The 72,089-nt window shown below is 37.7% G+C and overlaps 5 protein-coding genes, 1 long non-coding RNA gene and 1 pseudogene across 8 annotated transcripts in view; 6 read left to right on the plus strand and 1 right to left on the minus strand.

The window, feature by feature from the left end:
* Positions 1-6,063: 6,063 nt before the first annotated feature.
* On the plus strand, positions 6,064-9,435 carry LOC125468336. Of its 3 annotated transcripts, none has more exons than XR_007250731.1 (3): positions 6,075-6,399; positions 7,619-8,412; positions 9,095-9,435. It is a non-coding gene; the product is annotated as an uncharacterized LOC125468336 (long non-coding RNA). The 3 variants fall into 3 exon arrangements; XR_007250732.1 differs by having other exon boundaries at positions 6,086-6,399; positions 7,619-7,884; positions 8,242-9,435; XR_007250730.1 differs by having other exon boundaries at positions 6,064-6,399; positions 7,619-9,435.
* Positions 9,436-12,570: 3,135 nt separating this feature from the next.
* On the minus strand, positions 12,571-13,317 carry LOC125480893 (zinc finger MYM-type protein 1-like). Its single transcript, XM_048592131.1, has one exon. It carries the CDS (start codon positions 13,315-13,317, stop codon positions 12,571-12,573), a length of 747 nt encoding a protein of 248 aa, XP_048448088.1.
* Positions 13,318-17,289: 3,972 nt separating this feature from the next.
* Positions 17,290-21,302, plus strand: LOC125480881. The gene is made up of 4 exons (XM_048592119.1): positions 17,290-18,690; positions 19,251-19,655; positions 19,864-20,069; positions 20,672-21,302. Exons 1-4 carry the CDS (start codon positions 18,261-18,263, stop codon positions 20,918-20,920), a joined length of 1,290 nt encoding a protein of 429 aa, XP_048448076.1. The 5' UTR covers positions 17,290-18,260; the 3' UTR covers positions 20,921-21,302.
* A 719-nt stretch (positions 21,303-22,021) lies between these two features.
* On the plus strand, positions 22,022-26,195 carry LOC125468343 (splicing factor 3B subunit 1-like). The gene has a single exon (XM_048563995.1). It carries the CDS (start codon positions 22,120-22,122, stop codon positions 25,918-25,920), a length of 3,801 nt encoding a protein of 1,266 aa, XP_048419952.1. The 5' UTR covers positions 22,022-22,119; the 3' UTR covers positions 25,921-26,195.
* A 15,250-nt stretch (positions 26,196-41,445) lies between these two features.
* LOC103927772 (splicing factor 3B subunit 1-like) lies at positions 41,446-45,679 on the plus strand. Its single transcript, XM_009336718.3, is given in 2 exon segments — positions 41,446-45,072; positions 45,074-45,679. Coding segments are annotated over 2 exon segments (3,801 nt in total). The 5' UTR covers positions 41,446-41,592; the 3' UTR covers positions 45,395-45,679.
* A 14,521-nt stretch (positions 45,680-60,200) lies between these two features.
* Positions 60,201-66,559, plus strand: LOC125480885 (annotated as a pseudogene).
* A 4,479-nt stretch (positions 66,560-71,038) lies between these two features.
* Positions 71,039-72,089, plus strand: part of LOC103927769 (mitogen-activated protein kinase kinase kinase 20-like) — a 1,929-nt gene continuing 878 nt past the window's right edge. Inside the window, exon 1 of the mRNA XM_009336715.2 lies at positions 71,039-72,089. This exon is cut by the window's right edge and continues 878 nt beyond it. Coding sequence (XP_009334990.2) covers positions 71,467-72,089 — 623 coding nt within the window. The 5' untranslated portion in view covers positions 71,039-71,466.

The raw sequence follows: 72,089 nt of genomic DNA on the forward strand, positions 1-72,089 counted from the left end.
GAAAAGGAGAAAAATGTGGGGGAGGCTTTTGGGGAGTGGAGAGAAGTGGATGGAAAGGCTGGTGAGGGTGAGACAGAAAATGAAAAGGGATGAGAGGTTGGGAATTTTGGAAAATAGTGTGGGTAGTTTTGGAAATGGGGTTAGGTTAAGGAGAGACAAAGAGGGTGGCAATGAGGGTTGGATGGTTGAGAATTCGAAACGGTTTCCTGGACGTGAAACTTTGTTGAAGAAGGCATACAGCAGAAGAACGGGGAGATTTTCGTAATTTACTTTTTATTTGGATTTTTTTTTGGTAAGTAAAATTAGAAAAATCATGGATTTTTTTAGTGGGTGTTTCATCATCTATTATGTTGACTAGTTTAGGTTTTTCAATTTAGATTTTGTTTTCGCAAGTGGTCATTTATCACAGTAGTAGAAAGGAGTTGACTCTTTGTATGAAAGCGTGAGTTTTAATCTTGTCGGCGGCTAATCTAACATCTAAAAGTATCTCCAAAGGAGACGTCAAATTCAAAACATCAAATTTCAATTTGATAGTTAACTCGGCAATTTGACATGTTGTCAATATTTTCCTTCCACCTGATATGCCAAAATTTATTGCTTTATTTATGTTTTTTTAAAACAAAAATAATAAAAGTTGGATTTATTTTTTATTTTTTTTCGTGTAAAAATAATAAAATAATACTTAAATATGCTAGAATTGAAGATAAAGTACAAGTGGAATGCCTTTGGAAATAGTAAAAATCAAATTTGAAGGCAGCTTCAAATTTGACATCAATTTGTTCATGTCAGCTTAACCTTCTTTTTCATGTCATCTTTTGTGATTCCCCGTCCAAAATTTGTAAGCCCTTAAGGCATAGATGTTGACTTTTGTTGACCTTCTCGTCGAAACACGTATTTCTAATTTTCTTAGTTTATTCTTAATGTACTTATCGCCACGAACGCGTGGGCGCTTGCCATGGCCAGTGCGTAGAGCACACGCACCTTCGTCACCGTTCACGACGACGCCCATGCACGGACTAAGGAATCTGGTAATTGGTTTGGGTCAGGTTAGATCTGGGTTTTAGGTTGGTGGGCTGGGCCAATTATTGAGTTTGGGCCGGGTAGCCAGGTTTGGATCGGGTTTTAGGGTTGTGGCTTGGGTCGATCCGGTTTCAGTTCGTGGGTCGGCTGAAATCTGGGCAAAGCTTGTAGAACTCGAACCGAATAGCCGTTCGAACTAGGGAGGATGAAAATGTTGCTAACAATCGCACCTAAGCACATAAAAGGACCAATTAATAAAACTCTACTAAAACGATTAAATTTGGGAATATGGACGTCACAAACGGATTCAGGATGTCGAAAAACCTAATGGGGACATTGGGTTCCCCCACGTGTTGTTGCAGGCGCCGTCTTGGACGACGGTGGAGTATCTGTGAGTGGACCCCCTCCAAAATGCATGATTTAATTATTAGAAATGCATACATGAAAGCATGATTTTATGACTACGTTTTATGAAACGTTTATGAGTAAATCCGATTTACACTTTATGAAATATCATGCTTTATTGATTTTACATTTACTGAGATATTTATGAACATGGATTTATGTATGATGTTTGAGCTATTGAGCTTCGATGAGATATATTTTGGAAAGATTATGTTCATGATTTTATGTGCTTACTTAGTGGTTATCCATACTATGTGCCTACATGCGAATGATATTTATGTATGGCTTTAGTCAAGCGATGTAGGGCCTTTGGGCGATTGTGATACCACTACTAAGCACACTTTATAAGACATGTGTTTTATGAAAGGTTTTATGGCATGCTAAGGCTTTCGGAAAACCTATTACTTATTATGCTATATGAATTTTCCAAATTGCGGGTTAGTACGTTGAAGAATAATTACTTTAGTATTATATATATAATAATTTGGTCCACTCATGTTTTGTTTTGCGCCCCTTCAAGACCTAGGAACGAGGCATACGACCCGTGCTACAAGGCATTCCCATATCATTGAATTTGTGTCCTCCTCTCTGCGTAGGACATCTCTTGTAATAACGCTTTCTATTATTCCTTCCGCTTGTACTGCTAATTAGTTGTGCTCTAAACATGTCATGCATTATCACTTTTACATTGTTGACAGTTGAATATTATATTTTATTAAGGTTTGTACTTGATTACTATATTGCGTTGTTATGCGCGAAATTTATATGCATGTTTTACATGTTCTCAGCATATGCATATAAAATGGCTTGCGTCACCCTCAGGTGTCAACCAGCACGTGGCCATCCCGTTGTCCTTTGGACACTGGGATCAGAGCGTGTCATCTTTGATATCTCGATTGGAATAAATGGTATGTCATTTGTTACTGTTATATGTTGCATTTGTGATTGCTTATCTGAAAATGGTCTAATCTAACAAAAGCCACTTTGTATTATAGTTTAGTAGTATTCACATTCACTTGAAAGTGAGAGGTCTTAGGTTCAATTCTTGCAAAAGGCAAATTTGATTCATATTATTGGTAGCCCATTGTGAGGCTAAATCTACCCCCTCTTACTTAGTGTAGATTATCATTTGTTCAAAAAAGAAAAATTGATATTGAAAAAAGTAAAATAGAATTTGTAAACTTTGTCACACAATCATGCCATCAATAAAAGATATAAATGGAAATGTTGAAGCTGATCTTAATCATTCATGTTTAATCTAAAACCAACATAATTGTTTACAACGGATTTTTGCATTTTATTTTTGTTTTAAAAGGGGATCAACTGGTGGCTTCGTCACGGCAGTCCAGCCTTCCGGGGGTCGGGAATATTCACAGAGGCATTTCAGCCTCCCCTTAGGGACCATTGTGCATTTTTTAAAAGGGAATCCAAGGATTTAACATGATTGTTTGAGATTGTCAATTACTATACATATAACGGAACAATTGAAGGAAGATTTGTGAAAAACATGTTCATTTAAGCAACATCAATAGCATGCAATTAACAATTAAAGGCGGAATCATGCTTGTATGCACTTAAAAACAAAACATTTACCCATGAAATTCAAAGCCTAGTAGATAGGTGAACCAAGACTCAACTCAAAACAAAGTGAGTTGAGAAATCAATACCTTTGTAGATTCCTCTTTGCATAAGCAAAGGCTAATCACCCAAAGAGAGGGCCTTCATTCCTTGCATCTTAGATCCATGGATTTGGATGGATGAAAAGGTTTCTCCAAGTTCCCAAAATTGAGAACCTCTAATTATTCATCACCAAGGCATAATGAAGAAGAAATGAGTGACCTTGGAGGAGTTTGATTGCTAGATGATCCCTCCAAGGTTGGCCTAAATTTTAGAGAGAAAGGAGAGCTTGTGTTCTCATCCTTTCCCCAAAAATTACCATATGTAAATTTTAGGCTATAAAGTCCTTTATATAGTCCCTTCAAATAAGTGACCTAATGGACCAAAAGCCCTATTCTTCTAACATGGCAAGCCTATAGGGTTTATTGGGCTTTCAAGCCCTTTGTTTATTCAAGTTGTCATACAACTTGAGTTAATGGGCTTGACATTCAAATCTCATTGGGCCTTGCGGCCCAAAACTAACCCGAGGTCTTTAACGAACTTATTCGTTTGATTAATTAACATATTAATTAATCCTAGCCTTAGATAAACAATTAAACCATTTAATTATTCTTACTCATCTCCGTTGTTTCTTCAAACTCTACCTTACTCGGTGAACGATCCATTAGGTTCCTTTTAGCGAGGCAGTGGGCGATTAAAACTCTTTCTAATCGATTGTGAATTGAAACTTACTTTCAATTCTCCCGTTAGTGATAATACACTTTTAGGGCTTCCACAATCCATGGTTGACGCCTAGCAGCATGTCATGGTTACCCAAGCTAATCAGAAGAGGTGGAGAACCTATTCAGTTTTAGGATTACAAATGCAATACGGTCTTTCTCTAATACAATACTCTTGACCACATTGTTTGGTTTGATAGTTTATTCATGTCTACTATCCAATGTGAGTCTTGTGCTTATATGATTACCTTGAATGTGATTTGGAACACATTCCTAAATCTCATTCATACTTTGGCCAAAGATTCTTAATCATATCATAGAGTATTCTCCCTCAAACAGTTTGAAGGTTAGAGATCCCTTGTTGCGCATTCACTTGCCTCCATGGCTAAGTGGCTTAACCCCAACGATGCCATGGACACCCTCCTGATGGAGTGACTTTGACATAATCAAAGATTAAGGACCTAACCACAAGACAACTGTGATGCCTCAGGTCAAAAGACTAATTTGCATTATACCAACCATGAGTTCTCATGTGACATGAATATGAGAACTCTTCGTTGATTGTGTTCAGTGAACTCATTCTCTATTGAGCACCTACGTACTTGTCTTGATGTCACACACACCAATGACTCGAGACTAGTCACTCTCCCTGAGAGAAGACATAGCACGTACTGATCTTAACGGACTATCAATGCCCAATTGACAATCCTATGATCAGGAACGTTTAGGATGTGTCAACGAAAGAATGGTCTCATGAATCTAACTTCTTTGGATCGCATTCTTCCAATCACATATTCCTTGGACTTATCGTTTAAGCATATAACATTTATATGAGACGGCTCAAACAATAATGTTTGCCCTTAATATTAAACTAGATTAGTTTAACATGTGAAATGTCCATAAAATATCATCATATGATTGGTTTTAGGGCACATTTCCAACAACAATATGGTTCAATTTTAACAAAAACAAGGGTAAATCCAAACCAAACCAAACCATCTCAATTCTAATTTTACAAATAAAAAATGACATATAAAGATGAATAAAATGAGAAAGGTATTATTTAGTTTTATTTATAGGGGACCAACACCATGTGCAAACCAGACCAACGGTTCAGTTTAGTTTTGAGACCATTTGAATATCTAATCATCAAAACCGACAAAACTAACCACTTCGATTTGAATTGGAGCAGTTCGAATAGTTTGATGCCCACTTCTAATGTTGATATGTACATATGGAAAAAGTGTCGGTTACGCGAGAGAGGAAGATAATAAAAAAAAATATACATCTCATTTCATGTAAGTTTTTTTCCTCATGAACAATCCATACCAATTATTAGAATTCGACTCTTTCTTGCTCTTCTCCTCTTAGAGCATCTCCACTAGTTGGTGGAAGGCAATGACAATTGGAGGGCAAAGGCATTGCCCTTTGCCCTTACTTTTCAATCTCAATGGTAATTACTTTTATGCAAGTCCACCAATTTGGAAGGAGGAAGGGCAAGGGCAAGGGCAGTTACTATTCATAAATATATTTTTTAATTTAATTTTTATTTGTGTTTTTAATATGTGTTTGGGTATTTATAGAAAAAAATTTGGGTATTTTTTGGAATTTTTTCTAATTCTTTGAATTTTTACAGTTAGAATAATCTTAGTGGTTGATTTTTAAAATTAAAACCGTTTAAAGGTTAGGAATCTGCCACATGGCAGTTAAATACAAAAGGACAATTTTTCTCCTGTTGAAAAACCAACGGTCTAGATTAATGGATCAATGAAAATCCAATGGTATGAATTCACCAAGAAATAGCTATTTGACTCATGTCTTCACCACGAAGGGGACCCACGGTTATCTGCTGGTGAAAGTTTGTGGCGCCTGCCTTTGCAATAATTGGCAGTTCAGCTACCATGCCACCTGCCCTCCTACCAATTGTCACCTTCTTTTGCAACTGTTGGAGCAAATTTTTTAGATTTGAGGGCAATTCAATCCAATTACAAAGGTAATTTCACAGTGGTGGAGATGCTCTAAATAATGAAAATGAAGCTATTGCATGGTAGTTGAGTTCCCTTCCATGACAATTAAATGGAATTTAGGTCACATCATTTTCTCATCCAAGCATCTAACGTATGGTTGGTATAAACCAACCCACCTACGTGTATCCTATTAGGCATAATTGTACAAAGCATTGCAGACCACAAATTCATCTTTCATTATTTTTTTAGCAAATTTATCACTAGTATTTAAGTATATTCAGAACACGATGAGATTATGTTATTATTTCACTCAATATATACAAAAACATGGCACGTCCATGGTTCGATTTTTTATGCTGGTGAATTACACGATGGCGGCTAAGGGTAGGTTGAAGTACCTTTGTGAGTGTTTTTTATGTTGACAATATTATATACTAAACGAGAGCCTTTTGTTTGAAAAAAAATACTTATTAAAGCTAAAAATACAAGAGAGATCTCATGGAGTCACCTAAAACAGCCAGCTAAACAGAGGAAATCAGGAGCCCTGTCCTTCTTCTTCTGTTGCAACATTCAACAGAAAATTCGGGCAACAAAGGAAAGAAAAAGCTTTGAACTGAAAAGCTCACTCCTTCCTCTCAGTCTCTCAGTCTCTCAGTCTCTTAGTCAGTCAGGTAAATTGTTCTTAATCACTTCCTTCCTTTTCTTCTCAAATTGGATATATGTAATCTTTGATTTTTTTTACACACTCAGACTCGGTTCATAATATTTTCCACCGTGAAATCTCCATTCAGTTGTACAAAATTCTCATTCTTTTCACTCTCTGCATGATGATGATGATGATGATGATGATGTTGATCAATCAAACAGTAATCTTTCATGTGTTAATTGGATTAAGTAGCTTTCCTAATTTTGGGTTTTCATCCTTGAACTGAAATTTCAATAAAATATTAAGTAATTCAACAACTTATGGTATTCTGGATTGTTTCAGCTTTGCAGTGTTATGTATTCTGCTAAAACTCCCTGAAATACCAAATAATAACAAAAAACAGTATACAGAATAAGGAAAGGAAAATAATGGAAAATCACACAATTAAGCAATCAAATAATGAAAACAAATATGAGTTACCTTGTACTTTTGTTTTAATTTCTGGAGGTCTCCAAAACTAGAACGAAGGTTTTTCTTTTTGTTTTTATCGTCTCATTGGAGTGTCTTGTTTCTTTTAGCTGGAACAAGTTGAGAAGTATTTGTTTTTGTATATTACAGTGTTGAAGTTAGTTTGTGCCCTGGTTCCTTGCAAAAACTGGACCCGAGGATTGAAGACTCGACTTTTTATCCATTATGATCTATTCTTTTACTATCAACATTTTAGTAATGGTTGTTACTTTGTTCAATGTAAAAGAGTAAAGTAATTGTCACCCTCGTTTTCTTTTCAAGGGAGGTAAACTATAAATGCTCGACTTTAAAAGCCGTAAGTTAAATTTCAAGTAATACGAACCCATTGCCTTGTCCAATGTTGTATTATTCCAGTCTTTGTTCTTTCCGTTCTGCTTGAGTCAAGTGCCTCTTCATGTTGTCATTACACTGTTAATTCATCTTCCTTCCATAAGTTACTTTTCCCAATTTGACCCTTTTGGATGACGGATTGGTTCTTTCAATAGCTTTGGGGCTATTGATGGAGTCTTTGAATTTCTATGACATAACTACGTATCTGGCCCTATATAGACTCCAGGCTATTTTAAGGGTTTATTCTTCTTTTAGGAACTTTCTGTGCTTTAAAAAAATCTTGTATTTGTTCGAAACATAAATATGGCCTTGTTTTAAATGAAAATTAGTTCATTTTGTTGATTTTCTTGTTGAAGTAACTTGTTACGTTTTTTTTGTTCTTCCAGTGTAGAGCTCTAATGACAGATAAGAATCAAAGTGACAGGTTAATGTCAGTTGATAATTCGTTCGGAAAGTTTCCTGATCATCTCGTAATAGAAATTTTCATCCGAGTTCCTGTCTCAAAGTGGGCACAAATCTCCTGCGTTAAAAAACAGTGGGCCAATTTGTTTCAAGGAGAACTTTTGTGGCAAGCTACTCTTGCTATGACATTTCCCTTGGCTAGCCAAGCTAAAAGGTGGCCAGGACCTATCCCTTGAGGATTGAGCAAAAGGTATAATAACACGTCTACTTCAATCCCTTTTTTTTCCCTCTCTTTTAGTAATTCCTTTCTTCTGAGTTTTCATATTTTGTTGTTCTTAAAAAAATGCAATATGATCATTGATGGTCTATATCTAGTCATTGCCTTAAGGACAAATTCCTTTTCCTGTTCTAATTTCCCGCTTGAAAATTAAATCAAACGACAACTTTTGGCTAGGCTTGATTTGTTGGCATATTATTAAAGATCATGTTATGACTTGTGCCTGCATGTTTTTTATTCATATCTTAAACTGTAGCTCTTACTTTCCCCTAGGTGCTGATTTGATGCCTGTGCTTATCGTCATATATCCATGCATTATATTTTGCTAAGGTACTGGAAATTTTCGCAAGAGATTTGAAGCTTTATATGTCCGTAAACATATCTTTTCTCTGGATGGCGAGATTGATGAGATCGTGGGCTATAGTTATTTGTTTCTAAAAGAGCAGCTTGAGCGTTCAACTATGCCACCCTCTTCTAGTATACTGCACGAAACCTTCATAGGTGTGTTTCAAATTTCACTTCTCTATCTTGCTTTCTCTGCTTTTATAAACCTGGAACTGAAAATTAATCTGTGAAATAAAAATTTATGATGTGAGTACTGATCCCTGATCTCAAGTTTGATGGTTTAAAGTTAATATAGGCTATTTAATCTTGCATTTGCTCCTAGCTTGTGGACATGTTGCAAAAGTTTTGGTTTACATAACATGATGTAAGTAGAAGTTTACAATCTCAAACTTGTATCGCAAATTGTGATCCATTATGCCACCTAATGTTCTGGAATTTTAGCATCGGTATGTGGTAATGAAATGCATATTGTCCACCGTCGTGACAACGATAATACATATTGCATACCAAATCTGATGGGAAATTTTGTTGTTTGCGCTGAGTTTAATTAATACCAGGTTGTGATCTCATTTGACCTCCTGACTTAAAATTACTGTGTTTAGTAAATCAGTTTATTGCTTGTGGGAAATCGAGAGTCATGGCTCATGATCTTGCTTCCCAGATCTGGCTGGCTGTTCTCGACAATTTAGAGGAAAATGAGAAAACTTTTCAATTACTTAAACGTAACAAATGTCGAAATGCAGAAGATACAGACATGATTAAGTTAATATTGTTGCTGCAACGTGTTCATTTTCCTTGATACGCAGTGCTAGTACATTGAATCATTCCTTATGAATAGGTTTTTTTCTCGTACCCATACTCAAGATCGATCAAAGTCCAATGGAGGGTGTTTGAAAAGCTATTCACAGATTTTCACGACTACTTCAATTATGCAGATTATTATGATGTGCTGGGTTGTGCAAAGAACAAGTTTCAACCAATACCATCCACTTGGTTAGCTTACAGATCAACCTTAAGTGCACATCTTTTTCGAATTAGTCACAAGTACATTTGTATATATGGAAGTCACAAGAGTTATGCTTGAATGTTGTTGTATAAAGATGTATTTTTTTTATCTTTCTTTTGCAAACTAGCCTTGTGGCCAACAATTATATATAGTGCAATTTGAAATTCTTATTATTCTTTGTGTTACTTGAATTTTACTAATTATTTTTCGTGTCATACAATTTGAAATTTTATTGATGTTTAGCATTGTGTTTAGTATTGTTTGAGAATTTAACGTGGTCAATCATGTCGATAAAAAAAGGAAATGTTCTAAAAACAATTTTAAAGGGTAGTAGGGAGTTGAAATGCCCAAAATAAGTCACATGACTTATATTCAATGGCGAAGCCAGGAATTGACAGGGGAGAGGTGAAGTTAAAAGAGTGCAAGGTTCAAAAGAATAGCAACAACCAAATCCTTTATATAGTAATGTCTTTCATAATTTATCAATACAAACAAATTACAATGGTTGCTAACGAGGTTTCATATCATGAAAATGCCGCATAATAGGATCATTATCAATAAAAGCAAATACCTCTCTCAATGTAAACAAGCATGCTATCACTCAATCATTGATCTCCCATTTTGTTACATAATGATGTTTTTACAATCTTCATAGCAGAAGAGCTCTCTCCACCGAAGCGATTGCAACTGGTAACACCAAAGCCAATGTAAGAAGTTTATACACTAACATATAGCTTGCATACCTCTCGTGTTGGAAATGTGCCCTAAAACCAATCATATGATGATACTTTACGGACATTTCAAACTAATGTAGTTTAAATGTAAAGGGCAAAGATTATTGTTTGAGCCGTTTCATATAAATGTTATATGCTTAAACGATAAGTCCAAGGAATATGTGATTGGAAGAATGCGATCTAAAGAAGTTAGATTCATGAGACCATTCTTTCGTTGACACATCCTAAACGTTCCTGATCATAGGATTGTCAATTGGGCATTGACAGTCCGTTAAGATCAGTACGTGCTATGTCTTCTCTCAGGGAGAATGACTAGTCTCGAGTCATTGGTGTGTGTGACATCAAGACAAGTACGTAGGTGCTCAATAGAGAATGAGTTCATTGAACACGATCAACGAAGAGTTCTCATATTCATGTCACATGAGAACTCATGGTTGGGATAATGCAAATTAGTCTTTTGACCTGAGGCATCACAGTTGTCTTGTGGTTAGGTCCTTAATCTTTGATTATGTCAAAGTCACTCTATCAGGGTGTCCACGGCATCGTCGGGGTTAAGCCACTTAGCCATGGAGACAAGTGAATGCGCAACAAGGGATCTCTAACCTTCAAACTGTTTGAGGGAGAATACTCTATGATGTGATTTAGAATCTCTGGCCAGAGTATGAATGAGATGTTGGAATGCGTTCCAGATCACATTCAAGGTACTCATATAAGTACAAGATTTACATTGGATAGTAGACATGAATAAAGTATCAAACCAAACAATGTGGTCAAGAGTATTGTATTAGAGAAAGACCGTATTGCATTTGTAATCCTAAAACTGAATAGGTTCTCCACCTCTTCTGATTAGCTTGGGTAACCATGACATGCTGCTAGGCGTCAACCATGGTTTGTGGAAGCCCTAAAAGTGTATTATCACTAACGGGAGAATTGAAAGTAAGTTTCAATTCACAATCGATTTGAAAGAGTTTGAATCGCCCACTGCCTCGCTAAAAGGAACCTAATGGATCGTACACCGTGTAAGGTAGAGTTTGAAGATTCAACGGAGATGAGTAAGAATAATTAAATGGTTTAATTATTTATGGCAAGGATTAATTAATATGATTATTAATCAAACGAATAAGTTCGTTGAAGACCTCGGGATAGTTTTGGACCTTAAGGCCCAATGGGCTTCGAACGTCAAGTCCATTGACTTAAGTTGTATGACAACTTAATGAATAATGATTCACAAAGGCCCAAATAGCCCAATAAATCCCTAAGGCCGGCCATGTTAGAGAAAGAGTGGGTTTTGACTTATTTACAAGTTTGCCACTCAAATGAATTAAGGTATAAGTGTGACTTAATAGCCAAAATTCATTAAGTGTTGTTTTTGGGGAAATTGGAGAAACACAAACTCTCCTTTCTCTCTAGAAATGGCCGGCCACCTTGAGGATAACATCTAGCAATCTTACTTCCTCAAGGTCACTCATTTCTTCTTCAATATACCTTGGTGTGGAGACTTAGGGGTTCTCAATTTTGGGAACTTGGAGAAACCTTTTCATCCATCCAAATCCATGGATCTAAGATGCAAGGAATGAAGGCCCTCTCTTTGGGTGATTAGCCTTTGCTTATGCAAAGAGGAATCTACAAAGGTATTGATTTCTCAACTCACTTTGTTTTGAGTTGAGTCTTGGTTCACCTATCTACTAGGCTTTGAATTTCATGGGTAAATGTTTTGTTTTAAGTGCATATAAGCATGATTCCGCCTTTAATTGTTAATTGCATGCTATTGATGTTGCTTAAATGAACATGTTTTTCACAAATTTTCCTTCATCTCGGTCTTCACCAACTCCTTTGCAAGATCACCAATTCCTCTCAATGATGAAAACTCATTATGCATCTTCATATCATGAATGTAACTGTCAAGTTGAATTGGAAGATTCATGAGGTCTATACAATCAAAATCTTGAGGATAAAGTTGGGCTAGACGAACAATTTTTGCTTTGTCAAAAGATGCAAAATTATTCACTCGACTCAAACATGCCATACAAAAAAGCAATTCGGTGTTTACCTCATTGAAGCAATCATTCAATTTCTTTAATTGTGTATTAAGGACTTGAAAATAAAGGTCCACACCATAGTAATGGAAGTTTATGAGTCTTGGAGCTTTACGCCTTGATTTTTGGGGTACAAAACGCAAATCCTCCATGTTAGGAATGACGATATCATGCTCTTGACAAAACTTTTGTACATCATCAAGCAAGTCCCCAAAGTCATCATCTCTCAAAAATTGTAGTCTTTACTTGCATACTTCCACTAATGTCATCGCATTCACAATATCTTGATCTTTCTTTTGTAATGCTTGTGATAACTCATTTGTAATTCCTAATATAAGTCTTATAAAAAAAAGGTGAAACACAAAATCAAAAATGTGTATGTCATGGAATAACTTACTTCAACAAAATTGTCTTGGTTGGTATCATCCTTAATCCATTCAAGCACCTCCACCACGGCTTCAAACATGGCAATGATACTAACTATAGTACCATAATGTGAGTTCCAAGGTGTATCACAAGGACGCATGAGACTAATCTCTTAATTTAACCCTCTACCCGTTTTAAGATCACCAATATCAAGAGCTTTCTTAATTTGTTCTAGTTGTTTCAATCTAAATGCGTCACGACGCTTACACAATGATCTGATAGTACTGACTAAAATACTTGCATTGTTGAAGAAAATGGTGACACCCTCAATTCCCTTTGCAACGGCTACAAGAGCTAGTTGAAGTTGGTGTGCAAAACAATGAACATAAAATGCTTGAGGATACTTGTTCAAAATCTTTGCTTTCAGGCCATTTAGTTCTCCTTTCATATTACTAGCTCCATCATAGCCTTGTCCCTGTAACTTGGACATGCTCAAATTTGTTAAAGCAAATAATCTCTCAATGACCTCTTCAAGCAAGCTACTAGTTGTAGATGAGACATGTTGCACACCCAAAAACCTTTCAATTACTTCTCCTTCCTTGTTCACATAACGCAATACCACTGCCATTTGCTTTTTAGTTGAAGAATCATGTGATCCATCAACTAAAAGAGAAAAAAATGTACCTTCCATATCTTTAGTAATTGCACCAATAGTTTCAATAGCACAAGCACATACAAGATCTTTTTGAATATCGGAAGAAGTATACTTGAGATTCTTGGGAGCATTCTCAAACACAACCTTCCTAATTTTATCATTATGATCGGCAAGAAATTGCATAAGCTCTAAATAATTACCTCTATTGCTTAATTTGAATGATTCATCATGGCGATGAAAAGCAAACCTTGTTGCAACAACCATCTTGTGCAATCAAGTGCGCCACGCAATAAAATGTGATAATTAATGCGAGCTTTATCGGTTTGCTTAATCACAAATGTTTCAATATGTTGCTTTTGCGTCGTCAAATCTCTAGCTTGTTGTAAAGCTTTATTATGAAGACTTCCAACACCTCCCTCATGATCTCAAAATTTTCGAGTCCTTTCCTCCAATTTGTAAACCCAATCTCAGTGAAGACATCATTTCCGACATTTCCCTCTTTATCAAAATCACACTTGAATAGATAGCAATAACGGCAACATGTGGCATCTTTTACTATACTATACTTCAACCACTTAAAATTATCAAACCAACAGGTGACAAAACATCAATTGTTGCAAACTTTTCTTGGCATGATGTGGTCTTTAGGTTGACAAGGATTATTTTGGAGATAGTGTCGACGAATTGCTTCATGATAATTAGGTGGATAATCAAGCATTCAATGTCTATGTCCAGGGTCTGCAGGAAGATTAGCCAATATTTCATCCAACTCAGTGACCTCACTTTGTTGGGAACTAACCGGAATACTCGAAGAAGGAATATTTGGAATATTCGAAGGAGGACTACTTGGAATATTTGAAGAAGGACTAGCCGGAATATTTGAAGGAGGATTTAAACATTGTTTCTTATAGTATCGTTCCATTGTGTAACTGTACATGGAAAACGAAAAAAAAAGTCTTAGACTCTTAATCTTAGAGTAAACTGTACTATAGTCAATATGAGTACTAATTAATTAAATCAACAATTCAATTAATCAATACCAATATTCATATAAATTATTTAATACACAAAAATTCAACTCATAAATTAATATCAATAATCAATTAATCAATAATCAAGAATTCAATTTTTACTCTAGATAATAATTTCATTGATCAATAATCATTCATAGGATTCATATTTATACGCAAAAATCAATAATCAATAACTAATTAGTGTATTACTCTATGATTCTATATTAATTAACTAAATTTTCATATTAATTAATCAATTAGGGTTAGAGATAATACAAATTAGAATGTTAAAAAATTTACCTAAAATTGAGAGAGAAGTGGAAAACCAACCAACAGTTGGCTGCTAGAGGCTAGCAGTGGCGGCTGGCTTGGATTGAAGGAGAAATAAAGGACAGCGGAACGGAACGGAGGGAGGAGGGCGCTGAAAACTACTGCTGGGATTTGGGGGGGCACACACGGGCCTTCTGATTGGTTTTAAAAAGGGTTTGGCTTTCAAAAAGTGAAGACTCATTTGAATAATGGAAGGCATGGGGGCAGTGGTCCCCTTTAAAATTATTTTTTTAATCAATTAAACGAAACGGCGTCGTTTGATTAAGGAGGTTTTTTTTTTTTTTTTTTTTTAATACAAAATGAAACGGCATCGTTTCATTTAAGGGATTTGAAAAAAAAAATAACACAAGCTGTTGCACAGCAGCAGTAGAAACTCAAGCCCAGAAACCGATCTGCAGTGCAGGTGCATTCATTAACTCCGACGAGACCAGAGGAGCGGAACCGCGCTCCCGGGCTTAATTTCCGGCGAGGGGAGGGGCAGCCGCCCCTCCCAATCCCTTTGTAGCTTCGCCACTGCTTATATTAGGTAGAAAACTTAAGAAGAATTACGATGAGATGACAAATTAATGATTTTTTAGAATTGATATGAAGTGGCTTAAAACTTGAATTCATATTACGAATTGAAAATGTTGCAAGTTCATACGACATTACAAAAAGATCATTTATTAAACGGAAACCTTGAGTACAACCAATTGCACTACGATCATAGTTTAAGGGATGGATCGCAGTCGAGAGGATAGTATGCTTCAAAAAGAATTTACTAAATTTATTTTTTTTCTCATTGTTTTAGTACACTAGTCATGCCATAGTTATTGATGTTATACATATATATTAACAAACGATGGAGTAGGTTTAGCCTCACGTGCTAACAATAATGTTGTTCAAATTCGTCTTTGAAGAAAAGCAAATATAAAACCTCTCACTAATAAATGATGACAAATATCATAATAGTGGTGATGTATTCTTAGTATTTTTTAGCAGTATTTTAAATCAATACATTAAGGTTGAAGTTCAAATAATCTGCAGTCCTTAAAATTGACTACAAAGGATAAAAGTATAATACAAATAATATCAAAATCAAACAAAAGAAAACGACAATAAATAACAAAATAAAATTTAATCCAAAATTATCAACGAATTTTTTGAAAGGAAAAACCTAAATTAACCATTCAACAGCACTAAAAAACCTAAATTGCACACCTTTGAAATTGTCAGCCAATCACACATTCAAGATCACACACTTCCTGCCTTCAATATTTAAATGAAAAACCAAATCCTAAGTTAGTAAAATCAATTCATCAATAAAAAAAAACAAAAAACAAAAAAATATGACTCATATAAAAGGAGAAAACAATAAGAATAGATTAAAAAGAAAGGAAAAAAAAACTTGATTTTGCTTACCATAGTGCGTTAATAGTTGGATGAAGAAGGGAATAAATTAAGAGATGATCGAAAGAAAGCAAGAGAAAGCGAGAGAAAGAGAGATGAGACAGAAGAAAATGAAAATAGAGAAAAAAAATAAAATCAAACGTTAGAGCCCAATTAGTTAGGTTTAATTCATTCGGTAAGGAAGAGACCAGAGTTTTAATAAAACCCTCCCTCCCTTTGCAATCCCTCTTTAATATTGGATGCTATTTTAATCACACCTAATAATACTAATAGGGACGATTAATATTTTCACCTCTAAAAACTTATTAATAGGTGCGATTCTGCCAAGGAGCAACATGTTTTTTAGTTCTTCCTTCAATATCTCAATGAAAGTTTAATGCAGTTTCTTAAAAAAAAAAAAAAAAAAAAAAAAAAAGAAGGAAAGTTTAATGCACATAATATTACTTTGTTGAACATTTTCAAATAAATTGTCAATTTGAGTTATTTCTTCCCTAAACAAGCACATATCTCATGATGAGTTAATCACATGAATGTAGGCCCGTTACTCAAAAAATTCTACTTTGTCATGCTATTAGTACGAAATTGGGATGACAATATTTGCTAATAATGATAACATTCTCTTTTACAAAATCAAACGATATAAATGAAACGTAAAGCACTCTCTTACTACTAATCAATTACTTGTGAAACTTACCTTTTAACACGTACAAATATTAATTTATCGAATTATACTACTAAAACAATTAATCAGTTTGCAAAAGAGAAATAAGACGGATAAAATCCATGTTTCAATTCCATTTTTCTCTAATTGACTCGGAGTTAACTAAGTTTTTTTTAATAAACGATATTATTTACATTCTATACTAAATGAATAGAGGAGTGAGCTAAGCCTTACAATATGCTTGCCATAATAATGTTGTTTAAATTCGTCTTTGACAGAATCGAACCAAAGATCTCTCACTTACACATGAAAAAAAATATCATTAGGTTATGATACTAAATAACTGGACTTGATTATGTTTAATCGACAGCAAATTACCAAATAAATTCATTTCATATCCACATTCATTGCAAGATTTTTTATGATATCAAAAGGGCGAGAAAAATGATGCACATTTTTCCAAAGTAAAGGAGGGCAAGTTTGTAATTTCAGACCACATTGCACAAATCAAACCCACTTTTGCGCGGCTTTTTTTCTTAATTTGTTCATGACGATATTATTCTTTGTACGAGGGCTGACAAAACTGTCTGTTAATGGTAATGTCCACTGTCCTGCGTTCCCCCTTGAATTCCGAGCTCTTCCCATTCCCAGAAAAATCCAAAACCCAACACATTGATAAACCCTAAATCCACCCATTAATTTGAAAAATTAAACTAATAAATCATCCAAATCATTTTATTAAACAAAATCAAAGAAAAGTTAAATAATGAAACTTTTATTAACTTAATTAGATCAAATTAAAGTGGAAAATATGCTAATCCAACAATTTACTGCTCACGGGTTGAGACGTTTTACATTGTTCCAAACAGTGCTCTCTCTCTCTGCAGTCTGCACATATTTTGCTTTTCTGGGTTGCAGGGTTTTCAGCTGGAAGCTCTTTTCTTTTTCTCCACATTTGAAATTTTGGGGTTTCTGGGTGGCTTCAGCTGCAAATAAAAGCACTTGGATCTTCTGGGATTTTGATGGGTTTTTGGTGATCTAGCTTTTGAGTCCTAAAGTTCTAAACCTTCAAATTTTTGGGCTTTTTAGGAGTTGGAATTTTGTGGTACTTTTTATGTACTTTTTGTTCTTCCGGGACTTGCTTTTTACTGCAGTGCGGCTCAAGTGTATGGGGTTTGAGCAGTAACAGTGAAGAAAGGAACAAATCTTGTTGAACTTCTTTGGATGAGGATGATTTGGGATCTTTTATTTTTTTGGTGAGTATTGTGTAATGTGCTTCCAGGAACTGCAAAATGTTGGAGAAATCTGCTGATCTTTGAGCAAGTTTTGTGGGTTCTGATCTCTCTGGTGTTTTTGTGAGTCCATTTTACCAAAGGTAGTGGAATGCACTTTAATGAGTAAATAGTTTGTACTTTTACTGTTCTTAGCTCAACAGATTTTCTGAGTTGTTACTAGTTCAATGTTTAGATCGATAGTTTTCTTGTAAAGGAAGCTTGGATTGTTTGATCTTCTGCTTAGATCTAGGGTTTCTTGCTTACCGGATTCTGGCTCAGAAGGGTTTTGAGAAGTACGAGTTACCCCATTTTTTGTTAGAACTTCACGGTTTAATTGTTCATAAGTCAAAACATACTTGAATTTCTGCTGGTAGATCTCACTGTGCCTTCAATGTATAACGACCTTGGAACATAATAGAGTTATTAGTTGGCAAAGGTACTTCGTGTGCTGGTGTTATTTTCGGGGTTTGAATTGTTGATTACGAAAGAGGTATTCATAAGTTTGCGGGGTTGAAGAGAACCCAATTTGTTTAGTGGATTATGGATTTCTTCAAAGTGAAGAAGTTTAGGAAAGCACACAAACCAGACCCCGAAAATGTGTCAGAGGACAGTCCTGTGCCACAGCGGGAGGAACCCAACAAGAAGAATAGTGGCGATGACTGTGGTAAGTCGGCCAATGCTGATCCTGTGGCCGAGGCTGAGGACGATGATGATGATTTCATAATTGAGGAGGTCAAGCGGAAGTTAAAAGAATTGAGAAGGAACAGCTTTATGGAGCTGATTCCGGAAGAAGAGTCATTACCCGAAGAGGAAGAAGAAGAAGAAGCCGGTGAGACAAGCTCTAATGAGTGGAGGGATGTAGAAGCAGAAGGCCAGCTACGGTGGTGTGGCTTTGTTGCTGTATATGACAAATACTGGGAAAGGATGTTGTTCTTTGAGCAGATGAGTGCGCAGCACCTTAGTGGAACTTGTAAGTGTTGTAATTTGTTCTAATTTTTTACCTTTTCAAATTAGTACTTTAAGCTTTAGGACTTTACTTCTTTTTGACTGGTTGTTTGAACTTGAAATGTTTCATCTTTATATGAATCTACCTGCATGAAATACATATGAAGTTTTCCCCTTCATAGGTAAATAGAAAATAAACATTCTATGTGCCCAACAAGCCATATGGGAGATTAGAATAAGTAAAGATACGAGGAGATGGCAGTGTTGAAATGACGTGAATCTGATTTGAGCTTAGTTCTCTTTCAAATAATTGGCAGAGTTGAATTTTCAGACAAACGTAGATAGCTCAAATTTATTGAAACTTGCTTCAGTTAAGCTCTAGGTATACGAGCAGTTCGTAAAAGTACACAAGCTGATGTTTGTGAAGCTAGTTATATACAAGTGAAACAATACGTTTGTCTATATGTTGTTTCTTGAGCTCCAGGGTTACTGCGGACAGACAGTTTCTTTAGATTTCTTTTGTTTTTCTTTTTGGTAAAAATAGATTATCTAAACGTTCATTGCAAGTAAATGTTTGCCTTTCAGGTTTCCAAACACCCAAGACTCCATCACCGCGATTTGCATCTAAGAAGCTTACTTCCCCTCTTCGCTGTCTTTCTTTGAAGAAGATTGAAGAGCCTGATAATGAGACTGAGCACCTTCAGCAGCCTGATGATGATCCTTACCAGGATATCGAGACATCATATGTAGGTCAACTTTGCCTGTCTTGGGAGGCACTGCACTGTCAGTACACTCAGCTAAACCAGCTAATTGCATGCCAACCTGAAAATCCCAACAGTTACAACCACAGTGCTCAACAATTTCAACAGTTCCAGGTTTTACTACAACGGTATATCGAAAATGAACCTTTTGAGGAGGGCCACAGGGCCGAAATTTATGCTCGCACGCAAAGACTTCTTCCTAATTTACTCCGGGTGCCTAATATACAAGGTAAGCTTCTTGTGTCAATCCAAAATGTTTATGATCAAGAATTTGACTGTGGTTGTAAGTTCAGTTACGAGCACTGAAATTAGAAGCTGTTTTTCATGCACGACCAAATTCATATATACTAATTTCTCAGCTTTCTATTATTAATATGACGTGTTGGTAAATTTTGTTGTTTCCGATGTTAAGAACTTGGCGTCATGAATTTGTTCAGGTCCAATACAAAAAGGAAAGGAGGAAGAAGAATCAGATTCATCGTTGCATGCTCCTGATCTCATCAAGATTATTGAAACCTCAATCCTTACTTTTCAGCTTTTCCTGAAGATGGATAAGAAAAAACCAAGCTCTGTTCTTAACTTGTTTGGGAATCAAAACCAGGCTGCCACCCCACTTCAGCAGATTCAAACTTCTCTCCAGAAGGTGAAATTTTTTCTAGTGTATCTTTTCTTTCGTGTTTCCACCTTAGCATCTTTATACAAGGTATTTCAAAGTCTTATGATAAAAGTGGTCTGGTTGATTACTTGGTTTTAATTTCAAATTCTATTACTTTTTACCTGCCGAAAGAGTTTAGCCATATTCTTACTTGTGTGAGTTTCTTCATGATTTCTCTTTCAGGGGGTTTGTGAGCATATATGCTTATACATGCATAAAACATTTGATGGAGTACTAGATTACCCTTCAGTGATAGAATTCTTTATCCAATTTTTCTTATCCCACGACCATTGTGGTTTGGGTACTGATAGATCTTCGAACCAAATGATGTCTAGTGTGTGTCAGATTCAAAATCTCCGTAGATACTATCTAGATTAACTTTATATTAAGCTGTTCTTCACAATTATATTAAGCTGGCGTTCTGAACCTTTTGTAATTATTCTGTCTTCGAGAATGCAATGTGTTTGAAGCTGGTGTTCTTAACAATGATCTTGTTTTGTGTGTGTGGTACTCTTGGACTACTATTATGGCCGTTTCTTTTTACTCAAATGATCATATAATGTCTTGAAACTTGTCTATTTGTGCTGCAGAAATGGATGAAGTTAAAGGAACTGCGCAAAAAGAGGAAAGGTTGGAAGAAGAAATTGTGGCCACAATCACAGGAAGATGTTCAGCTTTTGTTCAGCTTCATTGACGCCAAGGTTTTGTCAAGAACCCTCCGGATGGTGAGAATAAGTAAAGAGCAGCTGTTTTGGTGCGAGGAAAAGATGAAAAAACTCGACTTAGTTGATGGCAAGTTGTGGAGAGACCCGTCTCCCACCCTGTTCCCCTGTCAATAGCCCTCGGAATGAACTAATTCAGCATATGTATTCCTTGGATGGTTAGCAGCAGATTAAGCCCTCTCTCTCTGGCTTCTCATTCAGTTTATCTTTTGTATGCTGCAAGGAGTACTATCCTCTGGAGACCAAGAACACCGACTTCATACGTTTCTACTACCGATGTATGAATGTTACGAGGAACTTCCCTTTTGCCATTGAGGCTGTCGAGGAGCCTCGATCGGATTTAATACATGAAGAACTCAGTTGTTCAAATTAAGTTTTCTGCAACTGTAGTATGTTATCATCTCTTTCATTAGGTCTGAGTGTGAGCATTCGTAGTTTGTATTAACAACAACCAGATTTCTATGAACTAAATAGTTATTGCGGCTAAGTACTTTTCATACGGTCAAAGTTTTTCGAGCAAGTTCTAAAATGAGTCATGAGTTTTCAATTTTTTGACATTGCACCTTATACGATATTTGAACAATTGTCTCACATTGCATTCATCCGTTCTAACTGAAGGTGTAAATTGCTCAAATGTCAAAAGCTTTAGTCTCCGGAACTTATGTATATATAATATTCAAGGGATAAATGATTTTAACCAATCGAGTTGGAAATCCTAATACAATCAATTGAATCTTCTTCACAACACATAATCCGGATAGGGATGTTAGCGACATGAGCAACGATAGTGCAACCGAATATCAATGTCAGAGTAATAACGATGACATTTGTATCGTTGTTTTTTTTTTATGAAAAGGGGACAACGGATGGCAAGTTACAATTATCCACTTATTTTGGACCCAGAGAGGTTATGGAGAATTTTACTATGCATGTGCCCATAGACTAAGCACAGTCACTAGCTCAGATCATCGAACTTGAGGTCTCTTACATTTTTTTTTTTTGTTTATTAAGGAAACAAGGGCACTTACTACTGGACCGCTTACTGTAATGGCTAGGTATGTTTTAATGGGGTCGACAATGTTCACGTGGGGTCGATATTTTGGTTGACCAATCCACCAACGGACTTGTGCATGTCGGTTTATTTTCTTTTACTGGGCCAAAAGGAAAACCCAAGCCCATCGAATACCTGAAATACAAACCCCTAATTTTTACATACGGAGATCCGATCTCAATCCCAAAAACCCTAAATTCCTGAATTAAAATCCCAATCCCCGTTCAAACCCTACTACCAAATTCTCGATACCAAAACCCTAATTATGGCGTCCGACGACGAGATAGAGAAGACGCAGGAAGAGAGGAAGAGGATGGAGAAGCAATTGGCTTCCCTCACCTCCGTCACCTTCGACACAGACCTCTACGGCGGCACAGACAAGGGCGCATACGTCTCGTCGATCCCTGTGAACGACGACGATGACAACGCGGAGGCTATGGACAACGAGATTGCTCGGAGGATGGCGGCTTCGTACACGGCCCCCAAGTCGGTGTTGAACGAGAGGCCGAGAGGCGGCGACGCCGATGAGGATTTGGGGTTCAAGAAGCCGCAGAGGATTATCGATAGGGAGGATGATTATCGACAGCGGAGGTTGAACCGGATCATATCGCCTGAGCGGCACGACCCGTTTGCGTCCGGGGAGAAGACTCCGGACCCGTCGGTGAGGACTTATGCAGATGTGATGAGGGAGGAAGCCCTGAAGAGGGAGAAGGATGAGACTCTGAAGCTTATTGCTAAGAAGATGAAGGAGAAAGAGGAGGCGCCGCCGGAAAAGGAGGATAAGCCTGCTGCAGCTGAGGCGGCGCCTCAAAAGAGGAGGAATCGGTGGGACCAGTCTCAGGATGGCGATGGTGGGGGCAAGAAGGCGAAAACGTCGGATTGGGACTTGCCGGATACGACGCCAGGAAAGTGGGATGCGACTCCGACGCCAGGAAGGGTTTCGGATTCGACTCCATCACTGGGGAGGAGGAACCGCTGGGATGAGACACCCACTCCAGGGCGGGTGGCAGATTCGGATGCTACTCCAGCTGGTGCTGTCACTCCTGGTGCCACCCCTGCTGGGATGGCTTGGGATGCGACTCCGAAGCTTCCTGGGATGGCCACACCGACACCGAAACGGCAGAGGTCAAGGTGGGATGAGACCCCTGCCTCAATGGGCAGTGCGACCCCAATGGCTGGGGCAACCCCTGCTGCTGCCTATACACCTGGTGTGACCCCTGTAGGCGGAGTTGAACTTGCTACCCCAACCCCCGGGGCAATTAATGTGAGGGGAGCCATTACGCCAGAGCAGTATAATCTATTGAGGTGGGAGAAGGATATTGAAGAGAGGAATAGACCATTGACTGATGAAGAGCTGGATGCTATGTTTCCTCAAGAAGGGTATAAAGTTTTGGACCCACCGTCTTCTTATGTGCCGATTAGGACTCCGGCGAGGAAGCTTCTTGCTACCCCGACTCCAATGGGGACTCCTATGTATTCTATTCCGGAAGAGAATCGTGGGCAGCAGTTTGATGTGCCTAAGGAGTTGCCTGGTGGGTTACCGTTTATGAAGCCCGAGGACTATCAATACTTTGGGGCATTGCTCAATGAAGATGAGGAGGAGGAATTGTCCCCTGATGAGCAGAAAGAGCGGAAGATTATGAAGCTTCTGCTTAAAGTTAAGAATGGAACGCCACAGCAGAGAAAGACAGCATTGAGGCAGCTTACTGATAAGGCTCGTGAGTTTGGTGCTGGCCCCTTGTTTAACCGCATTTTGCCTCTGCTTATGCAACCCACTTTGGAAGACCAAGAGAGGCATCTTTTGGTTAAGGTAATTGATCGAGTGCTTTATAAATTGGATGAGTTGGTACGTCCTTATGTGCATAAGATTCTTGTTGTTATTGAACCTTTGTTGATTGATGAAGACTATTATGCGCGTGTTGAAGGGAGAGAAATTATCTCCAATCTTAGTAAAGCAGCTGGTTTGGCCACTATGATTGCAGCCATGCGTCCGGATATTGATAACATTGATGAATATGTTAGGAACACTACTGCCAGAGCTTTTAGTGTTGTTGCTTCTGCACTTGGTATACCTGCCCTCTTGCCCTTTTTGAAAGCTGTGTGTCAGAGCAAGAAGTCGTGGCAAGCACGGCACACTGGAATCAAGATTGTTCAGCAGATTGCCATTTTGATCGGCTGTGCTGTACTTCCCCACTTGAGGTCCCTTGTGGAAATTATAGAGAATGGTCTGAGTGATGAAAATCAGAAGGTTCGGACAATTACTGCTCTATCTCTTGCTGCTCTTGCTGAGGCAGCTGCCCCGTACGGTATTGAGAGCTTTGACTCTGTATTGAAGCCATTGTGGAAGGGTATTAGGTCTCACCGTGGTAAGGTTTTGGCTGCCTTCTTGAAGGCAATTGGTTTTATTATTCCCCTTATGGATGCAATGTATGCCAGTTACTATACAAAGGAAGTGATGGTTGTTTTGATTCGAGAGTTTCAGTCTCCCGATGAAGAGATGAAGAAAATTGTGCTCAAAGTTGTCAAACAGTGTGTGAGTACAGAAGGTGTAGAGCCTGAGTATATAAGAAGTGATATTCTTCCTGAGTTCTTTAAAAACTTTTGGGTTAGAAGGATGGCTTTGGATAGGAGAAACTACAGGCAATTGGTGGAAACAACTGTAGAGATAGCAAACAAAGTGGGTGTTGCTGATATAGTTGGGAGAATTGTTGAGGATCTCAAAGATGAGAGTGAACCGTATAGGAGAATGGTTATGGAAACGATCGAGAAGGTGGTTGTGAACTTGGGTGCATCTGACATTGATGCTCGGTTGGAGGAGCTTCTCATTGATGGTATCCTTTATGCCTTCCAGGAGCAGACCAGTGATGATGCAAATGTGATGCTTAATGGTTTCGGTGCAGTTGTGAATTCTCTTGGTCTGAGGGTGAAACCTTACCTTCCTCAGATTTGTGGTACCATTAAGTGGCGTTTGAATAACAAGAGTGCAAAGGTCAGACAGCAAGCTGCAGATCTTATTTCGAGAATTGCTGTTGTCATGAAGCAGTGCCAAGAGGAGCAACTGATGGGTCATCTTGGTGTTGTCTTGTATGAGTATTTGGGAGAAGAGTATCCAGAAGTTTTGGGATCAATTCTGGGAGCGCTGAAGGCAATTGTGAATGTTATTGGTATGACAAAGATGACTCCTCCTATAAAGGATTTGCTTCCCAGGTTGACACCAATTTTGAAGAATAGGCATGAGAAAGTCCAGGAGAACTGTATTGACCTTGTTGGTCGTATTGCTGATCGCGGTGCTGAGTTTGTCCCAGCAAGGGAGTGGATGAGGATCTGTTTTGAGCTTCTTGAGATGCTCAAGGCTCATAAGAAGGGTATCCGGCGAGCTACAGTGAATACTTTTGGTTACATTGCCAAAGCCATTGGTCCACAAGATGTCCTCGCAACTCTATTGAACAATCTCAAAGTGCAGGAGCGGCAGAACCGTGTCTGCACCACTGTGGCAATCGCAATAGTAGCTGAAACCTGTTCGCCTTTCACAGTTCTTCCGGCCCTGATGAATGAGTATCGTGTTCCAGAGCTTAATGTGCAGAATGGTGTTTTGAAGTCCCTCTCGTTCTTGTTTGAGTACATTGGTGAAATGGGGAAAGACTATATCTATGCAGTGACCCCGTTGCTAGAGGATGCCCTCATGGATAGAGATCTGGTTCACAGACAAACTGCTGCTTCTGCTGTAAAGCACATGGCTCTGGGAGTAGCGGGATTGGGATGCGAGGATGCTTTAGTCCACTTGCTGAACTACGTCTGGCCAAACATATTTGAGACATCCCCACACGTTATCAACGCGGTCATGGAAGCAATTGAAGGGATGAGAGTGGCATTAGGTGCTGCGGTTGTACTCAACTACTGTCTCCAGGGGCTGTTCCATCCTGCTAGGAAGGTTAGAGAGGTGTACTGGAAGATTTACAACTCACTGTATATCGGAGCTCAAGATGCTCTTGTTGCATCGTACCCGATGCTTGAGGATGAGGACCATAACGTATATACCAGGCCCGAGCTAATGATGTTTGTATGAGCAGCTGCTGCTGTGGCTGTCCGGATTTGGGAATGGATCCGCTGTTGATGTAAGAAGCATGTTTTGTTTTTTCGCCTTCTGGTTGCTGTCTATGTAATCACTAAATGTCGCCTTTGCTTTGCCGTTTTACTCCATAGTTTTATTGTCTCGTCTAAATCAGTAAAATTGTTTAGGTACCAAAGCTTTTACAGCTTTAAATATTGTTGCTGAAACGTGTTTAAAAAACTCATTTGGTTGCAAGATTCTGCAATGAGATACGATCTCTTTTTAGCCAACACTTTCATTAAGATGAGAGGAGCATGTAATCACCTACAAAAGTAGGTCATCAAAAACACAAACAGATAACCTGTAAGGATTGGAAAGTTATACTGAGAGAGAGCTTGGCTAACCAACATCGCTTATTGGTGGTGGTGTGCACATCAAGAGACAGAAGAAAGAAAAAGACCTTGAAGTGTTGAAGACTAGATGGTGGAATCTAGGAGGAGAAAAACAAGTCTTTTTCAAAGAGAAAGTACTCACCCAATGCGTTTGGGATACGATTTGGATCTGATTTTACACTATCGGCCTAAGCAATCGAGGCCGTAGAGTGAGTAAAATTATGAGTCGTTGGATTGGAAGGGGATTGAGATGATTGATTAATAATTTGTCTAGATATTATTATGATTTTAATAATCATGATGTTATATGAGGAATTATTGAAATTTATTTCTAAAAGTGCAGAGATAATTAAAGAGTCCAAAAGATTGAAATGATATCGGATTAGAAGATCAAAGATAAGGCTCAACTGGTTGTGGGGATTTATTTTCAAAGTTTGATGTCAAATCGCATGCATCTAGTATAAATAGTTTTTTTTTTTTTTTTTTTTTTTGAAGTTTTAATTGCGAGGGGATAATTCCAAACGTGCCATTTACCAGGGAATTATGCAATATGGGGATTATATCTTAATGCATGTTTCTCGAGTTAGTTCTGTGCATGTGGTTCAAGTGCCGCGCAATAATGAAGTGTCAGAAGAGGTGTTTGGCTTTGCTTACGTGTGGATGGAGGAAAGCAAATGGTAAAGCCTCGTCACCAAAGATCAAATACAATCCTTTGAAGATCAAGTCACGTCAAACACATGGGAGTTTGAAATTGGACTCTACTCAAGGATTAGGCCGTGCCAAGCAAGTACATCAGTCCTATAAAGCCCCTCCAACTCAACACACAAAACTGCTTTACGCAAACTCTCGCTCTACGCGAACCTCTCAATAACCTTGAGATTTTTTCCGCCAACACATCTTCAGTTTGGATAAACAGCACTGTGGAGGCAACCGATGACATCTTCAGTTTGGATAAACAGCAATGCGTTGAGGTCGATTGTTTATCTATCCAAGTCTCGGTTGAGAAGGATTTTCGAATCCTTATTGGCAGAGGTCATCTCATTAGCCTTCCCAGCAAAGTGAGGTGTTACAGGTTACTACATTCGCACATTGAAAGTCGAATTTGATATTGAACTTCATAGAACTAGCAGCCTTGTCTTCAGGCTCTAGAACCCGAAGGCCGAGACGTGTTCCTTCCTCGGCCGCAATCGCAAGATCAAGAAGTCAGCAGCATGCCCAACGCCACATCAACACATTTTATTCCTCGGCTGAGCTTGGCTGACGAGTTGGCACGCCTCGCACATAATCAAAGGATGTAGTTAGCTTATTAATTACTCAGCCTATGTGTCACGTAAGCTTGGTAGTTTTTAGGGTTAACAAATACAAAGAGGGACGCTAGCCAATATGGGAGAGTCTAAGGGTTTTGCTCCACATCGAAAGGAATCTTGGTGGTGGAAGGAGGAGGTACGTGAAAAAGTTAAGGCTAAGAAGGAATGTTGTAAAGACTTATACCAAGATAGAATCGACAAAAACTGTAAAAAGTATAAAATAGCAAAGAATGAGGCAAAGAAAGCCATAAAAGAAGCGAAACTACCGACTTTTGACAATATGTATAAGCAATTAGATACCAAATAAGGAGAGTTGGATATAAACTAGCTAGAGTTAGGGAAAGGAAGACAAGAGACTTCAAACCAAGTAAGCTGCATTAAGGATGAGAATGGAAATGTTCTAGCTACAGAGAGCGTGGTTAAAATAGATGGAAATAGTATTTTCATAATCTTTTTCAATGAAATGAAAAGAGTACTTCTTTGAGAGAGCTAAGTAACTCAAAAGAGTGTAAACATTACTCCTTCTACAGTCAAATCAAGAAGGAAGAAGTAGTTGTAGCTTTGAAAAAGATGAAGCATAGAAAAACAGTGGGCCCAGATGATTATGGGGATCGAAGTGTGAAATGTCGTGGGAAATACAGGTATAACATGGCTTACAAACCTTTTCAATAAGATTTTGAAAATGAAGAGAAATAAAATGAGTGGCAAAAAAAAACACTTTGGTGCCTATCTACAAGAATAAGGGCGAGGTACAAAATTGCTGAAGTTAAGGAGTCATACAATGAAGCTTCGAGAGAAAGTAATTGAGCATAAACTAAGTCAAGACATGAGCCTCCAACAATCAATTTGAGTTCATGCTAGGGCGCTCAACCATGGAGGCAATTCATTTCTTACTAAGATTGATGGAAAGATATAGAGAAGAATTTGCACATGGTCTTTATTAGATTTGGAAAAAGTGTATGATAGGGTCCCAAGAGATATTCTTTGGAGGATTTTAGAAAAGACAAGAGTACAAGTAGTATATATCCAAGCTATAAAGGATAGGTATGATGGAGCAAGGATTGTCGTAAACCGAAAGCTTTCCCACAACTGTAGGGTTACATCAAGGTTCATCGTTAAGTCCTTACCTTTTTGCATTGGTAATGGATGAGTTAACGGGACATATCCAAGATGCATGCCTTGGTGTATGCTTTTCACAGATGATATAATGAAACTCAAGATGGAGTAAATGTGAAGCTTAACCTTTGGCGGAAGTGTTGGAATCTAAAGGGCATCGCCTAAATAGGTCAACGACAGAGTATATGGAGTGCAAGTTCAGTGGGAACGGAGGTTCAAGTGAGTTAGGGGTGAGGATTAGAGATCAAGAAGTACAAAAGAGTGAACATTTTCGTTATCTTGGATCTATCTTGCAAAAGAACAGAGAATTGGATAGAGACCTCAACCATAGAATACAAGATGGATGGATGAAGTAGAAGAGTGCATCGGGTGTTGTGCGACTGTCGTACACCCAAGCTAATGATGTTTGTATGAGCGACTGCAGTTGTGGCTGCCCAAATTTAAGAATGGAAGGAGATGTTGTTTATGTAAGAAGCATGTTTTGTTTTTTCGCCTTATGGTTACTGTTTATGTAATCACTAAATGTCTACTTTACTATGCTTTGATGTTTTACTCCATAGTTGTATTGTCTCGTCTAAATTAGTAAAACTGTGGAAGTACCAAAGTTTTTACAGCTTTAAAGATTGTTGCTGAAACTTGTTTAAAAAACTCATTTTGTTGCAAGATTTTGCAATGGCATACGATATCTTTTTAGCCAACACGTTCTTTAAAGAGAGAGAAGAGCATGTGCTCACCTACAAGAACGGGTCATTAAAAACACATATAGATCTCATTTTAATGAGTAAGAGGGATCATATAACTTGTAAGGATTGCAAAGTTATACTAGGAGAGAGTTTGGCTAACCAACATCGCTTATTAGTGATGGATGTACATATCAAAAGAGATAAAACAAAGAACAAGACCTTGAAGTGTCCAAAGACTGATGGTGGAATCTAAAAGGAGAAAAAAAAGTCTTTTTCAAAGAGAAGGTACTCACTCAATGTGTTTTGGATATAGAAGGATACGCTAACCAAATGTGGGATTTCATGGCTAGTTGTATTGAAAAACTAGCTAGAGTTAAGGAAAGGAAGACAAAAATCACAACAAGGGGCTAGTGGTAAGGGCGCGGATTGCGGCTCCCCAATAAAGAAAAAAAAATGTGGGAGGTCCTAGGTTCAATGCTAAGAGCTGGTGAGTCTGCTTGACTGTAGCCATGGGCAGGGTGAAATTCCCCTTATCTTCTCTAGACCAGAAAAGGGTGGATAACCATGACTTACCACCAGTTGTCCACCATTTTTTAAAATAAAGGGAAAGGAAGACAAGAGACTTGAACCAAGTAAGGTGCATCAAGGATGAGAATGGAAATGTTTTAACGACAGAGAATTCGGTTAAAATAGATGGAGATGGTATTTTCATAATCTTTTCAATTAAGGACATGAAAAGAGTACCTCTTTGGGAGAGCTAAGTAACTGAGAAGAGTGTAGAAATTACTCATTTTACCACCGAAATCAAGAAGGAAATAAGTGGTTGTAGCTTTGAAAAAGATGAAGCATAGAAAAGCAGTGGGTACATATGATTACATCGATCGAAGTGTGAAATTTCTTGGGAGAGACGGGTATAGCATGGCTTACAAACCTTTTCAATAAGATTTTGAAAATGAAGAAGATGCCAAATGAGTGGCGAAAAAGCACTTTGGTGCTTATCTACAAGAATAACAGCGATGTACAAAATTGCATGAACTATAGGGGTATTAAGTTAATGAGTCATATGGTGAAGCTTTGGGAGAGAGTAATTTAGCATAGACTAAAACAAGAGACATGAGTCTCCGACAATCAAATCGGGTTCATACTAGAATGCTTAACCATGGAGGCAATCTATCTCTTACGAAGATCAATGGAAATATATAGAGATTTGAAAAAAGATTTGCACATGATCTTTATAGATTTGGAAAAAAGCGTATGATAGAGTCCTAAGAGATATTCTTCAAAGTATTTTAGAGAAGAAAAAAGTATGAGTAGCATATATCTAAGCTATAAAGGATATGTATGATAGAGTAATGACTGCCGTAAAAACTTATGAAGTACAAACCAAAAGCTTTCCCACAACTGTAGATGTGGAGCCAAAAATAATCACAAGGCGACACGTGGATTTTGGATAAAAGAGGACAAAAATACCCTTGAGGCATACTGGGATTCCTACGCACGAGCAGCAGGTAATCATCCCTCAACAAGTCAAAAATGCCGAAAATAGGTAACAAATTCCAAATTATCTCATCCATCCTCATCTTAGGTAATTACTTCATAACCTACAAATTATTCCATATAAATGGAGATTAATTGGCTAATTAATGAATTAATTCCTAATAAATCCATTAATCACCAGTTAAATCACCCATTTTCACACAAAAAACCTCTAAGGGCCGGCCACCTCCATTCCCTATATATATGACCCTATTTTCTCTAAAAAGCTAAGTTCCACACTCTTGCAAAACTCCCAAAAACTCTCCAAACACTTTTCTCTCTAAATTCTAACTTTGGCATCGGAGGTTCTTCGGCCAAACCCACCCCTCCCCCCCCCGCCCAATTCATCATGGGGATGTGAGGCTCTTGGCCTTGACCTAAGGTGTTAATTGCTTTGTAGGTGCAATTTTGTTCAAGAAGAAGAAGGCGAAAATTTGCATCCACAGTAGAGATACATCAAGGCTCATCTTTAAGTCCTTATCTTTTTGCATTGGTAATGACGAGTTAATGAGATATATCTAATATGATATTCCTTGGTATCTTTCGACTGAAGCCACTACATCACCCGACCGAAGCCAATTATAAGTATCAATCGCTCGTAGGCTCATAGGCTCATAGTATGGATAACCACTAAGTAAGCACATAAATCATGAACATAATCTTTCCAATATATATATATCTCTCATTGAAGCTCAATAGCTCAAACATCATATCATAAATGTCTCAGTGAACAGCTTTTCGATAAAGCATGATATTTCATAAAGCATAAATCCAATTTCCTCATAAACGTTACATGTAACGTAACCATAAAATCATGCTTTCATGTATGCATTTCTAATAGTAAGAACATGCATTTTGGAAGGGGTCCACTCACAAATACTTAGCCGTCGAAAGAGCTGTGCAAACAAAAGAAAATGAAAACACCATAAACAAATGCACATAAGCACATAAATGTACCAATTAATAACACTATACTAAAATGATTGAATTTGGGAAAATGGACATCGGAAATTGATTTAAGGCGTTGAAAAACCTAAAGGGAAACCTTAGGTACCTTCACGCCCCGTCGCACACACCTTCACGCGTCGCCATGAGGCGGCGGTCTGAACAGCCATGCTCCGCCAAGCTTCGATTTGGGTCGCTGGAAAATGGGCAAAAAAAGTCGACGGCGCTGCCATGGACAACGATAAAGCACAATACCTCCGGTGGAAGGACGTGTGCTCTACACGCCAGCCAAGACAGGCACTCACCTACAAACCCACGCACTGGCCAGGGATCTGGGATGGGCCGGTTATTAGGCCAAAGGGTTTCGGGTTTGGGTTGAAGGATCTGGTTTTCAAGGTTATTGGGTTAGGCTTGGCAATTGGGCCAGGTTCCATGGCCCAACGAGTTGGGCCGGTCTAGTGTTTCCGAGTCGAGTTTGACTCGTTTCCAGGCTAGGTTAGTCGTTTCGAGGAAGAAGAAAGTTTGAGCCTTTTTAGTTTCGTTCAACCTCAAAACCCACCTTAAACCTCACACAATATACCAAAATGAAGCCCAAGGAACAAGGAAGAGATCTATACCAATGAAAGGTCGAGAGGTGGCTGGAGTTGGCCCAAAAAATGACCTGCAAGCTACGGGTTCCTCGCCGAAAACTGGGGAAGTTTCCTCGAGTAGTTTTCTTTATAGATTCAGCGTCCAACACATGTACAAGGGAGTTAGTCTTCAACATCAGAAAAGGGAAGGACGAAGAAAATGGGTTTATAACCTTACCAAGTCAAAAAAGTAGCACCTACCAGTGAGTGGGTGTACTAAGCATGTTAGGTGGTCTCTGTGCTTCACAAAAAAAAAGGGAGAGAGAGAGAAAGAGAGCGCAAGGCCCAGCAATGGTGGTGGGTGATGGTGTTCGACGGAGAGAATGGGTGTATGTGTGTGTTTGTGGTGCTCGGGGGAAATGAGATGCAACAAGTGAGAGAGATGGAGAAAGTGAGTGGTTCGAGAGTTGTCACCATGAGGGGAAAGAGATAAGTACAAATAGGTCGGGGGACAAAAAGGAAGTGGGCCTCACTTGGCACACCATTTAAGACCTAAATAGTAGCCTTTTCGAAATATCTATTCCAACTCTAATGAAATTACCAAAACACCATTTCGTTGTAAAATCCGTGAAATTATTCAAGACAAGTTGTTACAATCTACCCCGTTAATAAAAATTTCATCCTGAAATTTGAAATAACGTACTATACATCAATACTCGAAGATAGGAAGGAATATATGTATAAAGAAGAAATCAAGTCAAAGTGTTTGCATGAAAGAGAATATACCACACCGTCGTGAGCGGGTTGCAATCGTTTCTCTTTGATGCCTCTAGGCTCAAACCTTCTTCCCCCATCAGTATAAAAGTAGAAACATACTTTATAAAGATATAATGTCGAAAATATATAATAACGTAAGGTCAAAAATATGCACGTATAATACAATAACGTCAAAATAGATATGTACTAACATAAAGGTCGAAAAACTCGTATTGAACTTACCAGTGAAAGTTGAAATGACTCGTAACATCAAAAATACAATATATATAACTAATATAGGGTAAATCAAAATACTTGTACTGAAAATCAAAGTCGAAAATAAAAGTGGGTCTTGCCCAAGCATTGGTAATGTAACATACTCCGAGAACAAATGCGTCTCTGGGTCGAGCCCTAACAATAACTAAAGAGTAACAACTATTGTAGATGGGTCTGCTTGTCCACTTTCTTAACAAACCTAACACATAAGCCATTGATATCGCAATCGGCCGCTCACGATATCAACAACACATTGTTGTCTCGATAAGCAAGTAGTAATTTCCTAAGGGTGGAAACATACCAATTTGTCCAAACCCAAGACGACAACAACATAAGCACACAGTTTCCCATAACGAAAAGAAATCAAACATCCGAAAACAATTCGTAGAACTCCACTATCCAACTAGTGCTGCCAATAAAATCTATCATACCAAGTCCCAAATAGTGCCATACTTAAACTGAAAATAAAAACTATCACCGTAACTACTCCAAAAGAGGTCGGTGCAAAATCTAATCATTCAGAAACCACAAATCAAAAGAACACAACACATCTTCCAAGGTCAAGATAGTTCGTTCAGACTGTCCAACAATCTATGAATAAAAATCCGGTACAGGACAAACAACTTAGTACTCAAGGCCTCTAAGAAAATTTCACAAGACTTATAAGTGAAACGCACGTCACGATGAGGTACAAAAGTGACGATACATTGAAAACCATAACAATGTGATTCACAATGCCTAAGCAAGCTAATTCATTGAAAATTTATCTCGAATTTAACGAACAGCTATGCCAAGAAGGCTAAGAGAATACTCATGAATTTAAGGTTCAAAACAAGTCCAACATCAAAAGTACGTGATAACTGAAGTGACTGCATAACTTTGATGCAAGAACATGTGCGAGTTGCTAACTTGATTTTGTTGTGGCAAGTGGAGATGGTTGAGCGGGGACTCGACTCAAGTGGTAGTCCAAAGTAATCTAATAGACGGGAACTCAGACTTTTTCCCCATTCCAACTTTCACAACAACTTGTTACAACAATAAACTCAGGGGACGATAATCTCAGGGATATTCAATCACCAGTGGTAATGACTCGCTCGATAGGATGTTAAATGGTGATTGAATGACTAATGATTTCTGCGAAAACTTTCGGATTTGAGTGGTATTCCAGCATAGTCTGTTTAGTTTAGGAATGATACGAAATGTTGTAGGGTAAGCACGAACCCAAAGTTGACTAGAATACTTCCTAGTACCAGAAGGTGAAACTGGGATTTCGGTTGAAACTGATGTTAATCAAGACATCAGTTAAACAAAGTCTAGAAGGAAGAATTCTGCCAAGTGGTCAAAAGAATAGTCTTTGCGAACTAGTAGATAAAACGTTGAGTGAGTTGACCAACAAGTACCGAAATGTCATCACAGTCTCCCCGAGTAGAAGGTGGTTGTACAGGAAATATATGGTGACACTCACCCGCTTCCGTTCGTATCCCCAATGGGTCCTCGACAACCCAAAAGGATAACCATGGAATTTCTTCCCACATCCCAAATAGGAATAGAATAAGATTGAGATAAGCCCAATGGCTTCCATCTCACCACTTTCACCTATCAGTAAATTAGATATTCCCTCACATATTTAACGATATACCATTCATACATAATAAAGTGGACGAACACAGTGGTACCATTTAGTACTGCAAGCATGCATGGCATACGCTAAAATGTGAGCCAATAATATTCACCGTGAGTCGGACGCCAAAGTAAAGCTAATTCTTCAAAAAGAAAACAATAATGGGACATGGATAGTTTGGATGGGGGTAAATTGTCCATGGGATTTCTGACTAAAAGCATCAGCTACTACAGTTGCCTGACCATGATGGTACTCAAAGGTGCAATTAATTCACCAATGAGTTCCATCCACCTCTTCTATCTCCAACTCGACTAATTCTGTGTGAAAACACACTACAACTTCTTTGGACAAAAATGATGCAACATTTCTTGCTGTAGAGAAAACGTCACCAGATTTTATAGCAATGAAGCTCGTTATCAACTATAGGTCAAGGATAGGATGGTTCACATCATGCGGTTCTAATCGTTAAGAAGCACACGTATTACTCGATCATGCTGCATCAGTGTGCAACCAAACACTTAATAATACATCACCACAAAATTCGAAAATTGTAAGAACTACGATCAGATGAGACAATACTGCGTTGTCAGAAATTTCATTCACCGTCAGCATCATAATAAAATTGACTGGTTTCTTAGCCAAAAGGAAATAAGGCTAAGCTCAAAGAATAGTTAAGAACTACTGATAGAAAAGGACAAAACTAAGGGTATTTCATATTTCAAAACAACTTCCGAGGATTTTCAATTTCCAATAGCCATAATCCCTTTTGGAAATTATTGAGAATATCATCTGTTACCAAAGAATCTCCCAAGAAAAGTATATAATTTTTAATAAAGTCAACGCTCGAAGAATTCGGTGTATAGCTGACAGTCGATGATTAGTGAACTTGACCTCGTTGTTAGAGTGAGCAAGAAAATTATCGATTGAACAATCACCGAGAATTGTTCTAAAGATCCACACAAATTTCCTCAGCAGGAACGAGTCAGAGGACATTGATTCGATCCCACCAAACTAACACTTACTAAACTTTGCAACGACTAACGCTTACTTTCCAAAACGAACTTCGGATGTTTTGAGAAATTTCCATATAGATGTGACTCCGCCCGCCATTCCTAGGGAACCCCTGTCGTAGAGTAACATCACCATTTTAGATCTCTAACTGGTCTTATCCAATATATTCCACCAATTTTTTTTCTATTTCACAATACTTCTATATAGATATGACTCTGCTCACCGTTCCTAAGGAACGCATGTTGCAGAGTAGCATTACTGTTTCGGGCCTCCAGTTGCTCTTAACCAACTCATACTACTAAGATTTTTCCATTTCCCAACACTCCAATGTAAATCCGACTCTTCCCACAATTCCTAAGGAACGCATGTTGCAGAGTAGCATCGCCATCTTGAGTCTTCAACTGGTCTTAACCAGACTTCCTCTTACTGAGATTTCTAATTCAGGTCATTTCAATGTAAAATTGACTCTGCCTGTAATTCCTAGGGAACGCATGTTGCAGAGTATCGGTCCACAATTGAAAGTCATCCAACAATCTATTTCATCACCGATGAGGCACAATCCCAACACGAATTCTTATATTTCAACCAGAATATGACAAATCAAACAGGAAAAGGTTCGCATAATTGTGCCAAATGGCACCAAATTCGGAAGTTGTGACATCCAAATGATGTCATGACCGACACACTATTACAGTAATAGAATATCCTAAGTATACTCTGAACAAACCATGCGCTGATACCAAATTGATGCGCCTGACCCTGATATCCTTCAAACACCAGGGTAGGCACGTGTTGGTCGACACCTAAAGGTGACGAAGTCATAAAAGAATGCATGAGAACTAAAAATAAATAACTAACATAAATGAAACTTATAAATTTAATTATAATGAATATGCAATTATGTAACGTATTCGGAGCATACAACTAATCCAAGACTCTAAAAAGGAATAATATAAAGTTTGTTCTTATACAAAATGGTCCCTGAGATTTGCATGATCAATAGAAATGGTCCCTAAGATTGTCCACCATTCATGATTTTGGTCATTCCGTTAAAAAAGATTTTGGGCAATTTTCAAAGCTTTGTAACTCAATCGTTTCTTAACCAAATTAGACCCATAATATATCAAAATGAAGATAGGAAAGTGTAGAATAAGATTAAACCTATTTGGAAGCCCAATGGTTGCTACAGATGACCAGAAAATAGCCTGAAAGGTGACTGGTCCGCGGGAAAACTGGAAAACTCAGCGAAAACTGGGTAAACTTTAAACGTTCATAACTTATTCAATACTTAACCAAATCAAGATATTCAAAAATAAAAATAATACTTCTTGACAAGACGAAGAGAATAGTGCCTTTTTCAAAGGCTAACTCACCGCGGTTTGGTCGGACAATGGCTCAAAATTGGCTAACCATTTTCGAGTTAGCCACTTTCGAGCCATTTTTCGGCCAAACCACGGTGCATTAGTGGTAAATAAAGGTAGCATTCTCTTCCTCTCATCAAGAAGTATGATTTTCATTTTTGAATCACTCGATTTCATTGAGTATTGAAGAAGTTATGAACGTTTAAAGTTTACGTAGTTTCCGGCGAGTTTTCCAGTTTTCTCCCGGACCAGTCATCTTTCAGGCTATTTTCCAACCACCTCCAGCAATCACTAGCCTTCCAAATAGGTAGAACTTGTTCTACACTTTCTTATCTTCATTTTGATATATTATGGGTCGAATTTGGTTAAGAATCGATTGAGTTACGAAGCTTTGAAAATTGCCCAAAGAGTTTTTAACGGAATGACCAAAATCATGGATGGTGGACAATCTCAGGGACCATTTCTATTGATTTTCATTCTCAGGGACCATTTTTATTGATCATGCAAATCTTAGGGACCATTTTGTATAATAACCCATATAAATTTGAATGAATAAAGGAATGAGTCCTACACCGAGAGGACTTGAAGATGCCGATGTGGGAGTGTTGACACCGGGATTGTACGCCTCGAATCTAAGTCATGAGGGGGCACAAAACAAAACATGAGTGGACCAAGTTGATATGTAAGTAGTACTGAAACAATTATTTACTAACATACTAACACCCAAAGTTTATGAAAACTCGATATCATAGTAAGTAATAGGTTTCTGAAACCCTAGCATGCCATAAAACCTTTCATAAAACATATGTCATATATAATGTGCTTTGTAGTGTTATCATAATCGATTGAAGCCACTACATCACCCGACCGAAGCTAAATATAAATTTCACCCGATCGAAGCCAAATATAAATATCAATTGCCCGTAGGCTTATAGTATGGATAACCACTAAGTAAGCACGTAAAATCATGAACATAATCTTTCCAAAATATATATATATCTCATTGGAGCTCAAAAGCTCAAACATTATATCATAAATGTCTCAGTGAACAGTTTTTCGATAAAGCATCATATTTCATAAGCGTAAATCCAATTTACTCATAAATGTTTCATATAACGTAACCATAAAATCATGCTTTCATGTATGCATTTCTAATAGTAAAAACATGCATTTTGGAGAGGTGACACTCACAAATACTTCACCATCAAAAAGCCGTGCAAACAAGAGAAGACGGAAACACCACAAACAAATGCACCTAAGCACATAAAGGTACCAATTAATAACACTATACTAAAATGATTGAATTTGGGAAAACGAACATCGGATATAGATTCAGGACGTCGAAAAACCTAAAGGGGAGCCTTGGGTACCCCTACACGCCGCCATGCGCTGATTTAGGTCACTGAAAAAGTCATCGATGTCGCTATGGTCGCTGTCGTGGACAGCGGCAAAGCATAGTACCTCATGTGGAGGCGCGTGTACTCCATACACAAGCCAAGACCAGCGCCCATGCGTCACCTACGTGCTGGCCAAGGTTCTGGGATGGGCCGGTTACTGGGCCAAAGGATTTTGGGTTTGGGCTGATGGATCTGGTTTTCAGGGTTATTGGGTTAGGCTTGCCAATTGGGCCGGGTTCCATGGCCTAACGTGTTAGGTCGGTCTAGTGTTTCCAAGTTAGCTTTGACCCGTTTTCAAGCCGGGTTGCCCGTTTCGAGGAAGAACAAAACCGGAGCCTTGCCAGCTTCGTTCAACCCCAAAACCCACCTAAAACCTATCACGCAATATACCAAAATGAAGCCCAAGGAACAAAGAACAGATTCATACCAATAAGAGGTCGAGAGGTGGCCGGAGTTGGCCCAAAAATGACCTGCAAGCTACAGGTTCGTCGTCGGAAACTGGGCAAGTTTCCCCAAGTAGTTTTCTTCGTAGATTTAGCGTCCTACACATGTACATGGGAGTTAGTCTTCAACTTGAGATGAGGGAAAGATGAAGAAAATGGGCTTAGAAACTTACCAAGTCGGAAAAATAGCACCTGCCAGCGAGTAAGTATGCTAAGCACGTTGGGTGGTCTCTATGCTTCACAGAGAATGGGAAGGGGGAGGGGGAGAGAGAGAGAGAGAGATAGAGAGAGCAAGGCCCAAGGATGGTGGTGGGTGATCGTGTTCGACGAAGGGAATGGGTGTATGTGTGTGTGTGTGGTGCTCAAGGCAAAGGGGATACAGCGAAGGAGAAAGATGGAGAGAGTTGTCATGGGGAGGGGAAAAAGAGGAGTACAAGTGGGTCAGGGGATAAAAAGGAAAGTGGGCCCCACATGGCACACCATTTAAGACCCAAATAGTAGCCTTTACGAAATATCTATCCCAACTCTGATAAAATTACCAAAATGCCCTTCCATTATAAAATATGTGAAATTATTCAAGATGGGTTGTTACAATCTACCCTCGTTAAAAAAAATTCCATCCTAAAATTTGAAATAACGTACTATACATAAGTACTCAAAGATAAGAAGGAATATATGTATAAAGAAGAAATTAAGTCAGAGTGGTTGCATCAAAGAGAATATGCCACTGTCGTGAACGTGTTGCAATGGTTTCTCTTTGATGCCTCTAGGCTCATACCTTCTTCCTCCATCAATATAAAAGTAGAAACATACGTTATAAAAATATAATGTCGAAAATATATAGTAACGTAAGGTCGAAAATATATAGTAACGTAAGGTCAAAAAACTCATATTGAAATTTCCAATGAAAGTGGAAATGACCCGACCAAACATTTGTAACATCAAAAATACAATATATATATATATATATATATAACTAATATAAGGTAAATCAAAATATTTGTACTGAAAATCAAAATCGAAAAATGAAAGTGGCTCTCGCCCAAGCATTCGTAACGTCACGTACCCCAACAATAACTAAACAGTAACAACTATTGTAGACGGGTCTACCTGTCCACTTGCTCAACGAACCCAACGAATAAGCCATCGATATCACAGTCGGCCACCCGCGATATCGACAACTCATTGTTGTCTCGATAAGCAAGTAGTAATTTCCTAAGGGTGCAAACATACCAATTTGTCCAAACCCAAGTAGACAACAACATAAGCACACAGTTTCCCATAACAAAAAGAAATCAAACATCCGAAAACCAATTCGCAGAACTGCACTGTACAACCAGTACTGCCAATATAATCTATCAAACCAAGTCTCAAATAGTGCCATACTCAAACTGAAAATAAAAACTATCGTCGTAACTACTCCAAAAGAGGTCAGGTGCAAATTCTAATCATTCAGAAACCACAAGTCAAAAAAACACAACACGTCTTCCAAGGTCAAGATAGTTCGTTCAGACTGTCCAACAGTCTACGAATAAAAATGTGCTACGGGACAAACAAATTAGTACTCAAGGCTTACAAGAAAATTTCACAAGACTTAGAAGTGAAACGCACGTCACGATGAGTTACAAAAGTGACAATACATCGAGAACCAGAACAATGTGATTCATAACGCCTAAACAAGCTGATTCATTGAAAATTTCTCTCAAATTTAGCGAACAGCTATGTCGAGAAGGCTAGGAGAGCACTCAAGAATTTAAGAGTCAAAACAAGTCCAACAGATCTAAAGTACGAGATAACTAGAGTGAATGCGTAACTTTGACGCAAGAACACGTGTGAGTAACTAACTTGATTTTGTGGTGGTAAGTAGAGATGGTTGAGCAGGGACTCGACTGAAGTGGTAGTCAAAAGTAATCTGATAGATGGGAACTCAGACTTTCTCCCCATTCCAACTTTCACAACAACTTGTTACAACAATAAACTCAGAGAACGATAATCTCAGGGATATTCAATCCTTATTCCAACGGATTTGGGCATGTCGGTTTATTTTCTTTTAGTGGGCCAAAAAGGAAAACCCAAGCCCATCGCATACCCGAAATGCAAACCCCTAATTTATACGGAGATCCGATCTACGTTTGGAACTGGGGAAATCTCCCGAATAAGATTCAAAGTCGGTAAATTCCTGAATTGAGTACCCAAAAACCCTAAATTCCTGAATTAAAATCCCAATCCCCGCTCAAACCCTAGTACCAAATTCTCGATACCAAAACCCTAATTATGGCGTCCGACGACGAGATAGAGAAGACGCAGGAAGAGAGGAAGAGGATGGAGAAGCAATTGGCCTCCCTTACCTCCGTCACCTTCGACACAGACCTCTACGGCGGCACAGACAAGGGCGCATACGTCTCGTCGATCCCTGTCAACGACGACGATGACAACGCGGAGGCCATGGACAACGAGATTGCTCGGAGGATGGCGGCGTCGTACACGGCCCCCAAGTCGGTGTTGAACGAGAGGCCGAGAGGGGGCGACGCCGATGAGGATTTGGGGTTCAAGAAGCCGCAGAGGATTATCGATCGGGAGGATGATTATCGACAGCGGAGGTTGAACCGGATCATATCGCCTGAGCGGCACGACCCGTTTGCGTCCGGGGAGAAGACTCCGGACCCGTCGGTGAGGACTTATGCCGATGTGATGAGGGAGGAAGCCCTGAAGAGGGAGAAGGATGAGACTCTGAAGCTTATTGCTAAGAAGATGAAGGAGAAAGAGGAGGCGCCGCCGGAAAAGGAGGATAAGCCTGCTGCAGCTGAGGCGGCGCCTCAAAAGAGGAGGAATCGGTGGGACCAGTCTCAGGATGGCGATGGTGGGGGCAAGAAGGCGAAAACGTCGGATTGGGACTTGCCGGATACGACGCCAGGAAAGTGGGATGCGACTCCGACGCCAGGAAGGGTTTCAGATTCGACTCCATCACTGGGGAGGAGGAACCGCTGGGATGAGACACCCACTCCGGGGCGGGTGGCAGATTCGGATGCTACTCCAGCTGGTGCTGTCACTCCTGGTGCCACCCCTGCTGGGATGGCTTGGGATGCGACTCCGAAGCTTCCTGGGATGGCCACACCGACGCCGAAACGGCAGAGGTCAAGGTGGGATGAGACCCCTGCCTCAATGGGCAGTGCGACCCCAATGGCTGGGGCAACCCCTGCTGCTGCCTATACACCTGGTGTGACCCCTGTAGGCGGAGTTGAACTTGCTACCCCAACCCCCGGGGCAATTAATGTGAGGGGAGCCATTACGCCAGAGCAGTATAATCTATTGAGGTGGGAGAAGGATATCGAAGAGAGGAATAGACCATTGACTGATGAAGAGCTGGATGCTATGTTTCCTCAAGAAGGGTATAAAGTTTTGGACCCACCGTCTTCTTATGTGCCGATTAGGACTCCGGCGAGGAAGCTTCTGGCTACCCCGACTCCAATGGGGACTCCTATGTATTCTATTCCGGAAGAGAATCGCGGGCAGCAGTTTGATGTGCCTAAGGAGTTGCCTGGTGGGTTACCGTTTATGAAGCCGGAGGACTATCAGTACTTTGGGGCGTTGCTGAATGAAGATGAGGAGGAGGAATTGTCCCCTGATGAGCAGAAAGAGCGGAAGATTATGAAACTTTTGCTTAAAGTTAAGAATGGAACACCACAGCAGAGAAAGACAGCGTTGAGGCAGCTTACGGATAAGGCTCGTGAGTTTGGTGCTGGCCCCTTGTTTAACCGCATTTTACCTCTGCTTATGCAACCCACTTTGGAAGACCAAGAGAGGCATCTTTTGGTTAAGGTAATTGATCGAGTGCTTTATAAATTGGATGAGTTGGTACGTCCTTATGTGCATAAAATTCTTGTTGTTATTGAACCTTTGTTGATTGATGAAGACTATTATGCGCGTGTTGAAGGGAGAGAAATTATCTCCAATCTTAGTAAAGCAGCTGGTTTGGCTACTATGATTGCAGCCATGCGTCCGGATATTGATAACATTGATGAATATGTTAGGAACACTACTGCCAGAGCTTTTAGTGTTGTTGCTTCTGCACTTGGTATACCTGCACTGTTGCCATTTTTGAAAGCCGTGTGTCAGAGCAAGAAGTCTTGGCAAGCACGGCACACTGGAATAAAGATTGTTCAGCAGATTGCCATTTTGATAGGGTGTGCTGTACTTCCCCACTTGAGGTCTCTTGTGGAAATTATTGAGAATGGTCTGAGTGATGAAAATCAGAAGGTTCGTACAATTACTGCTTTATCTCTTGCTGCTCTCGCTGAGGCTGCTGCCCCATATGGTATTGAGAGCTTTGACTCTGTGTTGAAGCCATTGTGGAAGGGTATTAGGTCTCACCGTGGAAAGGTTTTGGCTGCCTTCTTGAAGGCAATTGGTTTTATTATTCCCCTTATGGATGCAATGTATGCCAGTTACTATACAAAGGAAGTGATGGTTGTTTTGATTAGAGAGTTCCAGTCTCCCGATGAAGAGATGAAGAAAATTGTGCTCAAAGTTGTCAAACAGTGTGTGAGTACCGAAGGTGTAGAGCCTGAGTATATAAGAAGTGATATTCTTCCTGAGTTCTTTAAAAACTTCTGGGTTAGAAGGATGGCTTTGGATAGGAGAAACTACAGGCAATTGGTGGAAACAACTGTGGAGATAGCAAACAAAGTGGGTGTTGCTGATATAGTTGGGAGAATTGTTGAGGATCTCAAAGATGAGAGTGAACCGTACAGGAGAATGGTTATGGAGACAATCGAGAAGGTGGTTGTGAACTTGGGTGCATCTGACATTGATGCTCGGTTGGAGGAGCTTCTCATTGATGGTATCCTTTATGCTTTCCAGGAGCAGACCAGTGATGATGCAAATGTGATGCTTAATGGATTCGGTGCAGTTGTGAATTCTCTTGGTCTGAGGGTAAAACCTTACCTTCCTCAGATTTGTGGTACCATTAAGTGGCGTTTGAATAACAAGAGTGCAAAGGTCAGACAGCAAGCTGCGGATCTTATTTCGAGAATTGCTGTTGTCATGAAGCAGTGCCAAGAGGAGCAACTGATGGGTCATCTTGGTGTTGTCTTGTATGAGTATTTGGGAGAAGAGTATCCAGAAGTTTTGGGATCAATTCTGGGAGCGCTGAAGGCAATTGTGAATGTTATTGGTATGACAAAGATGACTCCTCCTATAAAGGATTTGCTTCCCAGGTTGACCCCAATTTTGAAGAATAGGCATGAGAAAGTCCAGGAGAACTGTATTGACCTTGTTGGTCGTATTGCTGATCGTGGTGCTGAGTTTGTTCCTGCAAGGGAGTGGATGAGGATCTGTTTTGAGCTTCTTGAGATGCTCAAGGCTCATAAGAAGGGTATCCGGCGAGCTACAGTTAATACTTTTGGGTACATTGCCAAAGCCATTGGTCCACAAGATGTCCTCGCAACTCTATTGAACAATCTCAAAGTGCAGGAGCGTCAGAACCGTGTTTGCACCACTGTGGCAATCGCAATAGTGGCTGAAACCTGTTCGCCTTTCACAGTTCTTCCGGCCCTGATGAATGAGTATCGTGTTCCAGAGCTTAATGTGCAGAATGGTGTTTTGAAATCCCTTTCGTTCTTGTTTGAGTACATTGGTGAAATGGGAAAGGACTATATCTACGCAGTGACCCCGCTGCTAGAGGATGCCCTCATGGATAGAGATCTGGTTCACAGGCAAACTGCTGCTTCTGCTGTCAAGCACATGGCTCTGGGTAGTAGCAGGATTGGGATGCGAGGACGCTTTGGTCCACTTACTGAACTACGTCTGGCCAAACATATTTGAGACATCCCCGCACGTTATCAACGCGGTCATGGAAGCGATCGAAGGGATGAGAGTGGCGTTAGGTGCTGCGGTTGTGCTTAACTACTGTCTCCAGGGGCTGTTCCATCCTGCTAGGAAGGTTAGAGAGGTGTACTGGAAGATTTACAACTCACTGTATATCGGAGCTCAAGATGCTCTTGTTGCATCGTACCCGATGCTCGAGGATGAGGAACATAACGTATATACCCGGCCCGAGCTAATGATGTTTGTATGAGCGGCTGCTGCTGTGGCCACCGGATTTAGGAATGGAGCTGCTGTTTATGCTTTACCATGCTTTGCCGATTTACTTCATAGTTGTATTCTCTTCTAAATCAGTAAAATTGTGGTATTGTTGCTGAAACTCGTTTAAAAAACTTGTTCGATCGCAGGATTTTGCGTTCTTTACGATTTTCTGCGATTGTAGTGCGGTGAGAATCCCTCAAATTGTTGTTGTACTGTTAAAGAACCAACTGCCCCATATCGGAAAATTAATTATTCATAAATATATGTTAAAAATAAAGTGTGGTGTCGTTTAGTTTAGTTGGATAAAAGTATTCGCTCATGTACTTGAGCTTTCGAGTTTGAATCTTGCTTTTTGTAGCTGAGCTTTTAAGTTTGAATCTTGCTTTTTGTAGTTTAGATAAATATTTTCAAGTTCGAATCTTTCTTTCTATAGTTTAGATAAATATAATGTAATTGCTGTGTCTCTTCTCCTCTCTGGTTTTTTTTTTTTTTCTTTTTTTTTGAGCCCTCACATTAAAATGTAAAAAATGCTCCTGTGGGATGCATGTGCTGTCGTTTCCTCTTTTCGACAGCACTTTGCCTACTCGACGAAAACTATCTTTGCCCCAAGAATAACCTATATTACACATGAATTTTTTTATCAATGGCGTTTTGTGCACATTTGGTACATGTAAATTGATTTGAATTTAAACCTGACTCGTGAGTTTTGAATTTAAACCTAATTTTTTGAAATTGAATTGGTAATTGGTGTTTTCATCTATTAAATTTTATTCTAACAAAGTAGATTTTTTTCTTGGTTATGGAAAGTGCCGAGGTGAGATTATCTTGAAGTTTCTCTTTATTACAATATTTTGATTTTGATAGGAGATTGTGTACTTTTTTTTTTTTTTTTTTTTTTTTTTTTTTAAAGTAATGGTTTACCCGATGGCCAATGTAAATGAAGAAATAAACTAAAGACGAACTGACTGAACTAAGCCTTAATCCTTACTATTTTAGTTTGAAGTTTATATGATCTAATCTCCACTATATATGTCCTTGAAAATCATCTTAGACAACTTCACCTGTCATCTATAATTTTTTTATATGTCACGTTACTTCCTTCTTTGGATCCTATCGAAGTAGTTTAACGGTGACCAAATATCATGCGTTTACCAAATATTATTCGTTTACCGAATATCATAAACGAATAAATCACATTATTTTATGATTATTTCTTACTTCATTGAGATTGCAAAACTTTTGGAAAGCAATACCGAATAGTCCTGGAAATTATTTTAAGAATAATAAGTTGGATTTAATTATAATTTTATAATCTTTAATTATCACCCCAGATGTTGCAGACGAAACACTGCCAGAAAATGAACTCTCTTTGTTTAAATTTGCAGGTTGGTGGGAAAGAGTTGGATCTTGTTGAGGTTTGGTGGGTTGGGAATGGGAGAGAGTGAAAGTGAGTAGCAGTGAGTGGAAGAATTTGTTTGAATTTTTAGTGTAAACTAATGTTTTTGCGTCGAAGAATCTGATTAACAGTTGTGCCTCTTTGAAGAATTTGCTTTTTACTTGCGGAAACGTCTCGTTGCTGAGATTGAGGGAAAGAAAAGCTAGAAACTAATTGAGGGTGTAAAATGTTCTAACTTTCGGTATTTTATTCTACTAGCATCCAAACTTGAGGGTGTAAAAAGTAATTTTCCCTAAAATTATTGTTGAAAACTACAAAACGAGCCACACAAATGGCTAGCTTAGCGAGTGATTTCAATGATGTTATGAAAGTGAATTTGTCATTGACTATATTTATTAATTCTCATGTTCTATTCAAAGCAAAAATTACTATTTGAATATTAAGGTTGTTTGCGTAAGATAATAATAGTAAGGTGAAGAAAATCATAATACAATAATAGTAAACAGAAAGTGGGGATGCTAACTAAACATGAAGGTGATAGTTTTTCCTCCTCAAGTAGCCAAGTGGTTGTCCTCTAAAATGGGAAGAGATCCTCTCCAGATCTCTCCCACCAAAGCTACCCAATCCATTAATCCGGATCATTAAAATTTGATCCAACAGTGATGCGAGAATTACTTGACACTCAAATTAAACCCTCGTTTGACAATTGTAGTAGAATGGATAAGTGAGGGATCGTTCTAGACCGGGGATTAGGAGGGCTTGCTAAAACCTTCTAAATTGACTTAAAAACGTAAAAACAATATAAAACACTAAACTAGACTCAAAGAATGTGAAACTAAACGTTAAAACACTAAGACAAACCAAAAGAATCAAAATGCTTTAAAAACACAAACTAAATTGATTTCTAACTATATTGAACATTAAAGCAAAAGGGGGATTGAGGTTTGACGAAAATTGAAATAACGAAACAAGTTAATAACTAGACAGAATGTAATTGATGAAATAAGATGGTTGGTGAATTAGCTAGAGGTTCTTTCTCCACACATGATATTTATGCATATGAATCAATTTCCAGTTATTCCTTCATTGAATTATGAACGACAATGCCCCAAATTAACCGTGACATCACTAGTTAACCCTCAGATTTTCCTTATATTATTGGATTGGATGGCATCATTCGACAACCCAAAATATTCTCAAAAGTTCCCTACATGTCATCATAATAGAGATACAATCGAAGATCATTAAGAATAATGAAAACCATAAGCATTGACAAAGCATTTGCAACCATGACATCATGTTACTCATGCTAAGAATTAAACTTAACGCGATCGTGACAAGCGACCTTCACTACTTTCAAGTATAAGTTAGTAACGATTATGTGAAACCTTCTTAAACTTTAGCCACATATTCATGCATGCTAATTAAGTGTCGACCCTCAATCAACAAACACAAATAAGTTAATCATCAAATAGTTAAGCCAATTGCATTCACGAATCAAGAGTTCATAACCGGAATTCATCAATTCATATTACATAAATAATCATGGTATTGAAATCACCCCTAGCCAAAAAGGGTTTAGTTCCTCATAACTTTGAAATCAAAGAAACACCTAAACATTCCAACAACTCAAACTTGAATTGTATGAACGTTTAGGCACTCTTCTCTTCCATTCCTCATATTACAAAACAAAGAGAATTGAATTTAAACATTGAAATCAAAGAAACGCGTAAACATTCCAACAACTCAAACGTGAATTGTATGAACGTTTAGGCCCTCTTATCTTCCTCTTTATTGTGGCACAAGGACTAAGGGATGTTGTTGGTGTGTTGAATGGATTGGGGGATTATGGAAATGGATGAGGAGTGGTGGAGAAAATGGTGCAGAAAATGGAGAGAAACTCACGGCTAGGGAGAAGATGGAAGTGTTTGTGGTGTGTTGTGTATGAAATGAGATGATCCTTGAATGAATGAATGCAAGGGTATTTATAGGAGGAGTGGAGGTGTAAATGGCTGTTTGTTTAAGGTGTTTGTGTGGAAGAAATGATGGAAAAGCATGGTGGAAAGCTGGAATGTGGAATGGTGCCCACGACAAAGTGTTTTGGGGATGGTTCTTTGTGTTTGTGATGCATGTGATTGCATGTGTTGATTGCTAAGGTGTGTGATGATGAGTGTAAGTGGAATAAAGAATGAATGAAGGCATGTGAATTAGGTGGAATGCTGGAATGATGAAGGGGATACACGGCAAGGGTGAATGGTGCTGTTTTGTGTGTCAAATGATTGTTGTTTTGCATGTGACATTGTTTGTGGAATGTAGGATGGATAGGGTGAATGATTATGTGTGAATGCATGTGACTTGTGGCTGCAAAGAGAAGGAGAATGTGGTGAAATGATGAAGTAGGAAGGTGGAAATGCATGTGAGATGTTGGAAAGGAAATGGGAATATGAGTAGGCCACGGCATGGGAGTTGTTTTGTTGGTGTAAATGTGCCATGGTTGCAATGATGAAGAATAAAGGGTGCATGTGGGGTGGAATTGAATGAATGCAAAGTGAATGAATAATGAAATGAGTTAAAGAGGGAGAATGTGGTGAAATGATGAAGTAGGAAGGTGGAAATGCATGTGAGATGTTGGAAAGGAATTGGGAATATGAGTAGGCCACGGCATGGAGTGTTTTCTTTATGGTTTTGGGGTTGTGATGCATGTGGATTAAAAGGAAAGAGGTGGGTGTGCATGTGAGTTGAAATGCATAGTTTAAATGGTTGAAATGTGTAGATGATTATGAGTATGATAAGTGATAAATGAATGATATGTGGTGAGTGATAAGTGAATGGAAGTGATAAGTGAAAGGTTTGATAAGTGATAAATGAATGATATGTGGTGATAAATGAATGATATGTGGTGAGTGATAAGTGAATGGAAGTGATAAGTGATAAATGGACTAGTTTAAAGGGCTAGGGTTTAAGTACATAGAATGGGCCTAAAATAGGTTGGTTTGCATGGCATAATATGTTTGATTGGGCTAGAGGTTTTCCATGGCTCAAAGGATTTGTTTGATTGGGCTAGGCCCTTTGTTTGATGTCCCCAAAGAGCATACAAGGCTTCAATTTCGTCCATCCTCTTTGCTCCATGATTAAGCTATCCAATCCATGCCCAAAAGTGCCCCAAATAGCCTCAAAATGCACTTTCTTGCTCCCTAAGCCCTTAGAACCTGAAAACACACAAAAGAAGCATAAAGGACTAAAATAACTATGAATTACCAACATAGATGCACGAAAACAAGCTAAGTAAGTCGCCTAAATATGCTCCTATCAAACAGCTGCAATTATTATAACTTTTAAAGGGACCTCCTGTTTGTAGCCGTTGGATCAAATTTCAATAGCCCGGATTAATGGATTGGGTGGATTTGGTGGGAGAGATCCAGAGAGTATCTTTCCCTCTAAAATAGCCAAGTGTATGGAGCAGTAAGACGGTGAGAGTATCTCCAATCATGTTTTTTTTAGAGCTCATTTTCGCTTTTTGAATTGATGGCTTTAGCACTTGATCCTACGTCACTTAATGTGTCATCGAGGAATAAAAACCTCTTTTGATTCTGCATTGCTTGTTGCATCAAGGTTTTTTTATTTTAGAAGCAGGATAAGGACTGTGATAGATGATGTATTTTTTTAAATCCTCTTTAAAGTTTAGTTAAAAACTCATTTAGAGAGCCTATTTAAGATGCACTGATAATGATTAAGAATTGTTTGGAGTTTTCAAATAAAAGTTAGTTATGAGTTTTGTGATTTGAATTCTTGGTTCCAACCCTCTTTTATGGAAAAGGATCCTTGCCGGATCCTTTTCCCAGAGATCTCGTGATCGTGACTGTTCATCATACATCGTGCGGTTAAAAATCATTTCAAAGTTTAAATTTTAAAATTAAATATAAATAGTACCTAACAAAAACTGACCGCATGATGTACAATGAACGGTCACGATCACAGAATCCCTAGGAAAAGGATCCAATGAGGATCCTATTCCCTCTTTTATGACAAGTAATTGTTCAAATTTAATAGACTCCTTGCTACTGTTTTTTCTTTGAACTTCATATAAAACACTAAATATGAGCAATGTATTTGTTTATTCTAAAAATAAAAAAGTTAGAAGTTGAATTCTTCTCGTCAATGTAAATGAGAAATTTCTTTATCTTCGAAAAAATCTTGATCATTAGAATGGTTCTCTTCACATTTTTACATTACATTTACCAAGTGAAATTTATTTGCATCATAAATTATTGTCAGTAATAATTATTAGGGTAAATTACATTTTACCCCCTTAGGTTTGAGTGCAATTACAACCTCATACAACATTTTTAAAACATTTCAATCTCTTACATAAACTTATATTTAGTTGAAATTTCATACATCCGTTAATCAAGTTGTTAGTTTGGCTATTAAGTGATTAGGCGGCAACCTACAGGTCCCACATTTTTACTAATGTGGCAATCAATAATATGACACATAGGATAAAATAGAAAACAAATCTTCTTTTATATATAAAAATATTAATTTAAAAAGAAAAATAATATGTCAAGCGGGTCCCACTCTTCCTCTTCTCTCTCCTTCCTCTCGTATTCTCTCCTTTGCAATAGGAGCAAAATGCAGCACTGCCGGTTAAACTGCTTACCATTTTTTCAAAAAACTGGATGGATAACAAGAAACGAGTTATGGGGAAGAAGAAGAGAGTCGCACTGTTTAGAACAGGAGAGATGGATTTTTGCCAAAACAAAACTTTGGGTTCGAATCAGAAATGGGTAGAAAAGAAGGAGAAATCGAAGGATGAGAAAGAGGTTTTTTTTCTGAGTCTTCCTCAGTCCCGTGTGCTTAGAGAGAGGTTTTGCAGTCCAATAAGGACTGGGTAGAAAGGAAGGGGAAATCGAAGGGTTGAAAATGTTTGAACTTTTAATAGAAGGGTCTCAATAGGAAATTGGACCTACTCGGGATTTTTGGATTTCACTTTTAATTGATTTCAAGTTACAACCAACTATAAGAGATATTGGAGATAATGAGGCAATTCAAACGAAGGAGGCAAAGAAGTTGAAGGAGACGAAGAACTAAATCGTCACAATCTGCATATAAAAATTACCAAATTCGTACAACCCAACACACATCTCCTGCATATGGACGGGAAGTCGATGTAACAAACTAATTGGTCAACCATGGCGGTCTCTTCAAACAGAGGGAGAGGGAAAAGAACGTCCTTATGAATGTAGACGAGCACGGGGTAGTCAAAGAGTGGGAGGTCAGCGAGCGAAGATTGGCGAGGGCGGATGACACACCCGACCCTGATATTCCCCGAACACTAGGGTAGGCATATGCTGGCCAACACCTGAAGGTGTCGAAGCCATATTAGAATGCATGAGAACAAGAAAGAAGTAAGACTTATAAATTTAAATATAATTAATATGCAAATGAGGAACTTGTTCAAAGAATACAACTAATCTAGAATACTAAAAAGAAATAATATAAAATTGAATGAATAAAGGAATGGATCCTACACCGAGAGGACTCGAAGATGCCGATGCGGAAGTGTCTTGATGTTGGGATTATACGCCTCGATTCTAAGTCCTGAGGGGGGCACAAAATAAACATGAGTGGACCAAGTTTATATATATATATATATATATATATATATATAATACTGAAATAGTTATCAACATACTAACACCCAAAGTTTTATGAAAGGGCGCAAAATAAATATGAGTGGACCAAGTTGATATATATAATACTGAAATAGTTATTAACATACTAACACCCAAAGTTTTATGAAAACTAATAGCATAATATGTAATAGGTTTTCTGAAAACCCTAGCATGCCATAAAACCTTTCATAAAACATATCTCGTATATAGTGTGCTAACTAGCGGTATCATAATCGACCCGAAGGCCCCTGCATCATTCGACCCGAAGGCCAATACCCGACCCAAAGGCCAATATATAAATCTTCATTCGACCCGTAGGCCCCTACATCATCTGACCGAAGCCAATATAAGTATCGTCGTCCGTAGCCAGAACAGTGACCACTAAATACACATAAAACATTGAACATACTATTTCCAAACATAAGTACATATATCTCAAAATCATCTTCATAGCATATAGTCATCCATCATATATACTATAAAGAAGTGTGAAGAAAACATGTTCATAGATATTATATAGTCATCTATCATATATACTACAAAGAACATAAGTTCAATAAAGTATGGTATTCCAAAATATTCGCAGTAAAGCATGATAATCATAAAGTGTAAATCTAATTTACTCATAAAACGTAACCATTAAATCATGTTTTTCATGTATGCATTTCTACTATTAAAGCATGCATTTTGGAAAGGGTCCACTCACAGATACTTCGTTGCCGAAGAGCCACTCAAACTAGTGAAGATGGAAACGCCACAAATAATTGCCCCTAAGCACATAAAGGGTCCATTTAATAAAACTATACTAAAATGATTGAAGTTGGGAAAACAGACATCGAAAACGAACTCGGGACGTCGAATTTAGCCTAGGAGAGGTCCCGGACGAAAACTAGAAAAAAGTCAAAAAGTCAACGTTGACTGTTGACCTGGTCAATGGCCAAACCAGGTCGGGTCAACCGGGTTTAGGGCTTAGGGTTGGATCGGGTTGGGCTTAGGGGGTTTTGGGTTTGGGGCTTAAGATTGATAGGCCTAATGCCCGACTTCTATACGGCCTAAGGGCCTTATCCAAAGGGTTTAGGGTTTAGAGCTTAAGGCCCAACCCAAGAATTGGGCTAAGGGCCCGTGCCACACTCGGCCCAAAGGCCTAATTAAAAGGGTTTTGGGTTTTAAAGCTCACAGGCCGAAGCCTTTTGGTCTTGGGCTAAGGGTTTAGGCCCAAAGGCCTAATTAAAAGGGTTTTGGGTTTTAAAGCTCAGAGGTCGAAGCCCTTTGGTCTTGGGCTAAGGGTTCAGGCCCAAAGGCTTTAGGTCTTTGTTTCTCGTTGGGGAAGAAGGCTGTTGTTTGGTCACCTTAACCTACTATCTACCTATGAAATTGAAGGTAGAGGTGAGAAGGAGAAGTTGGTACCTGAGATTCGCCATGAATCGGCGGGAGATGGCCGGACCCAAGCTTGCACACCCACGGTTCACCTGACCTGGGTTAGGTGTCCTCTGGGTGCTTCGGAGCTTCACCGAGAAGAGGGAGAGGAATAGGAGGTCCTCGTGAGGGTGATGGTGGTGGTACCGTAGCCGATAAGCCTCTTTAGGTGTGTGTGGGTGTGGGTTGGGTGTCGCCAGGTTTGGGAAAAGGAAAAAGAGAGAGAGAGAGAGAGAGAGAGAGAGAGAGAGAGAGAGTGTGTGTGTGTGTGTGTGTGTGTGTGTGTGTGTGTGTGTGTGTGTGTGTGTGTGTGTGTGTGTGTGTGTGTGTGTGTGTGTGAAGTTCTGTGAGAAAGAGAAGAGTGAAAGCTGAGAAAGGGTTCGGGGGAGAGAAAGGAAATGCGGAGGAGAAGTTGCCACGTGGCAGGCATGGGAGAGAGGAACCGGGGACAGAAAATCAGGGTGGGCCCTCTTGGGCACACCATTTAATGTCCAAAACAACCCCTTTTGAAAATGTCTTTCCCACTCCAAGTGAAGTTACCATAAAGCCCCTCCGTTCCTTAAAAATCGGGATGGGTTCTTACAGCAGAGGTCGGGGATGATGATGAAATTGATGAACTGAAGGGGGTGGGGCTCACTCATTTTGGATTTATTTAAATAATTAAATCTTTATTTGTTTTATATGTTTTATAGTCACAAATTTGACTGACACGTCATCAATTAATAGTGTGCTTAACAAAAATTTTAACGGAAGTATGTAATTGTAACAAATGTCAAGTAAATGTATGAAGTTGAAATATTTTAAAGATGTTGTATGATGTTGCAATTAGCCTCATAACTGAGGGTGTAAAATATAATTTACCCTAATTATCAGTGTTCTAAAAAACACCCTAGGCGCTAGGCGCCTTGGAACTGAGGCAATTTTGTACAAAATGGCTGGAAAAATCAGGGTGGCTCTAGGCGGCTGGGTGGGGTTTTTTTTTTTTTTTTTTTTTTTTGAGAAATTTGTTTAAAGTTTATGTTCTAATTATACCTTGAAATTTTGTTAATTTTATAGAATATGTGTGCTGTGTATCAACTTAAATTCCAGGATGCTACATTACTAAATTTCCTTATTTTCCTCCTATTTTTGATTTTATGTTGTTTTAAATTGTGAACTTGTTGTACACAATTTAGAACCTTGCTAATTATTATTATAACTATATATCGGGTATTTAGAACCTTGCTAATTATTATTATAACTATATATAATATGAGTGTCCTAATAATGTTAGTTAACTTAAAACGATCAGATCTTATACTAAAATTAAGTTTATTTGCAAGCAACATAGGCAAGGAATAACAAAAGCATTGATGCTCCAAGTCTCATAGCTAGTAAATTTTGTATCAACTCCTGGAGAAATGGCGTGGAGCTTTTCAAGAAAGTTGAATCAAAATCCAAGTAAATACCCAACAAATTTTGGGCATTCCTTGACACATTCAAATACATCCAAACACTCCCTTGAGTTGAGCCTTTGAAATGTCAACAACAACCAGGCTGCCACTTGTTTACTTGCACAAACGATGACTCGCCACGTGTCGTTTGGACGAAATTACTCCTATGCTCAGTATCTAAATTAGGACATTGATTAATTTGTTAAAGGCCAAATTCCATGGGCATTTATGTCATTTAAATACATAACCAGATTTAACTCTTTTTTGTTTAGTAACATAAAAAAATAAAATAAAAATTAATCATTACCGGATGGTCCAGTAATTGGAAACAAATTTCAAGCTCTTATTTCACACAGCACATTTCTGGATTGATTTAATCATGCAATGCTAATCAAGAAATGCTAAAATACTTATGTCGATCATCATGAAATTGTATTGGAACTTTGGCTTGATCTATTGCCTTCAAGAGTTATGTTGAAGATGTTTTCAGTAAGGTTTTCCACGTCAGAACTCTCTTCCGCATAAACTAAGTATAGAAAAACCAAACATTAAAAATCATTCAAATTATGAGAAGTTTACCAAAATAATTATGAAAATAAATAAAATAATAATACTATACAATATAAAAATATATTACCTCATTTTCTAAATAGCCAATCTCGTGTGCACAATAAAGCTTGAACTGTTTCTGGTAACAATGAAGTACGATACTGATCTAGTACTCTACCCCCAATACTAAATGCAGATTCTGATGCAACAGTTGAAATGGGAATTGTTAACACATCTCGTGCTAACTAAGAAAGTATTGGATAATGAAAACGCTCCATTTGCCACCAAGAAAGAACATCTATGTCTACTTTTCTATCTATTCTTTTATCCTCCAAATACTTCTGCAATTCATTTTTTTCAATCGAACTTGAACCATCATAATTATTATCAAAATCCTACATCATAAAAAATCATGCATCATGTCAATTTCAAATATAATTTCAACACTCATTATAGTACTAATACTACAATCTACAAATATAAAGTAAATAAAAACAAACTTAGGTTAATAAAACAACACTTTAAATTTAATATATATATATATATATGTATATATAATTATGAAATGGACGGCTAAGATTTAATCTCAGCCGACCCAATGGTCATCAATTTTTAAATTTAATTTAATATATATAATTATTATAGTTTTTACTTTTTAGGAATATAAAATTGTTAAATTAATGTATATAATTATTAATATTATAGTTGATTCATACTTTTATTACGTATATAAATTATAATATAAGATTTTGTGATATCCACATCCACTAGTGTAAATATTTTAAATTGAAGATCAAATTCATTCTTTGTATTCATATAGGGTCAAGGAGTGTAGCTATAAAAATTCATCAAAATCAGAGTTAAAATAACCATTAAATCTTGATTTTTTGTTTATAACCGTCGAAAAGCTTTGTCCCGTTACTTGATCTCTGAATGTTTGTTTTTTGTGATTTTTTGCTGATGTGATCTCCAAGCATATACAAACAAGTTTGACGGTTTGGATCGTTGAAATTAGTTTTGGAGAATTCATATCTCATCGAAACGATAGATTGACTAACACTTAAGAGTTTATTTATACTTTCATTAAGTATAACATAAGATTTTGTGGTATCCACTTATGTAAATATTTTAAATTGAAGATCAAATTAATTCATTGTATTCATTTAGGGTCAAGGAGTGTAGCTATAAAAAATCATCAAAATCGGAGTTAAAATAACCGTTAAATTGTGATTTTTCGTTTATAACCGTTGAAAAGCTTTGTCTCGTTACTTGATCTCTGAAGGTTTGTTTTTGTGATTTTTTGCTGATGTGATCTCCAATCATACACAAACAAGTTTGACGGTTTGGATCATTGAAATTAGTTTTGGAGAATTCGTATCCCATCAAAATGATAGATTGACTAACACTTAAGAGTTTATTTATATTTTCATTAAGTATAACATAAGATTTTTGCGGTATACACTTGTGTAAATATTTTAAATTGAAGATCTGATTCATTCATTATATTCATATAGGGTTAAGGAGTGTAGCTGTAAAAAATCATCAAAATCGGAGTTAAAATAACCAATAAATCCTGATTTTTCGTTTATAACTGTTGAAAAGCTTTGTCCTGTTACTTGATCTCTAAATGTTTGTTTTTTGTGATTTTTTGCTGATGTGATCTCAAAGCATATACAAACAAGTTTGACGGTTTGGATCGTTGAAATTAGTTTAAGAGAATTCGTATCCCATAAAAACAATAGATTAACTAACACTTCTTAGAGTTTATTTATACTTTCATCAAGTATAACATAAGATTTTGTGGTATCCACTTGTGTAAATATTTTAAATTGAAGATCGAATTCATTCATTGTATTCATATAGGGTCAATGAGTGTAGCTATAAAAAATCATCAAAATCGAAGTTAAAATAACCGTTAAGTCGTGATTTTTCGTTTATAACCGTCGAAAAGCTTTGTCCCGTTACTTGATCTCTGAATGTTTGTTTTTTACGATTTTTTGTTGATGTGATCTCAAAGCATATACAAACAAGTTTGACGGTTGGGATCGTTGAAATTAGTTTTGGAGAATTCGTATGGCATCAATCAAGTTCTGTCTGTGTGTATATATATATTTATTAAGTAGATTTAAATCTATTTATTTTGTACGTATAAATTATAATTGACTGGTACACGGAATAGTATATCACGTGTGTCATTATAAAAATAGTGAGATATGTCATGTGTGTGATAAAAAGTTAATAACTTAAAAAAAAAAAAAAAAAATTTCTCACCACTTCTATTAATTTTCATTTTTCCCTCTCTTTTTTGTTTCCTTTTCAACTTTTTCTTATCATTTTCACTTTTCCCTCCAACATCTTTCCCTAATTCCCTCACTTTTTTGTTTCATTTTCAACTTTTCTTAACATTTTCATTTTCCCTCCATTTTTTTTTATCAAAAAGGGCGGCAACGGCAAGAAATTGAATGGAAAGAAATCACATCAATGGATGCAAATCATGCAATGCATCATGCATATTAATTAATAATTATTATAGTTTTTATATAATTTAATATATATATATATAATTATTATAGATAGTTAATATTTTGGTGGTATAATTATTATAATATATAATTATTATAATTATTATAAACTTTATAGTTAATTTAATATATATATATATATATATATATTTATTATAATTTTTAGGGGTATAAAATTGTAAAATTAATGTATATAATTATTACAGTATTTTTTTAGGGTTATAAAATTATAAAAATAATATTATGTTTATCGTGTATCGTGTTACCCACGTGTATACCGAATCAACCCGTTATCTTAACAGGTGCTTATCGGGTTACCCGATAATGACCCGATTCGTTATCGTGTCGACCCAAACACCTGTTAATTTCGTGTCGTGTTGTATCGAATTATCGGATCGTGTCAGAAATTGTCAGGCCTAAAGTCTCCAGCCAATTCTTTTATTAAGAAAGAAAAAAAAAGTAAAAACAAAAACAATTAAATATTAAAAACTGCAAACCCTGGGAAGTGAGAATGTTACGCAAGCAACATTTTTCAATTTAGTATTTTCCAAACAAAGAAAAACTCTCTTTGCTTCTTCTCAAGTCTCATGCAATTTCTGTGCAAAGACTTTCTCTCTCCTCAACTCTCTGTGTGTTCAAACTTCCCCTGCTCAGCAATTCCAGAGCTCTGCAGAGGGACTTGGGCTTTGGGTTTTGTCCCTTCAAAGTTTCAGACTCTGAAGAATTGCTGCCGCCATTCCCTGGTGAGACATTTCAATCTTTTTTCTGATCAAAATTTTAGTATTAATTCTCAAGGTTTTGCATTCCCTGCTTCTTTCTCGTGGTCCTTATACAAAAAATGTGCAAGTTTGTATTGTTCTGATGGATTATACTATTGGGAACTTGGTTACTTTTATTTTTTGATATATTTTTGTTGGGTTTGTTGTGTTTTTGGAAAATTATTCAAAATCTATGTATATAGGGTGTTAAATGAGTATATGAATAATGGATTAAATTTTGCTTTCAAAAGTATTGTTACAAGTTTTGTGTCAATTTGGCTGTGATAGTAAGATTACTTCATGGAACAGTGCAATTGTTGTGGCATTTGAATGTCAAATTTTTCTTAATTTGATTTCGGAAAGAAATGCGCTTAACTGTAGTGCTGTATAATGAAGTTAGCATCTTTATAGGTTGGAAAGCTGAAACAGGAGTGGTGTACTTTATTAGAGTGGAAAAATATGCATAGCTGACAGTGTAAGCCATATGAACAATCACTTCGACCGTACTTAATCGAGTGTAATTGGTTATTGACCACGGTTGGGTGATTCAAACAAATACATGAATTGTATGCAGTAGAGAGCATTTAATTGAAAAGCAGTATAATATATCTGAATATGGACTGTACACAACGGTTTCCATTCGTTAAGTTGGTTTTTTTAATATAAGAAATGGTTATGCAGATAACATCATTCTTGCGCGAATAAAGTGTATCTTTATCCTCATTCCCGTAAGACAGTGTGAGTAGAACATTCATGCTACTTGAGATGCTAATTAAATTTGCTGGTACTCGGTAGATTTATACTGTAGTACTTTGACTCATATACTCTGTGGTCAAGAAATTGGTAGCTTAATATAGGCTCGAAACACAATTGAATTATGTTAGGTGGTCAAATTTTTTAAGGAACCAAAATATAACCAAGTTTCTCAAGTAGTTTAATAAACCTAGACTAATGTTTTGGTCAAAACATTGGCAATTAAGTGTTATATTGGGTGGAAGTTCATTCATTGGCTGGGAGTCTTACAATTTGAAAATGCCTGATGTAAAATGATTTACCTATATTTCAATACCCTTGGTGCTTGTTTTCCATTATGATAGATTGGTTACTGTTTGCATATTAGGTATGTGAATAGTTTTTCATAAGATACGTGGACACCTATTTCTGCATTTGTTGTAGGTTTTCTCTATGGGGTCTGTTCTGTAAGTTAGCAATGCAGAACTAGTTTATTCTTTGCAGAATAGATTTCAAAACACATTTTGCATTATAATCTCTATGAACATGTGAAGTGAAGAATAGATTTCAAAACACATTTTGCATTATAATCTCTATGAACATGTGAAGTGAAATGGTGTGGATAATTCATACAAACTATGTTCTAATCAAGGTTCTAAAAGATGCTAGGTGCTAGTCAGGAGGTGGGCTGGGGCCTGCCGCCTAGGCGGGGCCTAGGCAGGTTTAAGTAAATTAGTTATATATCATATAAATAAATGCTTGGTAATTGCATTGGGATACATAAATTGCAAAATAGAATGACATAGATTATAAAGTATTAGAACATAACGCAAAATGAAAGTTATTTATTTTCTGTCTAAGTGAGATTTTCAATCTAGGCAGGTGCCAAAGCGGATTTGGACAGGCTAGGCGGGTGTCTAAGCAGGTCTAGGCGCCCTTTCTTAATTTTCAAATGCCTACGAATTAATTGAGGTGGTGGCCAGCCGCCTAGCGCCTAGGCGGGGATTTTTAGATAGTGGTTCCAATGCAGGGGCTTCTTGTTACGACTGCATTATTTAGTTTGTGTGTGTGTTCTACCTGCTTGGATCATATTTTTTTACTTGCAGTTGTGGACTGTTGAAAGAAGCATAACATGGCTTGGATGTGCCACCAAATTGTTTTTTAAGGTAATTGCTGATACATAAAAACAAGCATTATTCTGGTAGGATGGCAACCGAGGGTCTCATGAGAATGGTAGAAAGCAGCAGGGAAATGAAGTGGCCCCCATCTAAGGATTCTGCAACATTTGGATCTCCACTGAGAAGTATGACAGCAGAGGAGTCGAGCTTCATTTCAAAGGGGCGTGGCTTTAAGAGAGATAGAGCTGAACTTATACCTAATAGAAGTGGCAGTGCTCCACCAAGTATGGAAGGTTCCATTTCCGCTATTGAAAAGCTGTTATGTCAACAGAACTCCAGCATGAAAACAAGCTTGACTAATCTAAACAATGTTGTAGATAGTGTTGAAAATGAAGAAAAACTGAGTTCAGACCCCACTCATTTGGCATACTATTTATCGAATATGAATTTGAATGCAAGGCCACCTCCACCACTTATAGTACGGGAGAATCATCATGTGGTCCGCCATAGTGGTGGTCTAGGAACCAAATGAAGATCGACTTCTTGAGATGACAGTACCAGTGGGTCCTTACATCTTTCCCAAGGTTCTCTTTCTACTCTTCAGGAGGACCCTAATGATGCGAGTTCATCCAGAAAATCTCAAGATAACTTGGCAGAAGATAGTGTTGCAGTAATAACTGTCAAGGACACGGCTTCTTTGGCAAGTTATAATAAGAGTTTAGTGGATCTAATACAGGTAGGAGTTAAAGTAAGTGGTTTAGTACGTATAAATTTTATTAAAAAATTAATGTCTTACTTATACTAAACCATGTTTAACTCCTCTTTTGTTTATTTTAATATTTTCTTCGTGCATTTAACTATAACATATGACTACTACATTTGGAATCATGGATTCATGATTAACCATGCAGTTCAGAATTTCTTAGCTCCTTTGGCCAGCAAGTGGTTTACGAGGTTTTCATTTAATGTAGCAGCTATAATTTTCCAGTTTGTGTTGCCGTGTGTTTATAAGTTTTATTTTCTTGGTGGTTTGTTTTAGCAAGACTTCCCCCGGACTCCATCTCCTGTATATAATCACTCTCTCTCTCATCAAGTCTTGGAACAACAAATGAACTAATTGATAGTGATGCACATTCTCTTTCACCAAATGCTTCTTCTCTCGATAAGTCAAAATTACCAGAACCAAATTCAAACTCTATCAATGATTGTCCAGATACAAGTGCCTCATACGCGCTTGCTCTTGGGTTCATACCAAATGATGTTCCTTTGCCAACCTCCTCCCCAAGTGCTCAACAATGTCAACCTGATGATGGTACAGGGAACCTACAGACAAATGAATCTAATATTGGGCATGATGGGTCGAGGAACAATGCATCGATTAATGGTGACCTAGGGTTGGATTTGGAGGATTCATATGGTGCTTCAATTCAATATGGTTACTTGCCATCAAGGGGCCAACTTTCACAACAAGAATTAAATGCTAGTGCTTATACGGGTGGCCCAAAATTCCACTCTTCAACTAATGGTAATCAGGGTATTCCAAGTCCAAGAAATGTGGCAATCCATGGTAGTGATTATTATGGACTTCCTTCTGGCATGGGTGTAATGACACAGTATCCAGCCTCACCTCTTGGTAATCCAATATTGCCATCATCTCCAATGGGCAGAACAAATCATTTTGGTCGGAAATATGAATTGAGGACTCCTTAAGGTTCCGTTAGTGGAGTATATTCTGGGTGGCAAGGGCAGAGAAGCTCCATCTTGGTTGATCCTAGAAGACACTCTTTACTTGAAGAACTGAAATCTAGTAATCCCCATAAATTTGAACTTTCTGATATAGCTGAGCGCATTGTTGATTTCAGGTATTGCTTGCTCCATGTTTGTTTTTCCTTTACTTGTACATAACGTGATCGTGGTTATAATATTAGTTATAATTTTTTAATATTCATATATAACTTCAGTGTCGATCAACATGGGAGTCGATTTATTCAACAGAAGCTAGAATACAGCAGTGCTGAAGACAAGGTATCTGTTTTCAAAGAGATTCTTCCAAGTGCTTCAAAATTAATGACGGATGTATTTGGAAATTATGTTATTCAAAAGGTATGATTTCATAATTTGTGTCTGCTTAATTGCATTTTTGTTGCATCACCTATCATCTTTATGGACTTGTGAATTCTGTGGATGGCCTTTTAAAATTGTATGATTCTTATATTTTTATGTTACAGTTTTTTGAATATGGGACTCCTGAGCAGAAAAAGGAGCTTGCAGATCAACTTGCTGAGCAAATGTTGCCTTTAAGTTTGCAGATGTATGGTTGTCGTGTAATCCAGAAGGTATGCTAAAACTTGATGTTTTCAAAATAAATATGTTTTTATAAGTCCGATGAGCAGGCTATTTTCTGCTTATGAGATTTTTACCAAGGGATGCTTTATTTATAGAAATTTTTATACTGCAAGTGTTGATAGGGTTGGTTGGAGAGAAACGCAGAAGATAAACTTCAGGAGTTATTTCAAAAACCCATTGCTGTGTAAACAATGAACAGTACTCTATATGGATGTGGAGGGAACATCTCTTTATGAGTCTGGGAAAAGTTGTCTTTATGCTTTATATTATCCGAATCTTTTCTTCTTACATTTGTGCTGGATGTTTCTTTTAGGCTCTCGAAGTTATTGAGCTTGACCAGAAAATACAACTTGTGCATGAGCTTGATGGACATGTTATGATATGTGTACGAGATCAAAATGGAAATCATGTAATACAGAAGTGCATAGAATGCATTCCCACAGAGAAAATTGGATTTATCATTTCTGCTCTTCAAGGACAAGTTGCCGTACTTTCTACTCATCCCTATGGCTGTCGTGTCATACAGGTATAGCACACAGTATTCCATTATGAAGTCACCAATTAGATTTGTGGATCAGATTTTGAAACATTACACTTAACTTGCTAGAGAGTTTTGGAGCATTGTTCGGATGACCTTCAAAGTCAATGTATAGTTGATGAGATCTTGGAATCTGCTTATGATCTAGCTCAAGATCAGTATGGCAATTATGTTACCCAGGTTGGTTTCTACTTTGTACTTGTGCTGTCTGTTGATTCTTTATTTAGAACACAGTAACTATTTGATTCGTCAGTTCTTTTGTTTGCTAAGAGAGAGGTTCGACAAATACCCTAAACCCTAATTTGATTGTCTTTCCTGTTAAGTATTATTCTTAATTTTCTGTATGTTCTCTTAGCACCTGGAAAATGACTTCACTACTCTAGAATTCTGAAAATGCTGCCTGGTGGTAAAATTCTTGAACAGTATCACCCAGCCGAAATGGCTTTTCTTGATTGAAATAACTCTTGGAACAATATCGCAATTATACATTTCTTTCAAATGTCGGCAATGGTTTAAGGGTAAAGGCTGATTGGTTCTTAGTTAGGTCAATGGCTATTATAATTATATTAAAGTCAAACCAAATATGTCATGTGGTGTCTTTCCAATGAAGAGAGAAGAAAAATGTGGTGCTGGAGTCTTTATTGATAAATTTGAAGTTAAAGACTCATTTTTGAAGAATGGACTTCTCGAAGACTGGCTTGGCCACTTCATCTTATGATGATAGAGTTAGCTTAAAGTAAGTTGTGGAAAAATGAGGTTATGACAGGTTAGCAACAACAATTCATTGAAGCATAAAAATAGTTGAGAGATTCTTGTTGGACGATGAGAAGAAATCTGTAAATGTAGTTCATGGTGTTCTAGCTAATGGTTATAGGTGATGGTTCCTTAGTTTTTAATTTACGTTTTTCTTCGTCATGTGTCCTTACATTGTCTATGTTTCTATTATTTCTAATTGAATGTAATAAAAAGATGGAACAACATACTGCTTGCAGCATGTTCTGGAATGGGGAAAGCCCAATGAAAGAAGCCAAATTATCAGCAAGTTGGTTGGGAAGATTGTACAATTGAGTCAGCATAAATATGCATCAAATGTTGTTGAGAAGGGTCTGGAGTATGGTGATACTGCTGAGCGGGAGCTCTTGATTGAGGAAATCATTGGACAAATGGAAGAAAACGATAGCCTGTTGGTAAGTGAAGCAAAAACGAATATGATAGGCTATCCCATGTATTAAGGTTTTTTATTCTCCATTAATTTTAAGTGCCCATCAACATTAGATATCTGTTTGATAGGAAGGTTTGGCTCAAAGGGAGCATAATAATTATGGTTAGAAACCTAAGCCAATTAGGAAACATCTGGTTGTGCACTTCGACATTTAGTTAGAAATATCAAATTTTATTTACACTTCGACATTTAGTTAGAAATATCAAATTTTATTTACAAGTCGAGCTGAAGACTTCATTTCCATGTGAGTAGGTTTCATTTGGTTCCAAAAAGTTTTCAAACGCACTCTGGTATTTTAATAGCATGAGTATTGTGGATTCTGCTTGACTCTTGGGGACCATGCAGAGTTTGAAAGTGTAGATATTGAATGCTGCATAATGCTGGTTTTATGTTTTCTGTATATTGAGTGTCGTTGTTTTTTTTTTTTATATTCCAGTCAATGATGAAGGACCAATTTGCCAATTATGTGGTTCAGAAGGTTCTTGAAACAAGCAATGATAGACAGCGGGAAATACTGCTCAAACTTATAAGAGTTCATATTGATGCTCTGAAGAAATATACTTTTGGGAAACACATAGTTGTTCGTTTTCAACAGCTATCCGGTGAAGGTTTGTCAATTTCCCGTTTGTGATTTGTGCACATGATCATGAGCATTGATTATTTGTTTCCCATTTTATCTGCATCTTATAGAAGACTGGTTGTCTCTCATATGGCTTCTTAATCTAGCATTGTCTGTTGGAAACATGGTCTCAGGCTGTGCATTTGATACATGAGCTTAATGGATTTATATATATTTTTTAGTTTATACTGATTATCCTAGTTGGATGTTATGCAGATGTCAAAACCTCAGAAGCTGAGGGGGTATAGAAAGGGAGAAGCATTAACAGAGGATCCATTTGGCTCGCTGGGCCCTCCAGTTTTTCCGATCCCTCTATTTGGCATGAAGGTTTTGCTTGAGGAGTGCGGCAGTTAACAGAAGGCAGAAGCATTACCTATTCTTTTCAAGAACGACACCTTTTACAAGAAATTATAAGAATACAGAAACAACGGTGGTGATGATTGATGAAAACTCAATGCCGATGCACCAAACTGATGGTCTTTAAGTCTCCTAGTTTTCGTTATTGTTGAAAAGTTTATAAAATGTGGGATTCTTGAAAGAGGGGTATACGTTTGCTAGTTTTATAGAAATACTCTGCAAGAAATACAGGACAACTAATACGTCTTCTTTGCTAGAAGAATAGCCGGATGATTGGAGCTGCCGTGATGTATTTTCTGATTGTACATTTATGTATATTCGGGTAAACATATATGTAAAGCAATGAAAGGATCCATGTAGGGCTGAAGGCCGGCGTAGATATTACGTTATTGTTATAGCTTAGTCAGCGCATATGAATTTGGGACGATAACAAAACTGCGTTGATATGTAATATGATGTAAAAAGTTATATCTGCAGGGTATGTTTCATTATGCAACTTATGTTTGTGTTTTTGTGTGTTACTCAAAGCACTGCTGCCTCCAAACCCAACTTTCTCACCACTTCCGCCGCCTCCCTTGCCGGCAGTGGCGGACCACAGAAGGGACCGGCGTTGGCCATGTCCCCTGAAATTCTTTTGAGTTGGTGCTCTAGTTATATAAGCCAATCCATAAGAATTTTACAAACGCGGCTGCCTCCAGAAGTTTAAGTAGTTTTAAAATGTTAGTTTTCTTTCCAAATGTTTGCAGGTATAACAAAATTAACACCCAACTGCACAACTTTAAAAGAACAAATATGCATTTTGTCTATGAATTTATATTGTTAATTTAGATATTTTTTTTAATAGATGAGATTTAGTATTGTAGAAAATTTTCATTTCTATGTTTACTATGTATATTCATAACCTAGCTACTATCTGAACAAAAATAGTTTTCAATTTTAATTTCGAACTTAAAACAGCTTTCTGAAATTTACATTTCTCCTTCAACGGAATTACAATTGTGCTCACTCTTAGATTATATGGTTTCAAACCTTGGATTAAAGCTTTTGTTTTTGTAGTTTAGTGGATTTGAACTACGATGTTTTTGCTTTATTATTACTAGAAGATAAGCCCACACTTTGTGTGTGAACAATTTCTTTTTTTGATTAAGGAGTGTGATTAGTTTTTAAAATTTTAAAAAGAGTATGAGACAATGATGATGGGATCTCTTAATAAGGGCATATTTTTCTTAATATTACATAATTACCATTTTGCCCTCGTTATGTAAATATTGTGTATCAAAAGTGAGGGTAAAATGAGAAAAACTGGGATATTCTTAATATTACATAATTACCATTTTACCTCTCTTTATGTAAATATTGTGTATCAAAAGTGAGGGTAAAATACGAAAAATGGGGTCAAAAGGTACAAAATTACTATTTTGCCCTCCTTTTTGTCAAAAGTGTATCAAAAGTGAAATAAAAAGTGGCAAAAAGTTGATAAGGAGGTCTTTCTTAATATATAGTATAGATGCAATAAAATTGAAATTGAAATTTTTGTTTTTTGTGCTTATTGGCTTGATCTCTTGGATGCTTTTTGTTGGACTTTTCCTTCACATATAATTTATTTTTTTATTTAAAAAAAAAAAGGATAAGTTGGTGGCTTCGACATGTCAGTTCATCCTTCTTTTTGCAAGCATTATGTAACTTTGATTTGATTCTTTTAGAATCTGTGTTAAGCACATTGATTGATCAAGATTTTGCTTTTGAATTCTTGGATTAGTTTTTTTTCATTTTTTTTTTAGTACAACAATATATAAACTAAAGGGAGGAGGAATTGGGCTAAGCCACACAATGGGCAATTTAATTTGGTATCGAATTCACTATCCACAAGATTTGAACCAGACCATAATACTAAGTGGCTAGTTTTTTCAAGGGTAAATTACAAAAAACTACCTTAACTATTAGGTCATTAACAGTTTCATACCTCATCTTTAAAAAGTTTCAATGTCGTACCTTTACTTACGAATTTGTTGCAATGTTTTACCCCCGTTACGTTGTCTGTCAATTCCTCTGTTATATGCTGATGTGGCTTTTGCTGGGTCCCACCCTCCACATATGAACTTTCACTTTGGTTTCTGATACAATTAAAAAAAAATAAAAATAAATTTTTTTTTTAAATAACCAAAAAAATTATTTTTTTTTAAATTTCCCTCGTGAAGCGTGCAATTCGAATTGAAGCCTAAAGCCCAAACCGTGCAATTCCATTCCATTTCTTCGTTCCAGTTCCCAAATCAAAGAACCCCAACCCTAATTTCATATCACCCGCCCCAAATCGCTACCCAACTCGCGATCAATAGTTCATTCAGCGAAAACCCTAAGTTCGTCTTGTCATCACCTACCTTCCGTTTGTTCGTTTTTGTTGAAAACCCTAAGTTCTTCTGGTTTTCAAAGGATTTGACATTATTTCGAAGGATTCAAAATGGGGTGGAATGTGCGTGAGGATCCCGAGCAAACGACGCCTACCTACTGTAAGTACAAATTTTAGTTCGTTTTGTGCTTCATTGCTTCCCTTATTTTATTTCCATTATTCTGGGTTTGTTGATTCCAAAATCTTTGTTGGCGATCTGTGGGTTTCATTGATTGTTTATTCGAAATGCTTACTGATATGTTGTAGAATGGGGCTCTGTGGGTGCTTTGTTTATTGTTGTCGAGAAAAAGGTTGTTTAGATGCTGGTGGTCCAGGGAATCCGATGGGTGCTTTGTATATTGTTGTCGAGGAAAAGGTAATTTGGATGCTGGTGGTCCTGGGGGTCGTTTGGATTATTGTTTAACAAAAGTTCAAATTTGGGTGCTTTTATTTTGTTTATTCTAATGTTGGATAATGGAAGGTCTTTTTGGTGTTTTGTTTGTTGGAGATGGGTGCGTTGTTTTCAAATTTATTCAAAATGCTTACTGATTTGTAGGATAATGGGGTCCTTTTAGGTCCTTTTGTGCTTTTGTCTGTGATGTGCTTTGTGCTTTGTGCTTTGCTTTGTTGTTGCCTGTTAAATATGTTGAATTGCAATTTTTTACATTTGGGGTGAGTGTGTTCCTAAGGTTTGTTGGCTGCACTAACTGGGGTCCTTTTGGTGCTTTTTTGTTGGTGAAGAAGATGTAGTGTTTTCTTTGTTTAGGGCTTAGGGCTTATAGGGCTTAGGCAAAAGCCTATTATAACTATGCTGCAAATGATTTACACTGTTGATGAAGAGAATTCAAATGAGGCGAGGTATAATGATGAAGCAAGTAGGAGATCTTTGCCCTAAGATTAAGAAGAAGTTGGAGGAAGCCAAACTCTTAAGTGGCAGGTGCATTGCACAATGGTCAAGAGAGAAAAACCTGCGGATTATGTGGATGCTTACTATTCAAAGGCACGGTACTTGGAAGTTTATTCTCACTTAACAATGTCAATGAATGGTATGTCATTGTGGGAGGATACTAAAAACCCACCAATCTTGCCTCCATTATATACAAGGCAACCTGGAAGACCAAGGAAGAAGAGAAACAAAGAAGCTGCTAAATTGGAGAAAGATGGTGAACAAACTCCCATCAACCCACCAAATAATCATAAAGGTCCTCCTAAGCCACTTAAGCTAGGAAGGAAAGGGTAGGGTGCTTTGAAGTGTACTATATGCAAGCAAGAAGGACATAATTCAAGGACCCATCATCGACATCTTCCTCCAAGGGACAAACAGGTAACATTTTGTACTTTCTTTAATCCTTTCATCCTTTCACCCTTTAATCCTTTATTGAATGATTTTATCCTTTGTTATAGGCATCCACACCAGCAAAAGGGAGAGCATCATCATCAGCCGAAGCTGCACCTAGAAAGAGGACAAGGAAATCTAAGGTAAAAACTTAATCCTCTCCTTGGTAGTTTACAACAGCAAGTTTAGTTTAGAACATTGCTTTGCATCTAACATTTTGTAATGAACATTGAAATTAGGCATCACAAACAGGGGATGGTTCATCTATAAATCCTGAAGCTCATTCACTGAGAGCCACCAAGCAGAGAAAGACAAGGCAAACCAAGACCTAAAGATGCCAAAAATTATAACAAATTACTATTTTTTTTAGTTCATGTTTTATGTGCAATAGGGATTGAAATTATGGTACATGGGTTCTGGAATTAGACATCACAAACATTGAATTTCTTTTGTTTTTTTGAACTGATTAGGAACCTGAAAATGCACTGTTTTGCTAGATGGATTTTAGTAGGTTTTTTGAATCAATGCACTGTACATTTTGGGATATTTAAGGATGTCTAATGGATATCTTTGTAAATGTTGGATGGATTAACGATGCCATATGAACTATAGTTCATCTTTTGGTCTTTGCAAATGTTTTGTTTAAAGTGGACTTTGTGTTCATCTTTTGGTTAGATCATGTGTTTATGTAGAATTTGTGTTTATCTCTAGCTTACATCATGTGTTTATGTAGAATTTCCATTTGGTTTTTTTAAGTTGTATTATCTTCCAAAATTGGACCCTTTAAAAAATTAATTGTTTTTATTTATTTTTTTGTTTTTTTGCTGACATGGACTAGTTTTGGCAGAAAAAATTATGTTGAAAAAAACATTCAATTTTTTTTTTGAAAAAATGACGTGGAAATTAATTTCGGCGGGAAATTTACGTGGTAGGCCATGGGGAAGTTCATATGTGGAGATGGTGGGACCCAACTTCAGCCACGTCAACATATAACGGAGGAATTAACAGACAACGTAACGAAGGTAGAATATTGCAACAAATTCGTACATAAGGTATGATATTAAAAATTTTTAAAGATGAGGTATGAAACTGTTAATAACTTAATAGTTGAGGTAGTTCTGTGTAATTTACTATTTTTTCAATTCTAATTTGCTAATGTGACTTGAAATGAGGTAATTGGGTAAGTTGGTTAAGATGCGCCAGATGGCGTAAGATCTACGGTCGAAGATATTTCAAATTTCAAATTTACGAAAGTATGTGATGTATTAAGATATTTTCTTTTGGTTGCATTAATTGGAGCGTAAGAACACCGCGAAGACAATATGACCGTTGGAGCCATAATTCCCTCCGCGCGCTTTCTTTATAAACCCCAATCCCTGAATTCCAACTCCCACTAGGAAATCCAAACTCTACTTCCCCCCAAATCCTCCTTACACAGTAGCGAATAGCGACCGCCTTCAATCCAAGCAAACCCTAGAATTTTTTATTTCAATCGCGATTCTTTCGTCTTCGTCTTCTGCGTCGATCACTGACGCCGCCGACTTCACTCCTCCGCCGCCAACCAGTTCAGTCTCTCTGTTTCTTCTCTGATTACTCTGATTCTCTTCTTACCCATTCCATCGGTGCCTCTTTTGATCATATTTTTCTGAACCCAGAAAACAATGGGTTCGATGAAGAGGAAGAGACCGGACGAACCAGAGAAGAGCTTTTTCCGTTCGAAATTCGAGTGGGTTCGAGGGCCGATGCTCGGGAGTGGGGGATTCGGGTCGGTTTATCTGGCGACCGTGAAAAAGTCCAAGTTGGGTTGCGAGGGTTTCCCGACGATGATGGCGGTGAAAACCTTCTCCAAGTCAAATGAGCTCGCGACGGAAAGTTCGTATCTGACCCTGTTTCGGGACTGCCCCTTTATTATCGGAAGCTATGGAACAAATCTGACCATTGGGGACGATGGTCACTTGAAGTGTAATGTGTTTTTGGAGTATGCCGATGGAGGAACAATTGGGGATTTGATCGAGAAATCGGGCGGTTCAGGGTTGTGCGAATCGGATGTGAGCAAGTATACCAAAGCGATTCTGAAAGGGCTCGAGTACATTCATGAAAGGGGTTATGTGCATTGTGATTTGAAGCCGGATAACATATTGCTTGTGAGATCTGATTCTGGTTTTGTGCCGAAAATTGGGGACTTCGGGTTGGCAAAGATGGCGATGCAGAAGCTGTCACGCCAAGGCACATCAATGTATTTTTCTCCCGAAACTGTGACTCACAAAATTCAGGAGCAGCCTTC

Source organism: the organism of the source record quoted next, unplaced genomic scaffold (genome assembly GCF_019419815.1).
Source record: "Pyrus x bretschneideri cultivar Hongxiangsu unplaced genomic scaffold, Pyrus_bretschneideri_v1 Contig37, whole genome shotgun sequence".
Classification (NCBI taxonomy): Eukaryota; Viridiplantae; Streptophyta; class Magnoliopsida; order Rosales; family Rosaceae; genus Pyrus; species Pyrus x bretschneideri.

Coding starts and splice junctions, on each gene's coding strand:
- LOC125480893 (XM_048592131.1), bottom strand. CDS start 13,317: ATGGTTGTTGCAACAAGGTTTGCTTTTCATCGCCATGATGAATCATTC.
- LOC125468343 (XM_048563995.1), top strand. CDS start 22,120: ATGGCGTCCGACGACGAGATAGAGAAGACGCAGGAAGAGAGGAAGAGG.
- LOC125480881 (XM_048592119.1), top strand. CDS start 18,261: ATGGATTTCTTCAAAGTGAAGAAGTTTAGGAAAGCACACAAACCAGAC. Junction 19,656..19,863: donor CCGGGTGCCTAATATACAAG/GTAAGCTTCTTG, acceptor GAATTTGTTCAG/GTCCAATACAAAAAGGAAAG. Junction 20,070..20,671: donor TTCAAACTTCTCTCCAGAAG/GTGAAATTTTTT, acceptor TTTGTGCTGCAG/AAATGGATGAAGTTAAAGGA.